General features: G+C 34.6%; 1 protein-coding gene across 1 annotated transcript; it reads left to right on the top strand.

Annotated features, from left to right (window-relative positions):
* The first annotated feature begins 4,881 nt into the window (after positions 1-4,881).
* Positions 4,882-55,343, top strand: LOC124358989 (importin subunit alpha-7). The gene is made up of 10 exons (XM_046811287.1): positions 4,882-4,984; positions 26,946-27,122; positions 29,131-29,346; positions 36,509-36,729; positions 39,662-39,925; positions 41,532-41,736; positions 43,844-43,987; positions 44,079-44,238; positions 45,081-45,279; positions 53,303-55,343. The coding sequence occupies exons 2-9, from the start codon at positions 26,946-26,948 to the stop codon at positions 45,263-45,265; spliced, it is 1,572 nt and encodes a 523-aa protein (XP_046667243.1). The 5' UTR covers positions 4,882-4,984; the 3' UTR covers positions 45,266-45,279; positions 53,303-55,343.
* The last annotated feature ends 5,605 nt before the right edge of the window (positions 55,344-60,948 follow it).

The raw sequence follows: 60,948 nt of genomic DNA, 5'->3' as shown, positions 1-60,948 counted from the left end.
TATGTATGATAATGTATGATTGTTAAAAATATTTACTTGATAAAAAATAATAGTAACTCATTAATTTGTTTTAATAAAACAGCTGTTTTAATTTCAATATTACATTTGTAGAGAGCTTAACAGATTTTTGTCTATTTTTCATGCGTTTTGTATGTAATTAAGGATTATTTTTTAAAAGTTTGCGTTTGTCTATTATAGACTTATTTTACATCTTTCTCTTCGAAATTAAATTTTCTACAAGTACCGTGAAAAAATATTTTGTGTTTATTGTACATTTAACATAGTAAATCTGCTTCAAACCTAAATGTAACTTGTTTTTCGGGACCAAGTTTCGCGTATTTCGTCACATATCTTAAAAATTACTGTAGCTACAGGTTGGAAACGGTTTTATTCAATTTTTCAGTTCATTTTACATAAAGTACGCTAAATTGTACATCTTAATTAACAGCCAACAAATACCCGTAGGGCTTCGTTGCAGCAGGGGAACTGAAATTCAGACGAAATCTTTCACCCTGTATAACTTGGTAACTAAGCATTTTCGGACCTATGTTAATTAGACCTTTTTTTCTTATTTTGATGTGAGGAATCACGCCCTGACTTATTGGGCACCTTTTTTCAGAACACCCTGTAATATATATTATATATATATATATATTATATATATATATATATATATATATATATATAGGTACTCTTCCAAATAGTTCTAAATTAAAATATCACAGAAAAACCCATGTTCATGTTTTAATTTTTGAGTTCCAAGAACCCTTCATCAGAAACACACTGATTTAATGAAGCAAAAGAAACAGAACCCAAATTGAATTAAAAACATGACAAAAAAAAGAATTTTAACAAATAAATACCACAAACAGCAAGATTCCAATCAATCAGCTGTATGTAAAATATGTTTAAATGTTTACATAGAACAAAAAATGTACATAAGAAGGAAAAGAGAATTACCTTAGGCTCAACCCATCAGGTTTGATAATTTTTTTTTGAAATTTCAAACATTTCTTAAATTTATCAGATTAGTATTTTGGTTGGGATTTGGCTCTAAATGGTAAATTCTTTTTAGGCCGAAGCAATTCTAATTTATTTTGGTTGTGTTAAATCAATGAGCAGATAATAATCTCTCATAACATCAAACCGATAATTGGTCATTCTCACTCTTAACCCTCCAACTGTTGTTCATCAAAATTTTGATGAACAAACATTCCCTTGCATAATCACTCATTACAGTATATTCCGGCAACGTATCGATTCGATTCATGCACCATTGGATTCGGGGAAAAAAAGCCTAAGGAATGCTATAGTTTTATTGTATTGTAGTTGCAACGTACCAAGTTCGTAGTTTGGAACGTAAAAGAAGATGATGCAATTCATTGTGACCGCCATGTTGTCGATGCCGTCTGAGTTGTTGATGTGACGAGACGTGTTTATTAGTAAGTTTTAGTAGGTTTATTTGTGTTTTAGTGTTGTGTTTAGTGTGTGGTGAATTGTTAAATATTGCAGTAGTGCAAATAAATATATTTTAGAATAAATAAATTTCTCGAAAGTTTTTCGCAAAAGTTTTGAGTAATGACAAAATGAAACTTTTTTCGACTCTTCAAAAAAAAGTTATGGAATTTATTTTACTACTGCTGTATAGTTTACTTCATTCTGAGTAATAAAATATGCAATATAACATGTATTGAAGTAAAACTGTATTAGTAAAACTTTTATTAGCAAATTCTTACATATACACCCTATTTTCACAATTTATGCGCATCGCTGCTTTTTGTTATATAGTGTTATTATAGTTTCATAAATTTGTATAATGCTTATGTGTTTCTGAAACTAGAATAAATTTGACACAAAATGGCAATCTCACTTTTATAGTTTTCTTACTATAACTTGGTTTGCTAGGTATGGTCCCCCCCAAATTAAAAAAAAAATGTAAATTTTGAATTTCATGGAAAAAAATATTTAGTAAACATTTTTTTAAGGCCAAATTTAAATACTAATATTATTATATGTTTAATTCTGAACACAAAAATATATACTTCTATATATATTACTTTTAATTTATATTTTTTATACATTTTTTAAAAAACCCTTGCACGAGGCTCGAAAACATACCGCCACTACAGGAAAAAATGACTGCCAGTTGGAGGGTGGAGTGACGACTTTCCCTTTGGGACAGAATTTACAGGTTAGTTAATGACGTTTGTTGTGGTGCAATAAATGTTACCTTTAATAGGATATTCTTTTTAGTTGTACTACTTTGAAAAGATTTATAATTTATTAACATCTTACAAATGCCGCATCTTGGCTTGTTACAAGGATTGCACACGTTACATTTGATGTTATTACTTTTTGGATTCTCCTGAAACTATAAATTTAATTCCTAAGCCCCATAAAGTAATCTTTTAAAAACCTCCAAATTTACAAAACATTATCTCCAGACCGAAATTAAACTAGTTAAAAAGTACTATAAAACAACCAATTTAAGATCTAATATTTCAAACATTTCCCAGGGAAGGGCATCCCGCGAGCCCTGCTGCTGATTTGGTTGTCTTTCCATACCCCTGACTCCACGATGTTCGGGACACCCTCCAGAGAAGTTTCTGAGTGCGCCATGGGCGTTACCCAGGCGCAGGTTTTTGCCAACGACTGTGGAAAGTGTAAGCCATATGCATGGTGATGCCTCCAGAGCAATTCTTGAGAGCGAGTTTTTGAAGAAGGGAACATGCTCACTAATGTGATAACTGATCAGTCAGAACTACTCCAAAAGATACTTTGTATTGGGTACTCGTCTGTCCTGAGAGTACAAGTTATCGCAAACCGAAAGTAGACGACACTGGTTACTTTTACGATACAAATACTTGAAACGCTTACCGCCGTTTCTGGTTCGAAATACTCGGACTCGTTTAACGGTAACAGTAACTGGAACATTTAGGAGTACTCTATAACCTATGATTTTAAATCAGTACGAGTACATTTGCACTCGGATACTGAAAGTACCGGGTACAGGTAGAAGCCACAAGAAATAGTAAGACCTAACCTCACTTTCGTAATTGTTGAGTGACGGTGAAATATTTAGCGTTTTGAACTAAACTGAATTATACATGTAGTGCAGTGTATTTTGTAGATTAAAGTAGTAATAAAGTTTGAATTTATATATTTAAATACAACTCATTCCAGAGTTCTAACATAAATTTTATCTTTATCCGAAAATAGACTGTCGCCTAGATCGATTATTTTGAAATAAAACGCTCTTGGGAGGGGCAGGTGCCGTTCGCCCTCCCCCCCCCTTCGGTGCGTCCTGGGTAACACTATATCTTCAAGGAGGTGGATACTTCTACAGCAGTGTCAGGAACAATCAGAAAATAAGTCCTAAGCTGTTCGTGTGTCCATACCAGAATGAAATACTACCAGCCTACTATGTTTCTGATTATTATACAGCCGTTGTTACTATTCAATTAATGTTATATCACTATTTATTTGTCTGATTATCACTTATTTTGTAGTTGTATGGCCATTCTTTGTTATCAATGTTTTTATTTAATAACGATGTTATGTGTTATGTTATTTATTGTATTTATCAGGATAATTACGTCAGGTAGTTGTAATTGACTTTTTTCAAACCATTTCTCACATTTCAGGTTTGATCCACTTAGTTCCTAGTTCTTGACCCATGTACAGTGGATAACTATTTATTACTCATTGTAGCGTATGTATTTAAATTAATTATTACGGGACTAGATTATTACTTTTATCAATTAAACATTCTGTATTAAGATATTTTCCAGTTGTTAATATGAATGTATTGCTTTGTCATATTAATTGTAATGGCTTGCCGTTGAAATCCTAATTAGAATGAAGTAAATTACAATGGTCATAAATATACAATTTGTGTACATATTTTCTTGATCGTAGCAACAAAGCAAACTCATCATTGGCGTCGGAAATATAATTCACTCGAACCAGTAGTGGTCATAAACGTTCAACTCATACTAAATCGCATGCAAAGCAGCAGGCAACTGCTAGCAGTGCAGATATAGAAGACTAAATTGTCTAAATTTTACTACACATCTACTGACCGTTATGAAACCTACTTTAATTATCTTCTGGTATATATATGTATTTTCTATTTTCTAGGTACTATGTATTTTCTCATAGTTACTATATATTAACTATGTATTTATATATATATATATATATATATATATATATATATATATATATATATATATATATATATATATATATATATTTCTCAGAGCTGTGTATGTATGCATATTTTATTGACCGGAAGAGCGACAAAATCAGCTTTGAAACAAAAATACTACGGCTGGATTAAATTGAAATGACCATAAATATAACTATATTTATATATATATATATATTTCTCAGAGCTGTGTATGTATGCATATTTTATTGACCGGAAGAGCGACAAAATCAGCTTTGAAACAAAAATACTACGGCTGGATTAAATTGAAATGACCATAAATATACACTTTTTAACATATTTTCTTGGTCGTGGGAAGAAGGCAAACTCAACATTGGCATTGGAAATATAATTCACCTGAACCAGAATTGCTCATACAGGTGCAAAACCTACGAAATTACGTGCAATTCCGCGGATGTAAATATAATGTAAATATAAAATAATTATGTATATAGTTATTTTATAGATACTATAATAAATATAGATACATATTTTATTTAAGTAGAAGTATTCGACTTTATTAGTTATGTTGAAATTATATGCTCTTATCGCACAAGCTTTGTGTAAAATTAATTATTTTTATTATAGTACCTATTCTCTTGGTTGTTACATCATATCAAGTTCGTCTTGTCGTGACTGAATGAAAAGCTCTAGGTGTAGCTTCTAGAGCTCTGATCTGGATTCTGGTCTGGGTTGTTATCGCTAGTGTGTTAGACGACATTGTTATTTTGCGAGTACGACTTTATTGAAATTTATAGTGTCACAAGATTTAAGGTATGCTTTGTACCAATTTGATAATTAATCTAATCTTTTGAATCTTACAATAAAACTTATCTGTTAAAATACTAGTTCATATTTACCATTTTATTACCAAAGGGTCCTTTTTTATCAGAGCAGACCTTGTGCCAGAGCAGAGGAAATAATGGACTCTACTATATTCCTAATTTGAAAGTGTATTAAAATTCTACTTTTAATTATTTTACCTCACATATTATTGATGTTTTCAAACTGCATCCCTAATTTTGTATGTTAAAATACTAATTGCATCTTAAGCACAATCTTGTGCAATAAATCCATTACTGTAATAAATACATTACATTGAAAAATACATCACGTTATTGTAAGTTTTTAATCACATCTGTCAATTTGAATTTGAATACGAATTTTACTAAGTTAGGTTAAAGTTTTAAAGTATGCAGCATAAGGATGAACCACTATTTTCCCAGAATACCATACAAGGTTGAAGGATTTGGCCAAAAGTTTTATCGCCTTTGAAGCCTAAGTGACATGATGGGAAATTTTCTTTCTGGCCCCTTTTCTTAGTTAGAAAAAAGGGCTGGAGTGTAATGAGCAGCAACCACAACATCAGATCATTGATCTTTCTGGTCATGTAACGTACCAAACAATAAATAATCGAAATATTCAACATAACTATCAAAGTTTACAATATAATTAGGCCTATACTTAGGTTAGCCTATTTCCAATTATGGCTGCATTATAAATAGCGGCCATCACGACAATCTAATCATCGATATTCATAGGTACTGAATCCTCAATATAACAATTGAAACTTTACTTTTTACTGTTTTTAACCCTCTGGCTGGCGCGCATTTGAGCTTTGACTGGCACCCTGTTTTGAAGCTTCGTGCAGAGTTTTTAATTTTTTATCCTGTACAATTAATTATTGGAGAAAACACAAAAGTGTTATACATCAAATTACTCTGCAGAATATGTTGTACAATATAAACATAATAATAATTTGACTTACCTGAATAATGGTGGATGTTTGATGGTCAGAAGTCAAAACTTTTTTTTTCAAAAAACACTTTTTTATATTATGCCATTAAAAAAAACTCAAAATTAATTTGATTTAAAAATCTAGAATATGCACAATGTTCACTTACTTATGCAAAAAAAGAAAATACATAGTTATAAACACTTTTATTTACAAATAAAATTACAATTGAAAAAAAAACAAGACTATATACAAGCACTAACAGTTGCTGAGTCGCGTCACACGGAAGTAGTCGGGAGCTTTTAGCGGCCAGTAAAATAACAAATATTCATATATATATATATATATATATAAAAGTGAATACATTATTAGAAGGCTTGGGATCTTGTGATTAAAGTGATATAACTTTTATGCGATTCGAGCCGTAATTATCGGAACTATGACGTAATTAGTAGACGATGTTTAATGAGTCGTATATTACGACTCTGCCAGTTCACGGCGGGAAAAAATGAGTCGTAATTCACGACGTTGCCAGCCGGAGGGTTAAGCATATACTATGATTCTAATGTGGTGGTGGCCTCTTATTATACTGCAGCCTTAAATTACATTATAAGTAGTTCAAATTTCTATATAGTTTAGCTGTTTTTATATATATTACAAAATATTAATTTAATGATGAATTAAAATCTATCTATGCTATGTATTTTTTTAATGTAACAAACAACATCAGAGTAATATTTAGTTACTTATTTTGAAGGATAATAAACGTGTCTTGACACCTCGTGACACTAAAAACACATGTACATCAATCATCATTGTTCTTGCGGCCAGCTGGCAATTACTCAAAATACCATACACATGATTTTACTTTGAATTAATTTGGAATATTAATGATGAACTGAATTACATTACAGGCTTTTAAAATAGTGGTAGAAATATTGGTATTCTATACAATAAAAGTAGCTGGCAATTGTTAAATATATGAATATCTATATGTCAAATGTATTTTTATTCAATAGTTTAGATATTTCTAATTGATAGTTAATTCAATTGTTGTGGTGAATGCTAATTATTTTGCAGCTAACTAGGATCTAGTAATAAAATATGTAACATTTAGTTACTTTTTACTATTTTGAGGGATAAACGTGTCTAACAGCCTGTGACACAAATAATATATGTACATCCCATTATACTTGCAGCCATTACTCAATACTTTATAATTTCAATAAACATTGAATCACAAAAAGTACTTGCTCCGCTGGGACTCAAACCTGGATCTCTCACTTGCTGGGTGAATGTGCTATCATTACACCACAGAGCCCTTACTTTTTACGATTCAATTATTTTGTATTTGGCCGTGTCTGTCACATATGTGTTTAAACCAAACTAACATTATCGGAAGACCAAATACCTGTCAAACTTCTTTTATTTACACTAATTAAATTTGTATAAATGGCAATAGCAAAAGTACTTGCTTCGCCGGGATACTTTATAAATGATTTGACTTTGTTTGGATTAATTTGGAATAATATTTCTATTCATTCAATACCTTAAAGAGTACTAACAATAAGTAATTCTAAATAACTAAAATTAAAATGTTTTTGTATTCAATATACCAGTTACATATTTGTAATCGACAATTTGGTACTCCGATTCGATTGGGGTGGCTGCTTACTATACAGCAGCATTACAGCCCTAATAACAGAAACTAATCGTTTGGTTTTGTTATGTTACAATTTTTGTTTGAAAACATCACCTTCATTTCAAATTTAAAACGTCTGTGTGTTGTTAAATATGTGACAAACAAAGCAAAGTATTGTTTCTAACTGCTAAACAAAACCTCAAAAGAGATCAGCGCATTATGCTATATATCAAGTACTTTATCAGGGTGGCCACCCGACCAGGAAACCGGGAATTTAACAGACCAGGGAATAAGCCGGGAATTTTTCTGAGAACCGGGAAAATTACAAAAGCAATTTACCGTCTCCAAGAACTTTTAAAATCGAGACATAATTTGACAACTTCTTGAATCAAGAATTTGTTAATCTCGAAACATTATATTATACACGACGTGGGTTGTGACATTGTGAATGAAGATCGACATATGTTCGCGAGCTTCATCTGAGGGTTGCCTCCACCAGAGTAGTGGAAATTACTTTGGTTAGTTCTACTCCAGTGCTGCGGCAAGCCCCTCCCCCCCCCCCAATACAATGTTTAAATGTATTGGACAATTTAAAATCGGCTGACCGTTCCAAACTTCGGCACTAAACGAGCGGTACACATTAATCGGGAAAGCGGCAGGGCGGTAGTGGCAGCGATACAAGCGGGTTTTAGTATTTAAGTATTATTCAGTCTTCGAAGTGGAGCTATAAGCAGGGTATACAAGGTGATTCATGAAGTTCTCCCCCCACTTCTACAGCACATTGTACTAGTAAAAATAATGAAAAAAATGTTATTTGAACATAGGTCCGAAAACGCTTCGTTAGCGAGTTACAGCTAGCGAAAGATTTCGCCTGAATTCCTGGGTAAAGAGTAAAATAAAGCCATACTGAACTTTTCGAAAGGTTAATTAAGTAAGAAAATATCGTGGATTCTTATGTATTTTTACCCTGATAAAGCTAATAAAATAGGTTTCAGAACTGTACCTGTAGTAGTTTTTGAGGGATTCAGGGTTAAATGCAAACAATTGGGGCACGAAACAATGTTTTTTTAAGTTTGATGTACAATAACTTTGTTAAACTGGTAATAAAATACATAAAAATCAACAAACATTAATTGTAGAGAATTTAATTCTGAGAAAATTGATATAATCAAAGTCCTAAAATAAAACAGAAAATAAGTACCAACAAATCGATTTTATTCAGTATAATACATTACTAGTTTTAAGCAAAATTAATCAGGTTGGGCCAACCGTACGCACCTTTTTATAATAGATGTTCGAAAATGAGGCCATCATTATCAATACATTTTGCAGCACGTTTGTGTATTGCTTTTGTTGCGTTTTATTAATTTTTCAGGACTTCCCTGTATCTGCACAGCCGAATCCATAATACGGGCAATTAATTCAATCACGAGAATTCGCTTTTGTCTTGTATACAATTGTCTTTTCATCCATCCCTATATGCAATAATCCAATGGAGATAGATCTGGTGATCTTGGTGGCAAGGGTGAGGCCCTCCACGACCAATCCAGTCTCCAGGAAATTGATGATTTTAAGTAAGCAGAAACGGCACGTGAAAAGTGGGGAAGGTGCTCCGTCATGCTGGAAGTACAAATTTTGTCTGAGATGTAAAGGAATATTCTCTAACTAGCTGCGGGCAACTCTTCTTGAAGGAAATGCAAATAAAAACTCAGCATTTAGGCGTCCAGGTAATATGAAAGGTCCAATCAGCCGATTGTGCAAAAGGCCACACCAGACATTGACGCTAAATCGGTGTTGAAAGTTCTGTTCCACTACCTCATGTGGATTTTCTTTGCCCATGAGTGTTCATTGTGCAAGTTATTGACACCATCCCGAGTGAATTGTGCCTCATCCGTAAACAAAAATACGCTTGTAGAGTTGATTATTAATATTCAAAAAGTTGCAAAACTCCAAGCGAAGCGGACCATCCCCTAGCTGTAGATGTTGAACCTTTTGTTTATGAAACGGATAAAAATTTGTTTCGATTAAGTGACCTCCACACCGTTGACTGCGAAACTCCTATCCGCCTAGAAATACGTCGTGTACTTACGCCTGGACTGCGATGAACAGCATTAATAACAATATCATCATCAAGTTGGACAGCTCGTTCATAATTGGTTCTAGTACTTGGTAGTGATCCTGTTTCCCGAAGAGTACGAAAAGTTCCTGAAAATAATTTGGTATCTGGAATCCTCCTATTAGGGTAACGTAGTTCATATTCTTCTACAGCAGCTCTAGCACTACCATTACAGTAACCCAAAATAAAAACAAAAACATATCGGCGTATTCCTCTGATGTAAATAAGTAAGGCATTTTTTTCGCTGAATAAACAATCGAATTATAACTCACAGAAAAAATTGCATTTAATAACACGATTCACAGAACCCGATCTCCTGCTGTAGCTTGCAAAACCACCACTAATACACAGTTCTAACGTAACAGTACAGAATACCATTGTTGATCAGCTGTTATTCGTGCGTTACCAACATAGAAATTTAATAAAAACAAAAAACTGCATTTCGATGATTAGTAAACAATAATGGGAAATTGTTTGGTTCATTTATTTTCGAACATTTGATGTAAATTTTTATTAAAAAAAAATACAACGTAATAAAACATGATATTTTTATTTACAAAACAAATTTATTTAACAGTTAATCTTGTTTTCTCAATTTATCTCATCATTAAGGAACAAACATTTTGTTTTTGTTTTATTTCAACTAAATTACCGTACGGTATTTCTTTACAGCTAGTAATGTATTATACTGAATAAAATCGATTTGTAGGTACTTATTTCTGTTTTATTTTAGACTTTGAATTATTATCAATTTTTCTCAGAATTAAATTCTCTACAATTAATGTTTGTTGATTTTATGTATTTATTACCAGTTTAACAAAGTTATTGTACATCAAACTTAAAAAAAACATTGTTTCGTGCCCCAATTGTTTGCATTTAACCCTGAATCCCTCAAAAAACTACTACAGGTACAGTTCTGAAACCTATTTTACTAGCTGTATCAGGTAAAAAAATACATAAGAATCCACGATATTTCTTACTTAATTAACCTTTCCAAAAGTTCAGTATGGCTTTATTTTACTCTTTACCCAGGAATTCAGGCGAAATCTTTCGCTAGCTATAACTCGCTAACGAAGCGTTTTCGGACCTATGTTTATATAACATTTTTTCATTATTTTTACTAGTACAATGTGCTGTAGAAGTGGGGGGAGAAACTTCATGAATCACCCTGTATAGTTCGGTTCGTTGAATAATGTATGTTTGATATACCCGGTTAGAAAGAAAGGTGTGTTTGCGTCCGACATGTTGCACAGCAATGATAGAATGAGCTGAGGGCTGATCAGCAGGAGATACATTTATTGTTTAAAATTGGTGGCAGGTAAGTGGCATCGTGTGGTACCGCCCTGCCGCTCACGTCTGTCGTGAGTGTTCCTCATATGTACAAGCACCCACCGCTTACCACTTGTATCGCGGCCGAGACCTCGGTTGGTCTATGAATGATTGCTCCTCAAAACCTTCCGATTGGTTATCAGTATGTACATAGGATACTTGCCAGTGTAAATGCAGCTTACGTTGTCACCAGTCTACAGATGGTAGACGGCCAGCCAACCGAATCAAACACGCTTGTCAGTTTAGTCGTCAGACGATGGTTTTCGTCGTATTGTTTGCATGATGGCTGGAAATCCTGTAAGTTAACTATTTATCTCCGATTAACTATTTATCTGAACGACTTCCCCGTACACATGACAATCGGTCGGATGATTCAAACTGTTCAAACCAAATAGTCCAACATGTATAAGGGGCCTTATGTCAGTTATGTAGTTCATGAGTATAATCTAATGAACACGTGCTGAACTACACCCTTTCGTGCGTTTATTTACTTTGTAATAACTTTGTGGTTTATGTTTTTTCTGTTCTAGGGGTGATTCTAATCTCGCATCATATTCAGGCTGACACAAAATATTTAGGAGCCATTAATTGATAACATCAATTGTGCTCGTATTTTGGTGTAACAAGAGTAGGTACTGTTCTGTACCAAACTGGTGTATATTTACTTATTCTACAGATCACGAACTAACCGCACTTTGGTAACTTCCGTAGCAGATAATTTTCAGATACATTCTTCATGTATTGGCTTTCAGTGGGATATATATTGAGAGCCACGAGACTTTCGTGGGACTCTAACCAGGGCCACCGCCAACGATGAGAATCTGGAAAAGCGTGCATTACGCATGAATTTTGGATTTGGGGAAATATGCGTTAATTTTTATAGTGTTTCTGAAATTTTTAGTAGGGATTGATCGTTTCCGATACTCGATACCGGGGCTCTTTCTACTCGATTCCGATACCAACAGACATGCTTAAATACACTTAAAAAATCACGATTTCACTATATACTACTCATATGAGGAAGCTGAATGTCGAATCCATAAAAATTCTATTCCCGAATGACTACTGATCAGCAATACGTAAATTATCGATTCCTTCGAAGTTCATCCACCGCAGATCTCTAACCCGCAATGCTAGATTGCAGTTTGCTCCACAGTAGCGCTGTGTTGGTATTTATTTGTTTTCTTTGTTTATTCTGTATGGGATATATGTATTTTCCAAACATCACAGAAAGGAAAGTTATTAGTTATACACAGTGATTTGTCAACACGTCGAAAAACATGGGGATAAAAACTAAGGAGCTTGAAATAGATGATAGCGATAAATCGTCACCGAATTCCTCGCATATCGCTAGCGACAAAATGTTAGAGTACCATAGCTTTGTGGCATTTCTTGCAAATAAGTTAGTGACAATAAACTGTTACTGTTGAACTTGGCGTACTGTAAGGGTTAAATACAGTATTACAGTTATTTATTTGGTTTGAAAATAGATTAGAGAATCGGAAATTTTTGACCGCGAAAACCGGGAATTTGAAGAGGTTTTGAGTGGCCACCCTGTTTCCAAGTATTATTCCAAGTGTCATTTTGGTAATTGTTTACTTTAGCTACTTCACAATATTTTTTGGTTTTTAAAAAGAAAAATGTTTTAAAAACAGCAGATAACAAATTTCAAGTTTAGAAATATTTTTAACACTTTGAGTGCTGGCTAAATAACATGTAACTCTGTAGAATGCTGGGCGTTTTTGGTGGTTTTAAAAAATGTATTAAAAAAAAAGTATTTAAGGTATAAGAAAAGTACTTACATGCCTTAATTCAGCTTACTTTCGTCCTTCTTTTAACGTGAGATTTTTTGTGTTATTTTAGTAAACTACGCATAAAAAATGTTTTTGAAAAACATATATTTTTGAAAAGAAAAAAAATTATTTTTGAGACAGTTTTTTTATCTAACAAACTAAACTAAGCATATATACAATTATTTACAATGACTCATTTACAAAACTATCCTTTGAATAATACAAATCATGTTTTTATATTTTGTACTTTTTTTACAAAAAAACTATGCTGACATATTGATGCGTCGGCATTACTTTCGCCGTCAGTACCGTTTTCAGCATCTGTAACATAATAATATACTATGTAAAATATGAATATATTTTCATTTTATTCATATGAATAGAATATTAGTTGAATAAAGTTAATTTATTATAATACGAATTATAGTTTGATTCACGAAAACAATAACATAACCAAACTTTTAGACTGATGTTTATGTGATAAATAGACTTATTCTTACCTGAAATATGTGTCTCATCTTCTTCCATAAAATCAATGTCAGAATCGTCAAAAATACTATCAACAACAATAATACTATCTTCATCTAATACATCACTGATTGCAACGTCGTTCAAGCTCCGAGAAGCCATGATTGCGCCATTGACTGCCGGCTGCAACGAACGTCACGTAAACAAAGCGACCGAAGTTGCTTTGTCATCAAGCTCATTCAATACATCTGACGCCTTCTAGCAGGGAATTGTGTTACTAAAAACCCAAATAACATTGTAGAGTAGGCAAAACCCGTTTAAATACGGACAATGTAATATAATACCAATTGAAATGACAACCACCTAAAACTACGGGATTAGCATTCTTCGGAAGTTTCGCCGTTTCCGTAAAATTACGGGATTAGCACTCTAAGTGTTAATATTGTAAATGACACTAGTAGTTAAATGGGCTAACAGTAACGCATCCGGCCATCAACACGGACTGCTTTGGTGCTGCCCCGAGCTGGATGGCAACAAACAAACAAAATCCATTGAGATAGTACCAAAATACAGGATGATTCAAAAAGAATACCACAACTTTAGAAATTTATAACTCTGCAGAGAATACAAGGAAAGCTAAGCACTATATATCGGCGAATTAAGGAAGCTCTAAAGTTTAATTTAGTTGCTCATTTGTTCACATGAGGCGCCTTTGACAAGGCGTCAGTGTCAGTTGATGCTAAGATGGCAACTACTAAACAGAAAGCTTTTTGTGTTATTGAGTACGGCAGAAGTGAATCGACGACAGTTGTTCAGCGTGCATTTCGAACGAAGTATGGTGGTCAACCTCCTGATAGGTGGTATATCAAACGTTGGTACAAACAGTTTATAGGGAATGGATGTTTGTGCAAAGGGAAAAGTTCTAGACGACCGCGCACCAGCTACGAAAATGTAGCACGCATACAGCAATCATTTGTTCGCAGCCCAGGTAAATCAACTCGAAGAGCTAGCAGAGAGCTGCAACTTCCACAAACAACTGTAAGGAGATTCCTACGGAAAAGGCTAGTAATGAAACCTTATCGTCTGAATTTGGTTCAAGCTCTTTCTGCAGCTGATAAGATCAAAAGAATCGGAAGCAGATGAATCTTTCGTTTCGAAGATTGTGTTTAGTGATAAAGCTACTTTTCACATTAACGGGAAAGACAACTGGCACAATGTCCATATTGATAATCTGCGGGGAAAAATTGAGCATGAACGTGATTCGCGTAAGGTGAACGTTTTCTGTGCAATTTCAGCAATAAAGTTTCAGGTCCCTTTTTCTTTGAAGGAGCTACTGTAACTGGACTACAGTATCTGGAGATGTTGGAGAATTGGCTGTTCTCTCAGCTCGAACAAGAAACACAACAATTCATATTTCAGCATGATGGAGCGTCAACACGTTGGCACTTATTTGTCCGTGACTACCTGAACGTCAACTAACCGAGGCAATGGATCAGCCGCCAGGTAGCCCGCAACAGAACACTTCATCACTGGTCTCCAAGAAGCCCTGACCTTATCCCCTGTGATTTTTTCTTATAGAGGTATGTTATGGATATGGTGTTTTGGCCACCTCTCCCAGCCACCATTGATAATTTGAAACAAGAAATAACAACAGCTATCCAAACTGTTACGCATAATGTGCTACTGAGAGTGTGGAACGAGTTTGAGTATCGGGCTTTTTTGCTCGAGTGTCTGGAGGGGGTCATATTGAACATCTCTGAACTTGTTTTTGAGTGAAAAAAAGAAAATTTTTAATACTCTTTGTAATGATGTGTAACAGAAGGTTCTATTATGTTTCTTCCATTAAATACAAATTTTTAAAGTTGTATTCTTTTTGAATCACCCTGTATATAATTCCAAAAGACTGATCACTAATGTTCACTAAATAATATAAAGTCATCTAACCATATTAAACCCATCTTACAAAAAACAAAATAACAATGTATCCTCAGCTGTGTATCCTCAACAATGGCCGCCACATATGTTGCACAAAGAAGAAAAGGATTGTAAAATTCTAAGTTGAACTGTAAAGTACACAATATAAGATCATTATTTTAACAACCAAAAAACTTAATAGAGGAACCACATATTGTCCCCTCCCCCCCCCTCAAATTAAACAGTTTTAGGGCAATTCAAATGTTTTATTAATTAGACAAAATGTTGATTTATCCGGCCAAACAAAACAAGCCATTTCATCATGCAAGATCAGCTGTTTTGTACTGAAATAAAAAACTAATTGAATTTTGGAAAGTTGATCACATTAATGTTATTACGCTATGAAATATAAAAATATAGAAAGCTGGTTTATGTGTATAAACCATACCAAAAACTTTGTAAGTAATAGTTAAAAGTTTTATTCTATTAGTATTTAATAAAACTTGAATATTTGTTTTATGTAACAATTTATGCGCAAAGCCTACCTAGAATATTTTAAAATGTTTGTATAGTTAATTCTATTAATTTATAAATTTCAATTTTAATTTAATTCAATTAACCTAGTTGCATTACTATTGGATTTGTAACTAAGTGAATTAATTTGGTGATAAACTTTTTGTATGTATAGAGAGCATAGAGTAATGTTTAGTGTGACAAAACCTGTGATGGAGCCATACTTCACAAACAGCTGATTGTACAATTTCTTCCATTAATACGTTTATTGTCTAGTGATTTAAAACTTTAGTCAGTTGTATGATTCAGTTGTATGATTCAGTTCAGGCTTGATTCAGTTAATAAAACAAATTATAATAATTGCTTTGTAAATCACATAAAACCTTATATTAATTGTTTCTTTATGTAAATCCCTATAAGAAGTATCACGTGTATAGCATTTTTGTACAGTAAAACCTTGTTTATCTGGATTAATTGGGACCTGATATGATATGAATTAAAATCTGGATAAACTGACAATACAGTAAAAACACAGAGAAAAAGTGAAAGTTTTTATTAGGTACAGAAAAAATAAATCAAAATGTGTATCCATACTGTGTGTAGGTTTTAGATATGTGTCAATAATTTATATGGAATGGGATTTTGTATTGTAGTCAATTACGCATTAAGGTCGGGAAACACATATCCGCACCGTGCGCGACTTGTGAGTCAACCGAGTGTCGGTGTGGGCTCAGCTCAGTCACCGTGAGGCCACACATGTCCGTATGCTGTCCGAGCGCAACAATTTCACTGTTTAGATAAGAGCATATTTCTTTTGGATTTCTAAGTGACAGATACTTAAAAAATATTCAGAAGATTAAGTGTTGCTTGAGATGAAGAATTTTAATTTTATTTTTGTAATTTTTATTAATTGCTGTGGTGACTGAAACATTGTAATGCTGCAGTTAATCTTGGTACAATCAGCTAGTATGTAAAATCTGTAAATAACGTTATCTTTGTTATATTTTTTATCCTTATTATTCTTGTTCGTTGTGTTTTCATTGCTGTGAATTTCGGTCAAATACACCACAAACAGTATATTTGGTATTTTTTGTATAAATCCAAGAGCTTATAGTGTGAGGCCAAGAGTTTCCTATGTTACAAGCCTTTTTATAGTAATTTGTAAAAAATAGTAAATATTTGTAAAATACTGTAAATTTGTAATATACTGGAGAACATGGTTTTTTCTTGCTTGAAAATCTTATTGTAAATAAAATATTTTTATTTTAACTTTATTGTAGTGAAAAGAATAAAAAATAAAAATGTCATAGAAACATTCTAAATATGACCCATACAAAATACCAGAATAAATTTATCAAGTAACTTCAATACATCCAAGATAATTAGAATTTTGCGCAAATAGGTATGTCCTTGTTATTTCTTGATTAATGAAAACTTTTTATAGATTTTACATAATTCGAATTTAATTGTTTAAAATCACTACAACAATATTACTACATAGTTTTTAAATTTGTTGTAATTTTAGCACAATAAGAAAATATGACTAGTTTACTCTAAATGTAAAAAAATTTAATACTTTTATCAATAAATATGATTTTGTATGCGAACGCAGGATGTAATGTTAGTAGGCTATACTAAATAATTCAATAAAATAGAACGTTTAGACTACTTAAATATTTTGGAAAAAAGAATTCAACAGTAACCAACATAGAATTATATTTCAAAACTCTATTCAAATTTATACTTTTCCAACTTCTCATTTTCCGTAATCTTCTTCTACACATTCTCATTATACTCTGCATTCTGATATTTTTCACTCGATTGATCATAACTTTAAATAGTATGATAAATAAATAACAGGAAACTTCCTTATTTCTTCGATAAGTGTTCTATATCCATGACTGACCGCACCGTGCGAGTTAAAATTCAAAATCCACATATCGGTGACGGTGCGGCCACGACGGTCTGGTGTCGGTGCGATCCTGTGTGGACTTGCTGGTTGAAAACTGCACTGCAATTCTTTCACTGTATGGCGAACTACACATGGCCGACACATGTGTCGGGCATTGTGCGGGTATGTGTGTCCCAGCCTTTAGCAGTGATTTTCTTACGTGTAATTTAATATCAACTTTTTTTTGTGCATGTAAATGACTGTGGCATCACTTTCCTCTTTATGTGTAATATTATTAAGGTAACCTTAGATGGGCTAATCTTAGAGGAACCGATTGTTTATTAAACCTAAAACAATAATGTAATTAGAATTATACAAATTGATGTATAACTTTGGTTTATTATTATTCAAAAGAAAAACGAAATGTTGTTTATTGTTTTGTATAAGATACTCAATTTCTTTTTGTATCTTTGATACACTATTTCCCGAAAGTACCAGATAGTTTGATACCATAATTCCCATGTTATTCTGTCACTCAACATAAATAAACATTAGGAGGTCTAATTGTGCTGATTTGGCATCAGAATGAGTCATGACATCTTCTGATTCTTCATTATCAGAAACGTTCTCCCTGCCATTTGTTATTGGTGAAGAACGGGCTACTTATGTGAACGGTGTGAAAAAGAACATATTCAGTATTTCCCTCCAAGTCTCAAAGAATCAAGAAAGTTTGAAAAGAAAGAACATACTTTCTCTATTGGCTCATCAATGTTGTGAAAGTCAGACAAACAAAAAATACAACTCTCAAAAATACCCCCCGATGTATGCAAAACTGAAGCCTAAAAATCAAAGTGTGGATGAGTTTTTTACAAAAAATATTGAATTCTAACCTTCAAATTATAAATCAAAATCAAAATTACACTAGAAACACTGCCTCACTAATTTCCCCACCTCCTGAGACACTGCCCCCAGCTTTCACCAGTTTTTTTTGGGAACGTTGGAACAGGAAATACTTCAAGCAGTCCAGGGAACATCTAAGTCTTACCCACCCATACCCACACTATCTCCCCAGGAACCTGGAATGCAGATCCTTGTGCAGGCAGAAGTACACCAGCCCAATTCTTTTTTAGGCCAAAAAGAAACACTAAGTCCAGGAAAAATACAAAGTCCACATCTATGAGAATAAACATTTTTTCATCAAAATATAGATAGAAATGGGGAACAAAATTGACATGCTAAATCACCTACTACACTCCAACAGTCCAGATGTATAGTTGTACTAACTGAACATGGCCTTAAACAGGACACAATTTTAAATGCTAAGCTAATGAACTACACACTTGTGACTGCCTACAGTAGGGAAAAACACATTAAAGGAGGTGTAGCCATATACAAACAACTCTAGGTTTACCAAAGAAACCCATAAGCCTGGATGTTGAAAATTACAGCCGAGAAATGGAGTGTGAAATATCTGCAATAAAAATAAAACTCAGTAGGAAAACACATTTAATGTGTCCCTAGGGTGTTTACAGACCGCCAAATGGATCTTTAGACACTTTTCATCATAGCTTGACAGAGATATTGGACAAAATGGACGCCTGTCAGTGTAACATCATTATTGCTGGAGGACTTTAATATTGACTCCCCTGAAAGACTCAAGAGAACAAAAAGAGGTAACGGAACTCCTAGCATCATACAACATAACAAGAATGACTCTCCCACCACCAACACGCATAACAGCCAACACTCTGTGACTTCAATAGACGCTATCTGTACAAACCTGGAGACCAACAAAGTGACTGTAAATGTTTTCACATACTGGACTATCCAGACCACACAGGACAATTTTGTACCATAGAGCTACCTGAAAGGTGTTCAGTCAAATCGTTCACAAAACGCAGACATCTGAATAAAAGAAATCTTTCTGAATTAAAAAATCTCGTAGCTGCAGAAAACTGGGAACATGTCTTAAACACTGACAATGTTGACGAAGCATATAATAACTTCAGTAATACCATTGTAAGAGCTTTGGACTGTACATGCCCATACAGAAAGTCGCAGATTACCCAGCGACGGTCACATATAAAGATGGTCTACAATGAAGAAACAAAGGTCCTGAAAGATGAATTTCTTAAAGCTCAAGAAAATTATAGATTGACAGGAAACCAGGAAGACAAAGCTGAAGCTGCTAGGAAAAAGAAAACCTATGACTTGAAGCTTAAACAACTTAGAAGTGAAGCAAGCACTGAACACATTGCACAGGCTAGTTAACAAGAGCAAAGCAATATGGGATGTCATAAAACAGTGAACGGAAAGCAACACATGAAACTTCAGAAGTAACTATGACATGCTTAAAAATTGGTGAACAGGAAGTGACAGATGCTACAAAAATTGCAAATAATATTAACTCCTTTTTTTCAAAAATTGCTGAAGAGACACTTAGGAACCAAGTGAGGCAATAACTACTCGCAGGAGAACCTCACTGAAATTGCAACCCCTCTATCTATCCTTCATCCTGCAACAACTGAAGAAATACAGACAATTATAAATTCCATTAAACCAAAATCATCAGTAGGTATTGATGACATATCTTCAAAAAATCATCAAAATCTGTGAAGAACTCTTCTGACTCCAATTTTAGCTATCTGTAAACAGGTCCCTTAACCAAGGCATCTTTCCCTCCAGACTTAAAATTGCTAAAAATATATCCCAAACACAAACAAGGAAAGAAAGATGAACCAGCCAACTATAGACCCATCTCTCTCCTACCTACTACTTCAAAAATTATTGAGAAAATAGTTCTTTGCCAGACTACTCACACACCTTCAACAAAATGGCCTCTTGACAGACAAGCAACATGGCTTTACAAAAGGGAAGTCCAACAACAACTGCAAATTGCTGATCTGGTAGAGTTTCATAGTAGAGAACATAGAGTCCGCAACACCATCTCCAGCGTATACTTAGACCTGAGTAAAGGCATTTGATTGCCTTGGTCACGATCTCATTTTGGTTAAATTAAAAAAGCCTAGGCATTATAAAAACAGCCCTAAAATGGTTCGAAAGCTACCTGAAAGGACGGACCCAAGTAGTAGAGGTGAAGAAAAATGAACATGGGCAAACAAGTACTGTGCGATCAGATCCAATACCAACAAGAAGAGGCGTACCACAAGGATCAGTCTTAGGGCCAGTACTATTTATTTTATTTACAAATGACCTACCAAAGTACATGACACCATACAGTGAAACAATTTATGTATGCTGATGACACTGTGCTCTTATTAGCCAGTAATAATAACGAACATTTGGGAAATTGACACATACATATCTGTCAACATGGCACAACAATACTGCATGAGTAATGACCTTGTTTTTATTAATCAAAATAAAACTAAACAGATGTATTTTGGAAGAAATAGAAAGGACTCAACAGCACTCCCTGATCTTCAGAATGTAAACATGCTGAAACACCTAGGTGTAACACTTGATAGTGATTTATCATGGAAAAATCATGTAGACAATCTGTGCAAAAAACTAAGCTCTGCCATATTTGCCATAAAAAAGAACTCAGCAGTCAGTTCACCAGAAGCTTCAAAAATAGCATACCATGCCCTTTTCCAAAGCCACTTACAATATGGAATAGTTGTTTTGGGGGGAACTTCAAATGCCAACCTGCAGCGCCTACTGAAATTGCAAAAGAGGGCTCTCAGAATAATGACTGGTCAAGGCCCAAGAGAAAGTTGTAGAAATACATTCAAGGATTTGAAGATTCTTACAGTTATTTCCATTTACATATTGGAAAACTGTTCTCTTTTGTGTTACTAGAGACCTAACAAGGCATAGAGATCTGCATGGACACAACACAAGACATGCAGGCAACTTCCACCTTCCGGCACACAGAACAGCCACCTATGCAAAAAAACCATCTTATGCTGGAATCAAGATATATAACACCACTGCCTGAAGACTTGAAGACCAACAGCCCACAGAACCTGAAGAAGGAACTCCGGACCTGGCTCCAGGAAAGACCCTTCCTACAGCATGGAAGAGTTCTTCAATTGGAGGGGACAATGCATGAAGACCCAACTCATGAGGAAGAAGATATTTTTTGTCTTTAAACTTGACATGTATTCTAATCTTGATGATTATGAATAAAGAATTTCTGATTTACTTATACAATTTCTATGTCGATAATCCTATTGTCGGTCTAAGTCAATCATTCACATCTTCCAAATTTACACTTATGAACCTCTCGCAGACTATTCTAATTACAACATTCTAAAATTTGTATTATATTGTACACATTATTCTGAATGCCGTATATGTGTTAAAAAAAAAAAAAACAAGCTGTGATTGAAATTCAATAAACTTATTTATTCTTGAAAACATTTTATTCCCTCTACTCTATAATACCAATCCAGAGATCTGGATAAATGAGGTTCAGATGAATGAGATTGCCTGTAATAATTATAAAGATGTTTCTTTTAATAGATTACATATATGTGAATGTGAAAACGGACTCAAATCTTAAGACTACCTTTTGTTGGCCTAAAATAATATGTTTTTTTTTTTTTAACTAGACAAGATTCATATACTTTAATTAATGCAACCAGCTACTAATTTAATAAGTACAGTAATAATAAAACGTTTTGCACAATGGTTTCTAAAAACAATTTGGTTGAGTGGAGGTAGCAAATGGTTTACTTAGTTTACAGATTTTAGGCATGAAAATTTTGGTTCTTTTATTACGCACTTTGTTTATTCAAATTAAGGTAGTGTCTCTATGTTTTCAAAAATTCCTATTGTATGTAATATTTGCTACACATATTTAAAGAAAAACTAATTGGTCTTCAGATTGACAAATGAGACACTCCATAGGCAAGTTTATCCTGTAATACACTCTAGATGAACTGCCAGTAACTCGTAATAGTATATTCTTTGATCTAATCTGAATTGAATATTGAGCTATTCTGGTGAGAGATTATTTCATTCAATTTTAAAACTGTATAAATATTTGTAATTTATTTCAAAACAATCGCAGCACAAATGAACCACTCATAGAAATAGAGAGACAGACAGACAAACTGGGAGGGGTAGTAAACAACACAAGTGTGATGTAAATTGAGGTATCAGTAGTTTACAGCTGTGTGTTCACAGTTGGCACATATTGCCTCCATGACACACATTGAGTCACCATTTTGTAACATAACTCCATTAACTATAAAATAAACTCAATCATAACAATATACATAATAAAATTTAAAGTATTTCAAACAGTACTATTATGAGATGGCACAAGAGTAATAATTTTATTATTTAATGATTTTTTCCCATAATATGCAAATCATTAATATGATCACCAATCTAGTCTTTCTCTTGGAACTTTAGTTGAGGATGCTTTTTCAACGGGTTAAAGGAGTATTTGGATGCATATATGTAGATTCTGTGCGTGATGAAATAAAACTCTCATTTAGCCTTTAACACTGAGTGTTTTCCTACAATTACTTAAACTAAAAAGTTTCTGAATTTGCTTCGAATTTTAATACTTTATTACATGCTTCAGTGTTTGTTTACGAGTACACATCTTTATTTTTTTCCTTCCTGAGGGAAAAGGACAGTTTGTCCCCGCGCTTAGTCCTAAAAGGTTGCGCCTACCTTAATTTAATTTTGTCTCCTCAAAGTCCGAGGCTTTTGCAAAAACCAATCAGATTTGAGGGCTCCTGTTCTCTGATATCCTTGGGGCTGAGGAGATATGCTCCCATGTATCTTTTCCGAGTTTCTAAGATGGCAGGACAATCTAACCAAATGTACTCTGCTGATTCCTCCTCTTCTCCACAGAGTCTACACTCGTCAGTCTGACTAAGGCCCACCTTCATAAGATGCTTCCTTAGGGGGCCATGTTCTGTCAACATTCCTAATATTAATCTTACACCCTCCTTATTCTAATCTAATAAGAGAGCTGTCCACCCTTTAACGTAAGGAGAGATAAACAGTTTGGATAGTCTTAATCCTGAGGCTCTACTCCTAATTATTGTGTCTTATCCTCTTTTCCCAATCTTTGACCAGAGCTTTAATGTTGAAAGCTATCCCGCAACGTGGCTCAGGCCCCACCATTGTGGATTCCGCTCCCTTTTTGGCGAGGATGTCTGCTTTTTCATTTCCATGAATGCCTTCATGACCCAGTACCCAACTGAGTGTTACTCTGTTATTCATTGCCAGCTCTGCTAGAGCATTCTTATATTACCAGACCGCTTTCGAATCAAACGAACAGGTATCAAGTGCCTTCAGTGCAGCCCGACTGTCAGAAAGTATTAGGTATTTTAGTCCTTTTGTTCTCATTTGTATGAATCTTCTGGAACATGAGTCTATTGCCATGACCTCCACCTGAAAAACCGTAGCATGTCTTCCTAGGGGCACAGCCATGTCAACTCCTGGCCCGTGTATTCCGTATCCTGCCCTAGAGTCATGGAGTGAACCATCTGTGGAGTACACACCTTACAGCCCACACTGGGTACAACAAAAACCGATGTGTCACTTAAATCCAGGCAATCTTATGAATGTCCAGGAGTGGCACTTCACTAACCGCAAATGTTGAGATTCTGGGGCGCAAGGGTAATTCGATAGGTCTAGTCTACTGCTGGAAATGACCGTTGGAGTTGGTGGGGTTCATTCCCTTAGAGTCAAAGGTTCTTGCCAGCTTAGACATAAGGTTGTGCCACCCCCTGCCTGCTTTGGCTGAAAGGCTGATTCAGAGCTAGCTTTCCCTTCTTCCGAGGGGACATGACTTCAGATTAGTGTCCTAAATTTATCGTCATGAATCTCGACAGGAGGCGACCCCTACCCCCAACCTTACCCATGCAGAATATCCTGTCACTTCGGAAACAGCGCAAAGGTCCTATAGGACTAGATACAATTTTCTAAGCTTCTTTTCCTGAGAGAGCAATTATCTCACATCTTGTGTATGTGGTTATACAAATAATAAAATTTTAACAAATCTTTCAAACATGAGCAAGTTTGAATGCTACGTAAACCGGGGCTACTTTGCACCACTTTTAGGAGTTAAAATAAATATTATCTCATAAAAAATAAAGCATTTCAACAAATTAACAAACTACTGGTTTTTATTAATTCTTATACATCCAGGAAACCATTCCACACTCATAAATTTTTGTATTATATATTTAAATATTTTTTATGTATTTTTTTAATTTGGTGCAAAGTATACCATAGGAGCGGGTTACTTTGCACCACCTGAAAAATTATTTATCTTTTTCTGAAAAACTTTGTTGGTGCAAAGTAAGACCTATTCAGAATCCCTTAAACATCTGTTGGAACCACTGAATACTTATATGATTTAATTTTTTTTCACCTGAAAGGGGGAAAACATCAAAAACTCATGATACGTCACAAAGTGTATTTGGGAAAATTTACAGTGACAAAATGACAAACTTAGAGATTTTGAAGCTTAAAACCTAATAAATACTTGCAGGTCTATGTTCAAAAACATTATAACATATAATACGCACTTAATAATGCATATTCTTAAAAAAAATTTAGTCCATTTTTCCAAAATTGTCTTGAAGCTCTGGAACTGCAAATATTCCTCTTTTGCTCAAAAATTTGGGAGGATTTATAGATCCAGCAATTTCATTCCACTCATAAAATAAAACATCCTTATTAACAGGCCACTTCCAGTTGCCTAGGGACTTCATCATTGCACTTACAAAAGCTCCATTTTCATCAACGTTTACAGTGGTACCTGGGTAATATTCGTTTTCGTAGTTAACAACAACAAATTAATCTACTTGTAGATCAGACTTGTTGATGGGTCTCAGTCCTGATTTTATTGTTAGAAAAGCCTCTTCTTTTGCTGCTTCATTGATCTCCTCTAATTTCTTTTTCCTATAGGACTTCCAGTCATCGTCGGAGGAACTTTCATCAATACACATTTCTGATGGGTCATCTATGGACTCATCACTACTATCCCGTTGAAATTTAGGCTGACACGATTTTTTTCCTTTAGTTAAACAAGTGTGGTTGCCTTACTCGTGCTTGGTGTTTGGTCATCATTCATAGATTGTGGGGGTTTAACACTAGCATTATCGCTAGTTACAAATGATTGCATGGAAATCGTTTCTTCGTGAGATAAACTTTTTCCTGCTGGCACAGCAAGTTTCTTTTTTCTTGTTATTTGTGGCTTTGTGCTGCAGGCCTGTCGTGTTGACTGCAGGGCAACGAGGAAAGCAGAACAAACAGCTGAAGGCTCTACTTATGCTGGTGCAAAGTAACCCCGTCTTTCTCTTAAAAGTAACCTTAAACTTAAAATGGATGATAATTTAATGAGTATTGATATAAACTCTTAGTTACTGTTGTTATTTGTAAGATAATAAAATTCTACACATAAATATACCACATTTGCCTTTCTCTGACGTTGTCTAATATCGTAAAAACGGCACTTTTTTGACGTAACAATTCAAACAAAACTGAAGATACAAATACAACTCTTCCCACAAATATTCAAAATGGCAGGATAAAGTGTCTGTTCACACAAATCATGTAGAAGATGGTGCAGCCTAGTGGAGAATTGTGAAACTAGGTCGAAATGATTAATAGTTTCTCCTACAGATAGAGTTGAATCTTTTTTCAACTTTGGTGCAAAGTAACCTCACAAGGTGCAAAGTGGCCCGGTTTACGGTATTTAATTGTTTTTTGCATGGAAATAATATTTCAGGAAAATAAAAATATCTTCTTCAACATTGTAAATGTTTAAAACGTTTCATGTTGTACCATGATTACATCTAATAATAGCAATTTCCCCCTGACTTATTCTTTTGCCTCTGTAACACGTAAACTAATTAAACATATTGAAGGATAAATAGAATTGCAAGTAGAAAGTAATAAAGTAAATATTCACCTATCACTCGCATCAGTCCGCCACCATTGTCAATAACAAAATTTAAACTAAGAACCACATTCCTTTTAGCAAAATGTTCACACATTAACTTAACGATTGATCAGTACCAGACTGAAGACCACTGCACTCAGGTTTTACCTAAAATGAGGTAGGGGGACGAGGATAACATTGATGCTCCACCTCTACTTTCCTCACTTAAAGAAAATTATTAACGGAAATCTACCATTGCAGCATGTGGCTGCAGGGGCGTGTAACAACATATTAAGACTTTGTTTCTTTTATATTTAAGAAAATAAGGTTTTATAAAACGCTTTTTCTAACTAAGTAGCGATATACAATATTATGCATGTAATGTAGTGTATCATAGTGTTTAAAACATTAATAAATACAGTTCTCATTGCATCATATAATTTTATTTTACAGATGTCTGTCCCAAGCCACAAGTATCGTTACAAGAACACAGGACTAGACTCCCAAGAGCTTCGCAGACGAAGAGAGGAGGAAGGTGTTCAACTTCGAAAACAGAAAAGAGAGCAGCAACTCTTTAAACGAAGAAATGTTAGCTTGCCGAATGTATCAGACGAAGGTGACACCATGCAGGTAAAAAATTTTAGTATTTTTTAGGGGCAGAGTTTACACTGTTATCTGTACATTATTTCCTCTATAATCTGAATTAAATTATATCCTTAACTTAATGCAGGAAATGAGATGAGACCTCAAAATGTTGAATAATTTAAATGTTGTTCTTCTTCTTCAATGGGGCGGCCTATTGCCATGCACTTAGGCCTCAAGGGCCTTTTGCACACTCCAGAAGAGCACACCATGAGGTCTACCAGTCTATGATTTCAGCAGTTTCACAAACCGCCAAAAACAACCTATCAGGTCATCCTGGAGAAATTCACCACCCTTGTCCAAACTGCCAAAGATGGCAAACCGCTCCCTTGCTATTGCAGGACAATCAAAGAGCAGGTGTCTGAACAGTTTTGCTTCTGCTCATCACACATTCTACAGAGCGGATCCTCCTGAAGGATGCCAACTCTGTGAAGTAGCTCTCTTTAGTGACCATGTCCCGTAATCAGACCTATAACCTCAGAAGTCATCAGTCTACTCAGTGAGAGAAGCTCAGACGCCACCCTGGACAAAGGCAACTGTAGTACCATTCTGCTCATTTTTATACCTTCTCTCATGTTCAGCGTGAACCCATTTCGAGACAGCCCCAAAGGATTCACACCTTGGAATACCGCAGAATGGTTGAGGACTCATCATAATTAACGCTGAGTCCCGGTTGGCCATGGCATCAGCTCTCTCCAGGTCATCCCTTCATGACCAGGAACCCAACAAACAGTCACATTGTTGATTCTGGCAAGGGAAGAAATGACTTGAGCAATCCCAGACAAGTTTGGAATTGAACAAGAGTCATCAGTGCCATCAGTGCTGCCTGACTATCCGTGAAAATATTGTTACCCAGAACGACATCTGGATGTCCAAAATGTTGATTGAAGGTATTCCGAAACCCTTATGGACATGAACTGATGTCATTTCTGGGGCTGCAATAATAGTCCGCTACCACTGATGCTGCAATAGTAGTCCGTAGTCCGCCACCACTGGTGCCGCAATAGTACTCCACCACCACTGGTGCTGCAATAGTAGCCCGCCACCACTGGTGCAAGTCCTCATCCAATCCATGCTCAGTACTTTGCTGGCTTTTCAGCTCCCACCCCTCTGGCATTTGTGAATCAGTTTGTTTATTTTTTAAATATGTTTTTTATTACACTCCTCCCTCACTCCCTCCCCTCCCCAAACAACAGTATCCATTCCCACATAATGTTCAAAGACGTCATGATCAGAACTGTCTGAACTAGAATCGGATTCTTCTCCTTGAGAAAACGGGCTTTCATTGAGTTTAGTGTCCTCCTCCATTGGACCAAAGTTGCATATACAGTCATAATAAATAAACACAACATTTGTGAAATTAGAACGATCATTTAACCAAAGTATGTACTGAATTTGAAAGTATAAAATAATCTGTATTGAAAATTAAAAGGTTCAAGATTTATAACTTGGAAGCTAAAATAATGTAAATATCCTACAATTTGGATGGTATCTGCAACAGTTTCATTCCATGTTTATACAAAAATTATTAGTTAATAATAAACATATCTAAACTTTTTATGGAGATTTAATTTTTTTACATTTTGTTAAGAGCTGGCTTTACTGGCAGGAATGTTGATTTTTGTTCCATACAGACAATGCTAATGTTGAAGTAACTCTCACCATGTTATTTTTGGTATAGTTATGCAAGATTTCTTATTTTAGTGTTATTGTTGTACTTATCTATCCTTTTTAGTTTTCTTGATTTTATTGCTGTTTATTGAAAATATGCTCTTAAATTAGAACACTAGATTAATCTTAAAAGTATTGACATCGGGAAGTGTGATTATTAATATATACGCTCGAGTATGAAATTGTGTTCTGTTTAGCCTACTATGTAAAAACAGTGTATGGTTATGTATGTACACTTTCTTGGGCTTTTACTTGCGATGGTGAATGCTTTCATACATAAACAGTCAGGTTGTACAGCTAGGCTAACAAGTGAATGTTTTATTAGGAGGATGTGCTGTCGGTTATGACAAACCCAGTGATAACATCTGCCATGGTCCAAGCCTTATACAGCTCTAACGTGGACGAGCAGCTGGACGCCACACAGAAGTTCCGCAAGCTGCTGTCGCGCGAACCTAACCCTCCCATCGACGAAGTTATCCAGACTGGCATTGTGCCACGCTTTGTTGAGTTCTTGCAGAATAACAGGAACTGCACACTGCAGGTCAGCCAGGTTTTCTTATTTTATGTTTTTACAGATAAATGTCTTTCACTATAAAATTATCTGAAAAATAACAGAATTTTTAAGATACTTCATATTTGTATTTTAACAGACTTTCAGTAATAATTTAATCCTGTTATATAGGATAGTGTCTAATCGAAAATTAAAAAAATATATTTATTGCTTTGCAACTATATAAATAAAACAAAAATCTAAGAATCCAAATATATGGTTTTAACAAAACAGGCATTATAGAAGTACTTAAGAAGTGTCATTGGGAAAGTCATGGCACTTCTCACATAAGCATAACAAAAATCTGGACATTCTTTTCCTTTATGGAAATCAAAGTGTGTTATTTTATCTCTATATAGAACTATAAGTGTTGTTAAAAAAGTATCAAACCTTTTTTAGCAAAACTACATTTCTTGATCTGGAGTTGCAATACCCCTGTGACCACAAAATAGTCACCTTCACAATGCCCACACTTCTCCCAGCACTCCTTTCAACACCTCTGGTGGGATGATGAACATGATGTCTTCTCTTGGTTCCTGTCAGATTCCTCTGAGAGAAATAATCAAAATTCACAGGAAGCCACGTCGGGGGAGTAGGGAGCCTGTCGAACCATAGGCATGGTGTGTTTGATAGGAAAGTCAGTCTGAGTCAGATGAGCAGAAGGGTGGCTGCTTTATCATGGTAGAACTGCCAAGTATTTGCTGCCCAAAGATCCAGTTCTTTGCATCATTCAGTATCACGAAGATGATAATCAATGAATACTTTCGGGTAGTATTCTTTAGTGATTGTTTGGCCCTACGGTGGTGATGGTGTGTAAGTGTATTTTAGATGCACCATCCATGGAAGTCGAAGAAAACTTCAACATGACCTGGTCTGAGCTATGAACCTTCAGTGACTTTTTAACCTTGGAGATGACGAATGCAGCATGACTGTCTCCTCTCTACCAGTTTTCCTACTACATTTTGTTAATTTAAGCGGTAAAAGGTTTGATACTTTCAGAACACACATTATATTAAGTATTGATTTGAGTTGGCTCTAAGTAACATATCGAAACAACTAATTATTGAAGGCTCTGTCAATTCAGATTATCCTTTTGCTTTCTTGTACATAGTTTATGTAGACTGTTATATTCCAGTTGATGTTGCTGTTGACTGACCGACATAGCATCAAGTAACAGGTTGCAAACTGGCCATTTCATAGCAGCTGGTGCTGTGGCAGTATTTGTGTTCTATTTTCTTTAACTTAGATCCAAGCAGAGTGTTATATTCCAATTGAAGTTGATGATGTGGACTGACCGACATAGCATCAAGTACCAGGTTGCAAACTGGCCATTTCATAGCAGCTGGTGCTGTGGCAGTATTTGTGTACTATTTTCTTTAACATAGATCCAAGCAGAGTGTTTTATTCCAGTTGGAGTTGATGATGTAGACTGACCGACATAGCATCAAGTAACAGGTTGCAAACTGGCCATTTCATAGCATCTGGTGCTGTGGCAGTATTTGTGTACTATTTTCTTTAACATAGATCCAAGCAGAGTGTTATATTCCAGTTGGAGTTGATGATGTAGACTGACCGACATAGCATCAAGTAACAGGTTGCAAACTGGCCATTTCATAGCAGCTGGTGCTGTGGCAGTATTTGTGTACTATTTTCTTTAACATAGATCCAAGCAGAGTGTTATATTCCAGTTGGAGTTGATGATGTAGACTGACCGACATAGCATCAAGTAACAGGTTGCAAACTGGCCATTTCATAGCAGCTGGTGCTGTGGTAGTATTTGTGTACTATTTTCTTTAACATAGATCCAAGCAGAGTGTTATATTCCACTTGGAGTTGATGATGTAGACTGACCGATGTAGCATCAAGTAACAGGTTGCAAACTGGCCATTTCATAGCAGCTGGTGCTGTGGTAGTATTTGTGTACTATTTTCTTTAACATAGATCCAAGCAGAGTGTTATATTCCACTTGGAGTTGATGATGTAGACTGACCGACATAGCATCATCAAAGAGGACAAACTGGAAATGGCTGCCAAGATAGGAACAACTCTTTTGGAAAAAAAATAAGCTTTTGGAGGAAAAAAATCTTAGATTGGTTGCCACAATAGCTAGGACAGAAGAAAAGTTAGAAGAATTGGAGGAAAATGAAAAGAACCACATTAACAAGATAGAATCACTCAGCCAAGAACTGAGAGACTCTGAACTCCAACTTAATAAAGAAAAGGCATTTCAACTGGAACTGCAGAACCTTTTTGAAGAACAAGACATAAAAATCTCAAAAACTTATTGATTTGAATTTAACAAAAATTAAAAATTTGGAAATGACTATTTTGACACTTCAGAAGAGTACTAAATTTGAAAAATAACGATCCTGAGTCAACTAAATCTGCTTTCCACACAAACTTCTGATGATAGCAACTCCCCTTTAGTAGCACAATCCTCATCAGTGTACTTGGAAATTCTGCTTCTAAAGAAACGACAAGACCAAATGGAGCAAACAATTCAGAAACTGTCAGACGGTATTCACCATCAATGTTGTAAACAACTTTGAAAACATTATGCCTACAAAACACTCTTCACCTTGCATTCCCCGAAGTGGTCACAGGGACAGTTCTTCTGGCAAGAACTTCCATGTGAAAAAATCTAGCACAGATTCAAAAAATAAAACCAAAAGAAAGAATCTGTTTAGTATATCCCTTCAGGCAGCAAAAAATCGGGAAGCCAGACTTAAGTGTCAGACGCTTGACATCAACAAGATATCTCATGATGCAATGGAGTCAACTGATGATGATGGTGATAAACCAACAACTCACTTAGTAGCTCCCATTATACACACTTATGAAGATGGAACCTTTCCGATTCAAATAAGAAAAAAGTCACGTGGAAAAAACTTTGAAATAAAAAAATCCCAAAATTCCCACTCAGTAGTGAGAAAATAAAAGCATCCTGTGAACACACTTTATGATTTAATAGAGTTAGACAAACCTACAGAGAACAAACACCAAACTCATCTGTCGGAAGCGCATGGCAAGGAAATGAAGTTACCTTCCATTTACTGCACAGGTGCTTAGAGAGGGAGAAACTTACGAGGAAGTTTTTTTAATGATTATATCGACAAGCTTCATGTTTTATCCAACCAGACTACATATGATAATCTTAACAAACAAACCGCCACTGAGGGAGCCAGCCAAACCCTGTCTAAAAAACTGAATCAAACCGACACTGAGGGAGCCAGCCAAACCCTGTCCAAAAAACTGAATCAAACTGCCACTGAGGGAGCCAGCCAAACCCTGTCCAAAAAACTGAATCAAACTGCCACTGAGGGAGCCAGCCAAACCCTGTCCAAAAAACTGAATCAAACTGCCACTGAGGGAGCCAGCCAAACCCTGTCCAAAAAACTGAATCAAACCGCCACTGAGGGAGCCAGCCAAACCCTGTCCAAAAAACTGAATCAAACTGCCACTGAGGGAGCCAGCCAAACCCTGTCAAAAAAACTGAATGTCACGGTGGATCCAAAATTATGCCGTCAACCCGTACTAACAATTAAATCACCACTCCAAAATTCAAACTCTTCAGAAACCCAGACTTTTTTAGACCCAACTCAAAGAAGCAAAACTCGATGCAGAATCTTCCTGAATTCAAATTTAAAGACAAGATTCAAATCTTCCATCAGAACATAGATTGGCTGTGCAATAAAATCGATAGATTAAATCACTTTTTACACATCCACAAGCCCGATTTAGTTGTCCTCACAGAACATGGACTAAGTGAATTAACTTTGAAAAATGTATGCTTGGTGGACTACTGTCTGGTAACTGCATTTTGCAGAGAGAGTCACAGGAAAGGTGGTGTTGCCCATCTACAAGCACACTGACATGGCTAATGAGGTGGAGAGTGTTAATAATTGCTGACCATTCAGAAGAAACTCGTATGTGAAATGTCTTCGATCAGGATAACATTCGACAGGAAATCATGTTTATACATTCTTGGGATATATCGACCACCCAGTGCTCCTCTTGACAATGCCTTGGCCCTGTTAACTGATACCCTCAGCTTACTTCCTTGTGACAACATGGGAATTTGTATTGTTGGTGATATCAATGTAAATTGCTTGCTTCCATCAAGAGAAAATGTAGCATTATGCGAAGCACCTCGCCACCCTTCGATGTAACCAGAATACCGTTGCCTCCTACAAGAGTCACTAATACCTCTGCTACTTCCATTGACATTGTCTGCACCAATCTTAACACTGACAGAGTAAAAGTCATAGTGGAAAATACGGGCCTTTCAGATCATATGGGACAGCTTTGCTACGTTGACGCCCCAATAAAGAAAAATGAAGCTTTTAGAACTACTCACAGACAATTTAATCCTGACAACCTCCAGCACTTCAAGGACATCCTGTCACTTCAATCATGGGACAGAGTCTATCAGGCAGCCACATCAGACGAGGCTTACATGAACTTTATTGATACCCTGACAATAGCCCTTGACATCACATGTCCACGTAAAATTTGCATACGGAAAAAAAATAGAGGAAAAAATTCTAGCCCTACACAACCCAGAAGCTAACAGCCTTAGAAAAGAGTTCATCCTGGCGCTTGACAAATATAAAAAAACTGGAAGTGAGCAAGACAAAGTGGATGCGTTAACAAGAAAAAAATGTATGATATAAAACTAAAAACTCTAAGACGGGAAGAAAATGAAAGCCTTATTGCTGAGTCAAGTAATAAATCTAAAGCCATCTGGAATGTCATCAATAGTTGAGAGAATTTTAAGAAAAGACAGTGCAGGGCAAGATGGCAGATTGATGTTGGAGGGAAAGGTAGAAAAGAAGACCCAGACAAATTGTGTGAACACTTTAATATCTTTTTTTCCAATATAGCCGAGCAAAACTCTACTGCAAAACAATCAATCAAGAGCCATTGTTATGAGTGATACTTCTTTTCTTGGAACTTATCACTTATGGAATGGAGACTCACTTCCTTCAGTGAAGTTTTTAACACTATAATGTCACTGAAGTCAACATCTTCTTCAGGTATCGATGACGTGAGCTCTAAGCTGCTAAAGTTTTGCATTGGTGTGAAGTATTTTTACCCATTACAGATATAATCAACAAGTCTTTTGTCTCAAGGGATTTTTCCTAGCAAACTCAAAATATCTAAAGTTTATCCCCTTCATAAGCAGGGAAGCAAAAGGAGCTACAAAATTTCAGGCCGATATCCCTAATCCCAACTATTTCAAAAATCATAGAAAAAATAATTTTAACCAGAATTCAAAACCACCTTAAACTCAACAATCTCCTGCCTGATAGACAACATGGGTTTATCCCTGGAAGATCAACCACAAGTGCTTTTAACCGATTTAATAGAACACATCATTGACAACTTGGAGGAAGGAAACACAGTTACAAGTGTTTTCCTTGATTTAAGTAAGGCGTTTGACTGTTTGGGCCATAGTTTAATTATCAACAAAATTAAATCTCTTGGTTTTTGGAGGGACTACAGTCAAGTGGTTTGAGAGTTACTTAACGGGAAGAGAACAGATCGTTGAAAATAAAACAAAACCTGGATGGAACAGAGAGGACTGCAAGATCTGGGCCCTTTGGCTGTTACAAGAGGTGTTCCCCAGGGTTCAGTGTTGGGCCCGGTTCTGTTTGTTCTTTTTACTGCAGACCTACCTAAGTATTTGGGGTTAATATAAGCTACCCAGTCCATGTTTGCTGATGACACCGTTCTGTAACGAGTGGCAATGCAATTGAAAGACCTGGACATTCGTACCTTCATATCAGTCAGTATGGCACAACAATATTGCTCAAATAACGACCTAGTTTTTAACGCTGCAAAGACAAAATATCTCGCTTCTGGACGATTAAAAGAATGCTTGACTGAAGCCCCCAGATCTTCAGAGAGTTGACAACACAAAACACTTAGGCCTAACTCTGGATCAAGGCCTTTCCTGGAGCAATCACACCGACCAACTGTGTTCAAGGCTTAGCTCTGCAATCTTTGCAATGAAGAGGATTAAATCCATTGGTACCTCTCTATCGCTTTGAAAGCCGCATATCACGCTCTGTTCGAATCACATGTTCGATATGGAATAACTCTGTGGGGAAGTTCATCTGCCGGCAACCTTCATCGTGTCCTGGTATTACAGAAGCGGGTTATGCGGATCATGGCAGGACTACAGCCACAAGAATCTTGTAGAGAGGCTTTTAAATCTTTTGAGATACTCACAGTAGTGTCCCCATATACATCATCGAGGTAATCACCCACGCCTCAAGAGAAAGATTACCAAGGGTTGGTGACGTCAACAGCTACACAACAAGACGGGCAAATGATATATCCCTTCCAGCGCATAGAACAACCCTTTACACCAAGAAGCCTTCCTATAGCGGTGCAAGACTCTTTAACATGCTTCCAGAAACTTCAAAACATGTGACTCTAAAACTCTGAAGAAAAGACTGCACGCCTGTTGATAAAACTCTACAATTTATAGTTTGAATGAGTTTTTTAATTCTGTTAATGCTATTATTTAAGACATGTATGTGTATGTATATGCATTCATATATTTTCTCCTCATATATATTTTATTTTACAGAAATGTTAGTTGATATCAAATTTTAAAGATATTTTCTCTTTGCATTTATAATAGTTTTAAACTAGTTTACCTACTTCTTGATGACATCAATTTTTTACTGCAATGTGTTGACTCTGTAACCATTCTTGATGAATGTGTGAATAAAAATATTATTGAATTGAATTGAATTGAATTGCATCAAGTACCAGGTTGCAAACTGGCCATTTCATAGCAGCTGGTGCTGTGGCAGTATTTGTGTACTATTTTCTTTAACATAGATCCAAGCAGATTGTCATATTCCAGTTGGAGTTGATGATGTAGACTGACCGACATAGCATCAAGTACCAGGTTGCAAACTGGCCATTTCATAGCAGCTGGTGCTGTGGCAGTATTTGTGTACTATTTTCTTTAACATAGATCCAAGCAGATTGTTATATTCCAGTTGGAGTTGATGATGTAGACTGACCGACGTAGCATCAAGTACCAGTTTGAAAATTGAAATTTCATTGAAGCCAGTGGCAGTGAACGTGTTACTTTTTTCTTCAACAAAGTTCACTATAGACTGTCGTATTCCAGTTTGAGGCGGCATGGGCACTGACCAACATAGCGTCAGGTACCAGCTCCCAAACTCGCATAGTCATAGAGGCCGGTGCCGTGGCAGTGTTCGTGCAGCTACTGAACTCCAACTACGAGGACGTGCAAGAGCAGGCTGTCTGGGCTCTCGGCAACATTGCCGGAGACAGTCCTGAGTGCCGGGACCACGTTCTGGACTCTGGCATTCTCGTACCTCTACTACAGTTAGTATATGACGTGTTCATTTTATGCCCTTTATGAATAATAATTCTCGACAACTGGTTTTGTTTAAATTTAATTTGTATAAACTTTTTATTCATACAAATTCTGGAACTGTGATTTCATAGCTCTTATTACATTTCTCTATGAATATATAAGATAAAGTTTATGTTCTAAGTAAGTTGTTACAAAAACCTATTTTGTAACATGAAATTCAGCCATTGGAAATCTTTTGTGGTTTGGAAGTTGGATTTTTGCTGCATGAATGTTTGGGTTCTTTTTGTCATATAGTAGAACATTAATTGTATGATTCTGTTGGGATTGTAAAAAGAAGTAAATAAAAATAAACTGTAGTAAATAAATGAAAGTTGTTGTTAAATTTAGTAAGAAGTTGTTTAAATTTTAAAGGTTATAATTTGACATGATCTTGAGTACAAAATAATTCTTTAGTTTGTAGTAAAACTAAACTCTCAATAACAAAATTCTCTATGACTTGACAAAACAATTATTACTATGAAATGTGGAATGTGTTTCATAAAAATCTATTTTTAAAATTTTGTATCATACAGATCAAAATGGCTAATTTTGTAGTGTTTTTCATTCAACAGAAAAGTAAATAACATTTATCCCTTTTTGCAAGTAGAAGTATTTGCTACTAAATAGTATTTACGTTCCAGAAAGTCCAAGAGTGCCTCTAATTCAAAGCATAATTAATTGTGGAACATCATATGTTTACTATTTGTATAAACAGGGTTTTTTTATAGTTTCTTTGTATTTAATTCAAATATGAGATCTTTATAAGAATACTTATAACCAGAAACAAAGCTGTATGTTTCAGTAGTGGGAATAAATTATGAAAGACTAGAGATGTGGAACATCACGAAGGTTTAGTTTCTATTGCTAACGCTTGTACTATTTGGAAAGAAGTAGTTTTTACTTGTTGTTAACACATGACAACTGTCCATAGGTTCCCACATAATGTTCACAGATTGTAACCTTCAAGGACTAAGGACCTCATACCGATGTAAACCATTGTCAGTAGATCAAAAATACTCTCTGTATTTTAAAATCACATAAGTTTACTTGAAGTAGTACATTTTTGCGACTTCAAAATAGTTATTTTTGTTTTAGTTTGAAAATGTTGGTAAGATGAAAGAATTTATTATTTTGTCCGAACACCCTCAGAGAGACAAATAGACTCCATGATGTGCCATACTTATAATTATTTTGAAAATTTAGTATAATTGTAAGATTAAAGTAATTTATATTAGTCTGTAGATTTCTTATCTATTTGATGAGCCTTATAGCATTGTAACATGTTCTCTTGGACTAATAAAGAACTTCATTTCAAATAATTTAATTTCATAAATAAACACTTAAATTAATAATGTTCCAGAACAACTTTATGTCTCAAAGAGTTATCAATAGAAACGAGCCTATACAAGCTTGTGTGTGTTTTGTGACACATTTTATCTAGCATTTTCTGTTAACATTTAGTCTAAACTCATTGTTTTGCTTTTATTTAATTCTATATGGAATAGCTCCAAATCCTTTCCAAAACATGCCCAGTTCAAAAAACTTGCACAATTGTCCTTTTTTACAAAGACGATTAAAAAATATTTCTATTTTTTTTTTGTTACGTTTTTAAATTTGATTTGATTTGACTGTTTGTTCTGAGAATGCCTAGTTCTCCGGCCTTCTTCCTTTTACCAATGATCAATGTTTAAACAAAAATTAAACATTCATACATCTAAAATAAAATTTAGAGGGGTTTTATAGACATTACCTGTAATATCATGGAATGAAGAGGCTAGTCATTTTTTATTTGCACGTTACGTATTATATGGGTACAAGGTACACAATACAGGTGCATTGTTAAAGCATAAAAATATACACTATCCTAACCAAAGGTAAAATAAATTTTGTATATCAATCAGCACTTACAACAGCCTAAAATATAATATAATATAACAGGTAATATAATAGAAATAAATAAAAAAGATCAATTAAAATTTTAAAACCTATCAAAGACAGGAGGGTGCAGCGAATTAATTCCAGTTACCAAGCATGTACTCATCCAAGGAGTAATATGCCTCCTTCACCAACTTATCCTTTAAAATTTGTTTTTGATTAAGGCAAGCGATATGGGGAGGTATTTTGTTAAATATTTTTAAAGGCATATATGATGGGCTTTTTCAAATGAGGAGAGATTATGGTGGGGATACTGAAATTTTTTATTGTTCCTTGTATTGTGTATTGGCCTATCACACACTAACTTTATAACTTCATAAACATATATTCCTGTTAGTGTCAATACCTCAAACTGTCTAAATAATGGTCGACAACTAGTTCGTTTATTTTTTTCAGCAGTTCTAATTATACTCTTCTGTGCAACCAACATTTTTTTACAGTTTTCTGTGCACCCCAGACAACAATTCCATATCGTAAAACAGATTCTACACAAACATAATATACTGCTTACATGTTTCTAAAGATGTGCACTGTGACAAAATGCTGAGAGCATAACACAGACTACTTAATTTATTAACTAAATAGTTTATATGGTAATTCCATTTTAGATTTTGATCAAAATGGAGTCCAAGAAATTTGTGGGATTCAGCAATGTTAAGCCCTTTTGTGTCTGAAAGATTTGATGAATGTTTATTATGATTGTTCGGTTTAAACTGAATAACATTAGTTTTTGAGGTATTTAAGATTAATCCATTGTTTTTAAACAATGATTCTAAATGTGTGAGTGGTGTTCTAGTTTTTATGAACAAGTCATGTAATTATTCTTCTTGTATCAGTAAGGTTGTGTCATATGCATATAAAAATAAATAGTTTAGGCTAAGTTAAATAATTAGGCTAAGTTTTAATGATCAATATTTGGCCATATTTATGTTTATTTTTTTAGCATGTGTGTTGCTATTCTTACAGATTATTGAGTAAGGGTCCACGACTGACCATGATCCGCAACGCAGTCTGGGCCCTGTCGAACCTGTGTCGAGGAAAGACCCCACCTCCCAACTTCGCCAGTGTGTCACCCTCTCTGCCTGTGCTGTCGCGACTGTTGTTCCACACGGACGCCGACGTGTTGGCCGATGCCTGCTGGGCCCTGAGCTACCTCAGCGACGGGCCAAACGACAAAATACAGGCCGTCATCGATGCCGGCGTCTGCAGGAGACTGGTCGAACTGCTCATGTAAGTAGCTCAAGTTCCTTCAATTAGTCGTTTGTAGCTAGCTTCAGCTCGACTGTAATTATGCCCTCTGCATGCCAAACACTCACTTGATTTTCCACAATCTGTTCAACAATTTCATTTCCATCTTGACCCCACCTTCTCTAGCCAACATTCTCACACCCGTTTTGTCAGCGTCTGTCTAATTACTGTGACACATTTCCAGGTATTTATTTAAGTGTACAAGCTGCAACAATTTCTAAATCTAAAAGCTCTTATCCTATCTTTTGGATGATGATCTTAATTTTCTACTCTCAAAGCAGTAGTCATGTTGGGTTTCTTAACGAGATCTCTTGGCTATTTCTACATTTCCTTTCCTTTTTATCTTTGATAGCCTTCATAATTTTCTAAACTCTTGTTTAAAGAGTAATGCTTTTTAAAATTAAATACTTTGTTTATTTACACTGCTATCAATGCAACAAACAAAATTTAGTTGAATTTTATTAATTTAATTCTAACTCTTCAGTATTTTGCACATTATTATATTTTCACAGCGGCATAAGTCACCAGTGCACTCATAATACACTTTTAGTTGTGGATCCTACTGCATTTCACCAAACATTCTATACTTGTGGAACAGATATAATTTTTAACAGTTTTTTACCAATTTAATTGGGGATTAACCCTTTGAATGCCAACATTCGATTTTAACGGACGTCAAAATTTGTCTGAAAAGTGCCAACTTTGATTCTACCAGATTTAAAAAGTGCCAATGTCCGATTTTACCAGACGTTAGGGGGGAAAAAAATCACTAAAAATCAAAAACTTTATATTTTTGTTATTTTATGTTAATTATACAGAGTTTTTCAGAGAAAAATAAAAAAATATGTTGATAGCATATTAGTAATCAGTAAACCAAACTGTGAATTTTTTACTGAAACCTTGCAAAATGCCTTCAAAAGGGTTGGCACTTTTAGATGCACCACTAGAAAAATACCTGGCATTTTTAAGTAGGCCTACACTCACTCAATAAATACTTGGCACTCAAAGGGTTAAAGTGGAGAGAAGTATATTTTATACTTATCACAATAAATAGTATTATTATGTATGAGTCTTACATAGTTAATATTTTATACTCAGTTACTTCTTGTGTGCTGCTTGAGTCACTTGTGATTCAGACGTGCACAGTTATTTTTCTTCTTTGCACTGATTTCAGGTGTTATCAATATCTGGTACGTTATTAAATCAGCCTCCAAGGTACAGGGTAGATCTTTACATCTGTCATGATTTGGAGGTTTATTCAACCACTTTATTTATGGGTGTTTTTCACGGGTGACCCATAACAGTAAAAACGTAAACACTGTACATGGTGGTGCTCTCTAATAGAACACAATCTGGTAGATTTGCCAGTTTCACATGTTTAGTGCTCTAACGCTTACCTACACTAAACTATCAGACACCAAAATCCACCATCTTTATGAATCACAGGAGACTCAAGTCGTAATTTGAAGATTACCAAATTTAACAAAGCAGTGAATGTGTCGTACTTACTCGATTTGGTTAGCGTATCACAAAGTAAATTAAAAATGCTGGTCTATGGAGTATGTTAAGTTGAGAGGATTCTGTACAGGCACAACCAACACAATGTGGTGTCAGCAGCATTGCGAGCCGTGGGTAACATCGTGACGGGAGATGATGTTCAGACACAGGTGATACTCAACTGCTCGGTTCTGCCGTGTTTGCTAGAGCTGCTCGGCTCACCAAAGGACAGCATCCGCAAAGAGGCTTGCTGGACGATATCCAACATCACTGCTGGCAACAGGCAGCAGATACAGGTACTTCTTCCTCTGTCATAATATGCTTAAATTATTGTTAATGCTCAGATGAGCATCAGGTGTATCATGCAATTACCAAGAGTCCGTCAGTATTATGTGATCAATAAATTTCTTTCATTCTTTGTACAGTACACTTTTACTAATCAGATCCAAACGGGCTGCAGGGAGTAATTTGAACAAGTGAATACATATAATAATAGTATTATATATGTATTTTATATATATATAAAATACATGATCTTATAATACAGCTAGATGCAATAAAAGCTATGATGAACATTTATGTGTAAATTATTGTAAATACTTTACAGTGTAAGCATGTTATTTAAATTTTAAGGCTTACAACTCACTATTTAACTTTTTTTAATTAACCATGAAAACAATACAGTGTAACAGGACATTTGCCACCATTATATGTTATAAAAGATATAACACTATAACTTTTTGTAACAATGGTGAATATCCGAAATCCTGTTATCCTTTCAAACCTTCCATCATTAATAACAAACTTAAAACAAATAATTGTTGCTTGTTATGTAACTTTACACAGTATAAAGAGAGGTAAGGAAGAAAAGAAACAATTACTTGATTTTAAGGTACAAACAAGGAAAACAATTGTATGTAACTGTGTTATACAATTTTGGTAGAACTGTACCTTGTAATAAACATATGGTACAAATGATTTTATCAAACTACTACAGTAACTGGAAAGAGGTAGAAATGGTGAGTTAGAGTGCAACCACAAATCATTAAAGTAATTCAGATCTAATTCAGTTTAATTGTTGGAGTCGATGGAGTTTCCTTAGTATGATAGGTGTTTGCAAGCATAAACTTGAGAAAGTACTGTCCCCTGCCTGCCTTGGCTAGAAAAGACTGGACCAAAATAACCTCTCCTTCTGTGGTGATATTTCTGAGATATAATGCTCGCTTTCAGTCTCATGGTGGATGTAGCGTGAGAAAAACTTCTGTTACCTGAGAGTTCAACCAGGTAGTCACACTCTCCCGGAGTTCCATGTTTTCTCAAAGCGCTGTGCCTCAAACCAGATCTTCACCGCTGGAAACGGATGGTAGTCACTGGGTGCAAGGTCTGGATTGTAAGGCGGATGTGGAAACACCTCCCACTTAAAAGCATCTAGCACTTCTCGAGGTTCAATTTGCCGTATGTGGTCGGGCGTTGTTATGATTTTTGGTACCCATCTGGCCCAAAATTTATGATAACCTAACTTCTGCGTAATAATTTCTTGTAACAAACTCCTTGGAATTTGAGGAAAACTAAGTGAGTGTTCTGTTATTGTGAATCGGTAGTCATCATTAATCTTCTCATCGACTTTAGATACAATATCACCGGTCACAATGCTTGGCTGTCCACTTCGTTCGTCATCATGCACATTATTCCGACCATTTTAAACCTAATGCACCACTGACGTACTCCACCTGCAGTAATCACATCGTTCCTGTACACAGAGTTGGCGATAAATCTCAATTGGTTTAATGTTTTGAGGCAACAAAAACCTTGTTACCGAACGCACTTCACAACTCGTGAGATTTTCAATTGCGTCACACATTTTAAACTGCTATTATAAAACTACAAAGAGCGACAGTAACCTCTCACTAGCACAGCTGGATTGTCACTGAACAGAGAAATGCCCTGACATCAAAATGGCCGCCATAGTCTTGCCCCTAGTGGCTACAGAGGAAAACATAATCTACTTTCTGGATAACCATCGTATGCGTATATAAAACATTAGAATGAAATGTTAACATTATTAGTGATACTTAACCATGTCAATATGTTAACATTGTGAACTATGAACAGTTACAATACCAAAGTGTCTGTTTACTAGTCAAGAATCCGACGTGTGTCTGAATAAAGTGTAAAATCTAACAAATACATGTAAATGTTACCCAGTAATGTCCTTTGGTGGTGTGTAGCCTTAATAGGAGATATTAAATGCAAAGTTATCTGCTTCACTTACTTATAATGATCTATTGTCGTGTATTTAAAGTGGATGATAGGCAATTCAATTCATAATCCAAATTAATCCAGATAATTGATGCGATTCTCAGCATACAGTGTTCTGTATTACATGTGGAAGTGGTGTTACAGGCAGTGATCGACGCCAACATTTTCCCCGTGCTGTTGGAGATCTTGGGGTCGTCAGAGTTCAAGACTCGCAAAGAGGCAGCCTGGGCTGTGACCAACTCTACGTCAGGCGGCACCGCAGAGCAGATCCGCTACCTGGTCCATCAGGTAGCTCATCTCTTCTACTCAGTTCAGTTTGTTACGTATACATGTAGTGTTCTACAGAAACACTCGGGTTTAAAACAAATGCTGTGTCCAGGGCTGTATTCCACCACTGTGTGACTTGCTGACTGTGATGGACGCAAAGATCATCCAGGTAGCTCTCAACGGACTAGAGAACATTCTCAGGCTGGGCGAGCAGGATGTCAAGGCTCTGAACACCGTCAACCCCTTCGCTGTTCTCATCGAAGAATGCTATGGTGAGAACAGTAACACTCCAAGTCATTATCTTATCCCTAATCTTATGTTTATGTAACTCACCTGGTTGAAACCTACATTTTTTAGGATTTAATTTATTAGTTTTTGAGATATTAAATTTTTGTATGAAAAACATATAGACAGGCAGACGGGAAACTAAGCACTTATGTTCATATGGTGAAATTTGATTTTCTTGACCTGTGCAATAGTACGATACACCTTTGTCCAGAGAGTTACGGTACACCATGTATACATGGATACACTGTTGATGTAGAGATCGGCAATATATCCATCTACAATGTAAAAAGAATCAGCATTCATAACGAATTAGTATACACACAACATAGCTATGGTGGGAAGGGTTGATTCAATGTGAATGCTGAATTTAGCTCTAGTTCACCTTCCTGGAACAACGTCTGGAATCTGACGCTGTCACAGACTTAACTCCTGGAATCTGGAGTCATGTTTGTCAGAAGAGATTAAAAAAAGATGCAGATCTCCAATAGTACACCTAATACCAATCAAATGAAATGAAAAATATCTTCGCATCTTATAAATATAGAAATTTTCAATGAGAGAATGGAAATACCTCTTCACCTAGATAAAACTATATTTTGTAGCCTAGATGTCTCTGGTGTGGAAACAAAGTAGAGATTTAATTTTGAGCTTCTTCATCATCAACTTTTTCTGGATCTCTTTAGACAAATATGACTCCAGATTCCAGGAGTCAAGCCTGTGACAGCGTCAGATTACAGACGTTGCACTAGGTAGGTGAACTGGTACTAATTAATATAGTATATCTACATTTGTAAGATACACAGAATAATGTTTCACTAATCGGTAGGATTGGACAAGATCGAGTTCCTGCAGTCTCACGAGAACATGGACATCTATCAGAAGGCGTTTGACCTCATTGAACAATATTTTGGTAGTGAAGACGAGGATGCGAGAGTTGCGCCTTCGCAGCAGCCCGAGCAGTTCCAGTTCACTACTGACCAGAGTGTGCCCATGGGTGGTTTTAACTTCTAGACACTGCTATATTGGTTAGTGATCCACTTATGAACCCATTTACTAAGTTTGTGCACCAACATTTGCTCAAATTTACGCCAATCGATGATTAATCTTCTTTTTGTTGCAAATTCTCCTCAAAACGTTTTGTGCTTCTCTTAACTCTCATTTAATAAATAATATAGATTTGTAAACAATCTTTGTATGCAAATAATTATTAAATGTAGTGTACTATTGTATACATCTAATTTACGCTTTCAGACAAATAATTTGTAAAGATTTACAAGATTACCGATTTTTAATAGTTCACACTTGTGATAGGTGAATCCAGATATTTTGAATCTGATTCTGAACCTTTAAAAATTCTATCCTCAATTCTCAAATTTTGAATTCTATTACCTTTTTTTAATATAAGTATGATGTAAACAAAATTATACCAATCCAATTTCTGTCCTTGGTTATACCTTTGGAGACCTTTGGAGACTATCTGATAATATAGTAAGTAATCCAAGAATACCATTCTAATGTAAAAGGATTTGCAGGGATTCAGAGAAATGAGAGAGGAATTAAGAGCAAAGTCACATCCTCTACCTTGTTTAATTTCCTAGATAATATGGTAATTTGATAGATTATAATATGGAGGCTTCTAGAATGTATGCTTTTAATTTGAAAAATATGGGCATAAATTTGTATTACTTATTAAACGTATTTCCAACCAATCCTAGTCATGATACACAAATATGGAAATATAATTATAATATATTTTGCAGAGGAAATATTTATAAAACTCTAAAAATTAGCTACGTATATCTGCGCATACACGCAGCAGACACACACGTCATTGCACCAACATAAACTAGTAAATAGAAACTGCAAGCGAAATATTTACAAAAGCACAATAATTTGTTAGCTAGGTTATCTATCTACATTTTTACAAAATCAAAATATAAAGAAATTAGGGATCGGTAATTTACATACTACTGATCAGGGATTGTCCGCTAACTGCAAGCAAAATATTATTTACGAAACTGATTATCTATTTACGAGTTTTTTACATAACATACAATAAAAACCCATTTTCGCGATCATTAATTTTTGTTATGCGAATCAGCTATCATCCACATAGCAGACTCACAACACTGGGTAAACATAAATAATATGGAAAACGCTAACTGCAAGCTAAATATTATTTACAAAAATAAAATAGTTTTTTAATTAGGTTACTTATCTGGGTTTTAGTACTCAAAGTACAAGGAAATTGTGTTTTCACAATCAGTAATTTTCATATGAACATGAGTTTGAAAAATATTAACTATAAGCAAAATGTTATTTACAAAAATATGAAATTTATTTAAGTAGGTTGTGTATTTATCGCTTTCGAAAACTCAAAGTATTACAAAAACACATTTTAGTGATCGGTAATTTGTGTATTGTCGATTAGCCGATAATTAATGACGGTGTGGATCTTCACAGATTCATATGTTGAATCTCGACAATGGATTCTCGAATCCGAATCTTTGTTGATGATGATTCTGTGGATTCAAGATTCGTCAATCAGCTTCGACCCTCACGTTCACACGTCAGTTAATACTGTTTAACCTAGGGATTGGAAAATCCAGAATTTTATCCCAAATCTTAAAAATTCTATTCCCTATTCTTGATTTTTCAATCTTAATAGCTTTTTTAACCTAAGAATTTTTTGAACAAAATCATTACCTATCCAATTTTTACCATACTCTAACTATAGAGTAAAAAAAAAGCCAAGAATATCACTCTATTTTCAAGGGATTTATAGAATTTCAGAGAATTGCTATTTTTTAAGAACTAAGTCGTATCCCCTTTATTTTACTTTAATTCGATAGTTCACATTAAATTAAAGTGTTATTCATATTAAATATATTAAGGCTTCAAGAATATATTGCCTGTAATATGCAAATAACAAGGGCTTTTTGTAGATTATACACAAACTCTGGAAACCCTTTTTTTTCTCTTAGGACAAGAAGCTTATAAATGACAGGTTATTCAGGATGGGTAAGGTTAGGGAGCAGGAGTCGCCTCCTATCGAGATCTATGAGGAAGAATTCAGGTACTAATCTCAAAGTCATGTAGAAGGGGAGGCCAGCCTTGAACCAGCCTCTCCAGTCAAAGCAGGCAGGGGGTGGCACATCCTTGTTGAGGCTAGCAAGAACCTCTGTGGTCAGGGAACAACCGTCATCTCCCACATTAGACTAGACCTATCGAATTGCCCTTGAACCCCAGAATCTCGACATTTGCGGTTAGTGATGTTCCGCTCATGAACAGCCATACGGTTACCCAGATTTAAGTGATACATGGGTTTTTGTTGTGTCCAGTGGTAGGTTCAACTGGAAAGTATAAACCAGCCAGAAGTGATCCCTGCTGGGTTAGGTAAATCTGGAAACCCATATTATACTCTATAATAAAGTTACCATATTGAAGTAAAAAGTAGAGGATATGACTTGATTCTTAAAATATGTTTATTTCTGTAAACCTCTGCAAATCCCCTTAATATATACAGGTATTCTTGTATAAGATTTTATATCATTAGACAGTCTCCAAAGGTTTAAGAATGGCAAAAATTTGAATTTTGATGATTTTGTTCAAATCATACTTAGGCTATAAATAACTATTAAGATTAAAAATTTGAGAATCAGGAATTGATTTTTTAAGATTCTCTTAGAATCTATTAACTTATTATGTGTTGAACAAACTATTTTTAGGAGAAATAAAATCACTGAAACAGGCTCTTATGAAGTTTGTTCACAATTTCAGTCCAGGGTCTTATCTTTTTCTACGTAAGGTGTAAATTTATATTGTTTTAATAAAAACCAATACAGTCTTTTACAGCTTAAACTTTGGAAAATAAAGTATTGAATCAACTTTTTATAGAATTCAGTGAAAGTTTTTTTATTAACCCATTGCGGATCAACGACGTGAGGGTGACGCGGAGCGAGGCGTGGACCAAAAGCACAATGACGTGACCCTCACGCGGATGACGTGGTACGGATGACTCATTTGTTTTGAACGCTTATCGCTGTTATAAGTCTCGGAGATATTTATACTCAGTTTTCCTGGACTGGCTTCCTATCTTATCTCTGGTACTCGTCCACAAACAATCCCCTCGTTATCGGTCAATAACGTTATTATTTGCGACTTATTGTTTGTCTGAGGCGTACAGTCGTGGTGTTCGATTTTCCTTTGCCTCGTGTGCGTATACGTAAATAAAATGGGTGACAATTTACGATCATCTGAATTAGATAGACTACTATTAGAAAGTGGAAGTGACGAAAGTGATATCGATAGTGTTATTGAGGATGGAGACGGTTCTATCACGCGTATTTGTCCACGTTTTCATAATTACGCGGATACTAATGTTGACAGTGACGAGCGGGCTAGTGACCATGATTCAGATGTTCAGACTATTTCAGACATTGTTCCTGGGACACCACCGGATGTGGAAACTCTATTTCAACATAAATAAAAACGCTCAAAGTAGTGCTTCCGAGGATATTTATGAATATACTTGAATATACTTCTAGTATAATATACTTGTCTAATATGATCTGTATAATGTTTATATAACATAAATAACAACATAAACAAACAAAACATGTATAATTAGCGAGCGCGCTAAGCAGGCAGGTAGGCGTGCAAACACTGCGGGTGCTGAGTTGTAATACGGATTAATTCGTACTCTAAGGCCCGCGCGCGCGCCGTTTTCACGATCCGCAATGGGTTAATATATATTGATTTTTGGTGCATGAAGTAATGCACATATAAGTAGAATTCAATACTTTATGTATTTCTATAAGTTTCAATATAAGTGTTAAGTACAACATACATTATTTTAAATATTATTTTATGTATTGTATAAAAAACTTAAGATTGAAATTCCAGTTAATTTTTTCATGTGTTAAAGTAAACAAACTTTGTAAACACATTCAGTATGTAATTTCAATTCAGTATCATTAACCTTTGTAGCACCAGGAAGTTTAGTGACAAATCGATTTTTATTCCTTTACCTTTTACTAAAATTAAAACTTTTTATTTTGCTTTGCTATAAAACCAGTATTACATCCTACTTGTAATTCTTAGCTAGTTTTTGTTTTGTGTTTATTTGGAAACTTTTGTATAAGCTAGACAATTATATTTTAACAATTAAATTGTGTGAGGTTATGAAACCTTACCCATAGTAACGATTTTAGCCTTTTTTGTACTATGTGCACTTGTCAACTAATATTAACTTTCTGAAAATAAACACAACTCAAACTGTTTTTGCTATTTTAAATTATGTTATATAATTCTTTACTGGGTGCAGTCCCGCTACTTAAAAAAGAACAAGACAAGCTAATTACATCTGGCTTGGGGAGTATTTATATATATCCAAAAGTGCCTTGTTATTTTAGGAGTTTTCATGTGCCGTTTGCAGGCTAAATTAAACACTTGTAAACATAATACATGTTATTATAAACGTATTGTTATTGAAAAAGTTCTATACTTTTTGCACAAAAAGATTAGAACTAATAGTAAAGTGTACATTTTAATGTAACAACTGTCCAAAATTCCATGTTTTTTTCATTTTTTATAGCTATAAACCATTTTACTTAGTTATTTCACATTCCTTTGTGTTTGTTAGGGATAAAAGTTTTGCTGATAAAATTTTGTCACACATTTTATTTTGTTTTGTCCCCCACTACTCCACTACATTTTTTGTCACTGAGAAAACTTGACTTTGTTACATCAAATCTGTAACATCATTGCTGTAACACACGATATGTCATGTCTCAAGTGGCGCTCAGCTATAATCTACCAGTGCTGTAACACAATATCTGTCTTGTTTCAGGTGGCGCCAGCTATAATCTATCAATGCTGTAACACAATATCTGTCTTGTTTCAGGTGGCGCCAGCTATAATCTATCAATGCTGTAACACACGATCTGTCGTGTTTCAGGTGGCGCTCAGCTATAATCTATCAGTGCTGTACCACACAATCTATCATGTTTCAGGTGGCCCTCAGCTATAATCTATCAGTGCTGTACCACACAATCTGTCATGTTTCAGGGAAGCGCTCAGCTATAATCTATCAGTGCTGTAACACACGATCTGTCTTGTTTCAGGTGGCACCAGCTATAATCTATCAGTGCTGTACCACACAATCTGTCATGTTTCAGGGAAGCGCTCTCAGCTATAATCTATCAGTGCTGTAACACACGATCTGTCTGTCTTGTTTCAGGTGGCACCAGCTATAATCTATCAGTGCTGTACCACACAATCTGTCATGTTTCAGGTGGCTCTCAGCTACAATCTATCAGTGCTGTAACACACGATCTGTCTTGTTTCAGGTGGCACCAGCTATAATCAATCTATCAGTGCTGTACCACACAATCTGTCATGTTTCAGGTGGCTCTCAGCTACAATCTATCAGTGCTGTAACACACGATCTGTCTTGTTTCAGGTGGCACCATATTACATTTTTTTAAATAAAAGACTAACCAAGTTTATTTATAAGTTGTTAAATGTAAAATTTTGTTTAGTTTTAAGATTTGTTCTCAGTTATTTCTAATTTCATAGGTTAATTTTAAGTTTAATTCAGATTTTCATGTTACATAATATAGGCCTAAGACCACTATTAGTTAAGACACAACATAATATCATCATTTCATGCAAACACATTCCAAAACAATATTAATTATAAGAAAACATGTACCTAAATAAGAAGATTCAAAAATAATTATAATATTAACTAGTCTATCCAATTTCAACATGGCCTAACCATAATTGAATTTTAACCCTAGACCTGACACAATGACAAATAGATTCGATTTATTTAGTTTCTTATAATATTATGTAATATAGCTCTGAACATCACCAAAATATGTTAAAAAATCACTTATTAGATATTAAATACCATTATCCTGTAGTTAATTATAAACAAACATAATTTAGAGCCTAGTTTAACAATATTTGTCAATACCAGAATAATAGTACATTTAATAGCGAAAAGGACCCCGTATATAGATAACTACCACCCAAGATCATAAAAATCATCTACAAAAGGATTTTTGAATATAATTTCTTTCAATGCTCGGGATAACCTAAAAAGGAGCAATCGACAGTGGAGGTTTGGTGTAATAATAGCAGCCATCTCGGACAGTGACCACTGACCTATCTCAAGTAACATCCTACCGACAAAATCGATGTTCTTTCAAATCAAACACTTGCCCATGCATTAAAATAAGACTTCTTATACAATATATTTAATAATCTCTTAGATTTAAGAACAAAACAAATTATACTTTTCTATAGTAGATTTTTGTAAGGAATACGAATTTAATAATGCCCACACCCACAATATAATAATTTAGAACCTTAGCATAAGTATATTTAAGCACTTGTCCGACAGGAGAAGCCATTAACTATTACCAAACAATGCTTATATATTAAAAAAAAAAAACTTGTCCGAATACCTAAAGATCGTTTCTTTTAATATAATCCGATATATTTCTAAATCATTATTTTTAATTATAAGAGCAATAAAGGAACATTTAAATCAAATTCTCAAACCCAAAACCCTTCTTCCTCACTCTGACCAATAAGAAAAATTCCTCAGTTCGCCATTGTTAACTGACCACTCTGATTGGCCAGCAGTGATCTAAACAGCTTCACACGGACCCAAGCCATCTTGTTAGCATCTTTAACCAGTCTCCTCGAGGTCTTGAGACAAGACAGATCTCCGTTTACTGACTACTACATTTTTTTAAAATTTATCATAAAAACCTTCAATTTAACCAGTAAAATATCAAATTACACAGTACACTTACCTGATCTTCGAGAATATTCCTTTTATACTTGACAAAGGGAATTAGTTGAGTGAGAACATTGAACTTATCATAATTGACACCAAGCAGTGTATTATACTTGGTACTTTTTCACTCTCATATTCGTCGCTTCATCTGCCAGAACTGACATCCAGCATCAAGAGAAGTATTTCAAATAGAACTTCAAGAACTTCAGCACATAGAACATCCAGATCTTCACTCTCATCATTTCACCAAACTACCCACCAGGATGGAGCCCGTCTTCTAGACATTCGTCAAGGATACCCTTCATCACAACCCAGCTATCCAATCGCTCAATAAAGGAGAAAACTGGTCAGAGATTTAATTTATATTCCAATATAAACCTTTCTTTCAAAGATCATTGTCCAAACCCAATTAAATGAACTTAAAATTGTACTAAATTTCCTTTAAAGCTCATAAAATACTTTAATATCAATTTTCTGTCATAATATTTTTTTTACTTACAATTAATATCAATTTCTTTATTTCAATATTTTAATCTTCCAAACAATAACTGTCATGATAAATAATTTAATATATGGCTGTCTTTGCTTTTAAATTGTCTTTGTCAGGTGAAAGAACCTACCCCTAGATAAGAGCAGAACAATTGTATTTAATAGAGCATTCATTATATTTTTTAAAAGAACCCTGAGAATTGTTAATAAAAGAATTGTAAAAGAAATTAATAATTATAGTTCATTAAAAGTTTGTAATACAGATTGTAAACAAGAATTTATTTATTTTCTCAACCACCTTTTCTCTTTATTTATCTTAAGATATAATAATAAATTGACACCACAACGTGAGAGAGTATTTTAATAATAACCAGCTATAATCTATCAGTGCTGTAACACACGATCTGTCTTGTTTCAGGTGGCACCAGCTAAAATCTATCAGTGCTGTAACACACGATCTGTCTTGTTTCAGGTGGCACCAGCTAAAATCTATCAGTGCTGTACCACACGATCTGTTATGTTTCAGGTGGCACTCAGCTAAAATCTATCAGTGCTGTAACACACAATCTGTTATTTTTCAGGTGGCTCTCAGCTATAATCTATCAGTGCTGTAACACACGATCTGTCATTTTTCAGGTGGCGCTCTGCTATAATCTATCAGTACTGTAACACACAATCTGTCATGTTTCAGGTGGCACTCAGCTATAATCTATCAGTACTGTAACACACAATCTGTCATGTTTCAGGTGGCGCTCAGCTGGATGGTCAATTCAGTTACCGAAGTCGCTCAGTAGCCGACTGTCCAAAGATAAACACATGGTTAAACCTTGTTAATGTTTCACACGTGTATAATACAGATATTTTGTGTATTTGTGTCAGTATTTGCAGCCCAGCCCTACGGAAGAGGCTTACGCTCCGCTGGGGCTGGAATTATTATTGATCATTGTAATAATAAATCTGTGTATCTATTATAAATTTTTATGACGACCAAGAAGGTATGTAATGTGTAATCTACGCCGTCTGTGTGTTTTATATCTGGACAGTTGGCTAGCATTTTGGAGATATTGAAAAGTGTTTTCTTAGTTTTCAATTTTCATCTGGTTAAGAATAGAATAGTTATTTTTTTTCTAATTTTGTTAATGCCACATTTTCTTTCCGGTTGAGGAAATTCAATCCGGAGAAAATGTGTTATGAAATGAAGAAATTATTTATGTATATTCTCCAGTAACTGTACTTCCACTTACGACTTAACGTACTAAAAGTGACAACTTCATACACCATTACTTTTAGTATACTTCAGGGTTTGTAGGTAAAATTATTACAAATAACAGTCCGGCCTTTTGAATAATTAATTGTGCTCAATTTGTACTAATGATAATCTTAATGTTTTCTACCCAAAAGAAATGTAACGTTATTGATTGCAAAGATTACTTATCGACAACGTAATGTTTTCACCACTGTGATGAGTTTTTTAAGGTTGAAAAAATACTATCATAATTAGTTGTTAATGTAGTAGGTAAGTTTTAATATTTATACGAAACGACGGTTGGATTTCGCCGTAGTCTTGGAATATTTGATAATAGACTACGAGCTTGTAATCATTTTATCTGCAGCCTGACCAAATGTGTCCCTCGCGAGTGTATGTGTACACTTTACAATGTGACTTTACAACGTGACTGTACTACAGTACAATATATACATTTACTGAAGAGTTAGGACAAACTGTTTCGTTTGGCAAAAGTTTGGTTTTTTTTAGGCTGTGTCGAGTTACCTGTAGATTTCTTTATTAGATTATATATTACCTAAGACTATTGATTTGGTACCTCCTCTGTGCAAGTTTTACTAAAGCAGTATACGCTTAGATAATCAGAGCCTTTATTAATTTTATGAAAATTATGGCTAAATCCGATGGAGTTGTTATAAATTAAATTTATAAATATGAACACTAGGGTACTACTTAACACAGTTGACGAGTTTATTGATTACAAGAGTTTTATGAATACAAGGGAATGTTAACTTAGTATTTCACTAATGTAATGGAACTACCTCATATTTTGTAAAGATTGATCAGTGAACATATTTTTAAAAATCTTCCTATTAGAGTAATTACTTTGTACATAACGTAAAAAATATTTTGCACGCCTCTTTAGGGGAAATTATTATATGGTGAGTTAAAAACCCCTGAAATTATTATAGTTTGTATTAAATAGAAAATCTTCAGTGCTCAGTGGTATCTCAGTCTTTAATATGTTTATTTATTAAGTACGTGTGTTTTGGTATTATTTTTTTGATACTGATTGAATGTGTAAAATCTTCAATTAATTATTCCTTTGAGTGCCCTTGGTGGTAAATATTCTGCATCAGCTGACAGCTATTTTCAACTTGTTTGTTATATTTGAGAGATATTCAATGTTTTGAACAACTAACTTGTACACCCATTATTTTATTTAATGTATAGCAAATATAGTTGTTTGGAAACATCTATACCATCGTTGTAGTTTTTTGTTGTTGAATATTTTTTGTGTACCGGTTTATATTGTTATGGCACTGGCTTTACTTAACATTTACTGAACGAGAGTGATCAAAATCCTTTGTATGAAAAATACATAGAATGGAAGTGTATATCCCTTCTAGTTTAGTTGAATACTAATTGTTCCTTGGGAAAGGTTATTAATTAATGATCCAGTTGTGATTTATTATATTACTTTGTTAATAATGTGGTAAGTTAAAAGAAGAAAACAGTTTTCTGATCGGAAAAATCAATTAAAGCACCAATCCTATTTAAAAGTAGTTTTATTTTTAACCCGGGAATCGCCAATCATTTTTTCTACAACGTCAAGAAATTTTCATTGCTACTGCAAACTTTTTCTAAAAAATTCATTAAAAATACAAATATAACCAGTTTGAAATTTAAATAGATTTTTATATGGTTTTTTAAGCAAAATATATAGATTAGAATTGTGTTAGTCTCATACCAAAAAGGTGTACTTTTTTTAAAATAGTATAACAAATGTTTTATTCAAAAAAACTTTTTTCAAAGCTTTTGGTTACCTTAAGCATATGAAAAATTAAAGATCCTAAATAGCCAAAATGTAGTAAAATTACGTACTTTTTGGATTAGTTTAAAATTAAAGGCATACCAATATAATGAGATATTCTTTTTCATCATACACACTGCTTAGCAACAAAAATGAGTTTCAGACACATTTTTAAAAATAATGCAAAAAAGTAAAAACCATGACTTTTGATTCACTTATTTTGGATTTTAAAGATTTAAACATTATTTAGAACATTAAGACAACGTACATAATTTTTTGCTTATTTCGGCACTTACACGATATCAACAATATGTTCAGTTTTTACATTGTCACAAATATTACAGTATATTGGTCAAAATAAAAAATGCTGAATTAATAATAAATTTGAATTGTAAAATCGTACACTGAGCTGACAGGAAGGGATAGGATACCAGTTATTAAGCAATAGAGATGAATATGTTGATAAAAGAGCTTGACCAAATATATTTTTATTTCACTGAACAAAAACACAGTGTAAAAGTAAAAGAGGTTGTTTCTAAAAGGCCTGAAACAACTGCTAAAGACTTACGGAGAGTTTTTAGCCTTTCATAAGATTGTAGTTGACTAGTTGTTATGAAGTTAAAAACTAAAGTAAACTGTTTTCAAACTATATAAATTTTCTTTTTTCATCTTTTCTTTTTTATTCTGTAGTGTAATCAATAGTACCGATCAGTCAGACCAAGTCTCTTTTTGGTGCTCAATTGGAAGTTTTCCACCTTGATGTTGCATTATTTTGAAGGCAAAGTGTTCTCAGATCTTCTGTGCCAAAAATATAGTTAATTGTCACTAAAATTTTAATCATATGTGTAAAAAAGATTGTGTGTGGGATACTCAAATAATGTTTAAAACTGTTTTGCATATAAACTGGTAAAAATATTAAAACGTATATACCTTTATATTTCTCCAAAAATAATTTTCTCCGTATATCTCCAAAACATTTTGTCAAAAATTGTTTTCTTAGTTCATGTAAATATAATTATGTTGTATGATTCAATTGTTGGATATTGCAAGTTATTTGAAACAATTGTATTAAGATTTGACGGAAATATGGCGAGAAATAATTAGAATTGTAGAAATTAGACAGTGTGGAATGATAAGGATATTTTTGTTTTCTTTGTACTTGAGGCAAAATGTCTTTCAGGGAACACTTTAACACATTAAAGAACCCCATGCAGGCGCAATAGGCAAATGGCTATTGTCGTTAGTTATACGAGGGTCTTCCAGAAAGTAAAGAACGTTTTGTTATAAGTCAATAAAAACAAAAGATAAGAGCATGAAAATTTATTTATAAATACTTATAAACTTACTCTATTTTTCTACAAAATCGTCGGAACTGTCAAGGCACTTGTTGTAGCGTGGGCACCAGTTTTTCTATACCGACGTTATACTGTTCTGCCGCCAAGGAATGAAGCCACGTTTTTACTCCTTCTTTGAGGTCTTCGTCACCCAAAAAGTTTTTTCCGCCTATAAACACTTTCAACTTTGGAAACAAGTGATAGTCACTCGGAGCCAGATCTGGACTATACGGAGGGTGTCCGAAGATTTGCCATTTGAAAGGATTGAGTTCTGCTTTGGTTCGTGCACTGCAATGAGGCCGAGCATTGTCGTGGATCAGCACCACTTTTGACGACAGCATTCCGCGTCGTTTGTTCTGAATAGCGCGGCGAAGCCGATGCAAGGTCTCGATGTAGGCCTCTGAGTTGATTGTTTCGCCTCTCGGCATGAACTCCACATGGATTAGGCCTTTTCGGTCCCAAAAAACTGTTGCCATCAATTTCCTGGTGTTCAAATTTGGTTTTTCTTTCCTGTTTTTTGTTGGTGAATTCGAGTGATGCCATTCCATTGACTGGAGCTTTGTTTCCGGGGTTCGATAGGAAACCCAAGTTTCGTCACCCGTTACGATGCGGTCAAGAAACGCATCACCTTCTTCGTCATACTGAGTCAAAAACTCAAGAGCTGCTCCCATCCGTTTAGTCTTGTGGACATCAGTAAGAATCTTAGGCACCCAACGAGCACACATTTTCTGATAACCAAGACGTTCAGTCACTATTTCGTGCAAAAGCGACCTTGAAATTTGTGGAAAAAATTCCACTAGACCACTCAAAGTGAAACGACGGTTTTGTTGAATTTTTCCATCAACTTTCGCTGCCAACTCGTCAGTAACGAGTGACGGCCTTCCACTTCGTTCCTCGTCGTGCACATTAGTTCGACCTTCCTTAAATTGAATGCACCATTTTCTCACTGATGACTCGTTCATCGCATTGTCACCGTAAACTGCCTTAATTTGCCTATAAATTTCAATAGGTCGAACATTCTGTGATTCTGTGCATTCAGAAACCGTATCACACTACGCAGTTCACACTTGGCGGGATTTTCAATTAACGCCGCCATTTTAAACTTTCACAGGAGACGCAAACGTGACCTCACGGTACCGCTACTCAGCTCACACTGAGGCAGAAGGTGTGGCTAACGAACAAGCTATCTACCGCGGTGGTGGGGAACTGCGCCGCCCGTGATGCGCAATCGTTCTTTACTTTCTGGAAGACCCTCGTATTTGTCACTGGGTGTGAACTACACAATTTCTTCTCTCTTACACTTAGCAGATTGAATAGCAATAGACATTAAATTCATAATGTAAAAACTAGTGATAGGCTTAGAGTCAAAATATGATTTAATAACAGTTAATGATACGTTTTGATATCTAATCTAAAACCCAAACTACCAATATATTGTTAGTTTATCTCTGTTGCCCAAAATACAAACTAACTGTATATTGTTGATTTGTCCTAAAAATTTCCATAACACAATTCTGCTGATCACAGTTATTAGTATACAGATTATTGCTAAAATAGCATATGCAAAATATATAAATAAAGTTAAATGTACACTTTTTATTTGTAAAAATAATAGCCCAGATTCTAAAGTGAGAGTACGACACAGATGTAAATATGTGCATTCTGCATTGCCTATATACACTATGCACTTATGGGGTCATCACAAGAGAGTTTTTCAAATCTCTTAGACAAAGTATTGAAAATCAACATTTCTACTTCTCAATAGTGATTCAAGCAAAAACTAGCTGCGAGGCAAAAAATACATTAAGAAGTTATGGAGAGAATATTTAGTTCTCTACTACGTAAGGTATTTCGTTCCCCACTTGAAAATAGGGAATAGATGAACTCTTATACTTTCTACTATATTTTGTCTCCGACTCTTCTGCCATTCAAAATTCTTAAAGCATAAGTAAAGAGACGTTTCTCTTAACAATTGTACTGTTTAAAATTGTCTCCGCTCGTACAGTATTATTGTACCAAAATAAACGTTTGTTGTAGCACTCTTAATAACATTTTTATTATATACATTAAGTAGGAAATGAAAACAGTTCATGAAGCATTGTCAGGTGTCTGTTGATTTTACGTGACCATCATGCATAAATTAATTCTGGGCCATTACCAATATATATTTCCAGCTTTAGAAGACATTATTCTTCACTATAACTCTATTATGGACCAAAGGCTTATATATATTAAACTTAGTCATAACATCATTTTTATGATTCAAAACCTGTTTTGTGAGCCTTTTATGCTCTAAGCCATTAAATATATTTGTATAAATTAACTACACGGTTGTGGTTTAAAAATGGATAATTTCCAGTTAGCTTATTATTAAGATCCTAACTCCTTGATATACAAAAAAGCCTGTCTAAAAAGTACAACACATTTGGATCAAAGTGAATATAAAAAATGTTATTTACATTAACAGGAGAGAGAGGACTCATTTTTAATCTAGTTAGGACCGTTATTAACACATTGATCTTGGGAATAATTAAGGCAAAGATAAAGCGAAACAATTTTTGTTAGTCTGTCACCAAAACCTAAGATTTTGTACGCTTTAAAACATTAGATTCATTCAAAAGGCAGATGTTTTACCAATTTAAAGTTTTTATTTCTAATGTACAAATCATTATCACATAATTATTTACAATGAAAGAATTTATTTTATGGAATATTTATTAAATTTAATTTGATGCATATTTTAAGTACAAAACGTGTTGCGTACCTGTTATTCAAGTGAAACACAAAGTTCATTTTCACATTTGGGGACATTTTCCATTTTTTTCTTGTTGTTGCAATTTAAAAAATGTAGTGCCACACCAACAAACCTGAATTAATACCAAGACAGGTATAATATTGGAGGTTTACTTACGACATGATGAGCAAATATATTGCACTTTTTAGATGACTTTGTATATAAAGACAAATTTTCCTTGATTTTCCAAAGAAAAGACTTATTTTACCACTGAGCGTAACCAAAGTTTAACATGTAACAACTTTTATATGTATTGTTAATATTGCTCTTTACTTGTGGTAATTAATAACTTTACTGTATCATTAAAAATTAAGCTTCCTCAGATCGTACCGTTTTGTTAGTCAATTAGGATCGTAGCACTTTGGATTCCTTAACATAGTCTATCGATAATTAATTTTGTTATTGAGTTTAATTATGCTCTATTTCAGTGTTTTTTTTAGATTTAATAAATTGTATATTCTTTTTGTATGTATATAAGTATACAAAATACCTGTAACGATTAAATCGTTAATAATTTTTGAAAATTGTCTTGTGACGTTACTGTGTCACTCGTTTAATCTGAAACTTGCTGTCAGTTGCACTATAGTTTTTAGTACATTTGAAAATATATTTTTATATGAATTTCACAATGGGGTAGTTATGTCAATAAAATTAATGCTACTAGTCAATATTCCTATTACAAAAATGTATTGATCTTGTAAACTGTTCCAAAGCAAAGTTGTATAATTGAAAGAATCAAAGTAGTAATTCCGTCCGCTACTCGTAGGCGGTGTCTGCGCTTCATTATTACTGTGTATATAATAAATTGAGTAAAAGATTAAAGACTGAAAATAAAGATGGAAAATAATTAACTATGATAATATTGTCATTTGTGATCATGACTGTTATTTACAATTAATTAGTCTTAATTGTTGTGTAACACAAAGTTAAATCTAATAAAATACAATAATACTACAAAATTAGTAATTATTTATGTTTTTATATAAATTATATCATTAGTATTTTAACTGTGCTTTAAGTGAGTTTGAAGAAATGTTTCTCTTGTAGTAGAAGGTTGTACCTAAACTGTGTGATGCTCCTTTAACCAATAAACCATTGTTTCCCCAGGTTATGTTCTATAAACAATGTCACATATAGTTTATTTAAGACCCATAATAATTTGAGTCACTAGCAAATACAAATGCAGAATTAGTTTTCATATTTCATCAAGGAAATTATTAGTATTT

This window comes from Homalodisca vitripennis, chromosome 4, assembly GCF_021130785.1.
Source record: "Homalodisca vitripennis isolate AUS2020 chromosome 4, UT_GWSS_2.1, whole genome shotgun sequence".
NCBI lineage: Eukaryota > Metazoa > Arthropoda > Insecta > Hemiptera > Cicadellidae > Homalodisca > Homalodisca vitripennis.
This window is presented reverse-complemented; position numbering and strand designations above follow the sequence as displayed.

Excerpts from the sequence above, each read along its gene's own strand:
- LOC124358989 (XM_046811287.1), top strand. The coding sequence starts at position 26,946 with ATGTCTGTCCCAAGCCACAAGTATCGTTACAAGAACACAGGACTAGAC. Across the intron at positions 39,926-41,531 it reads AGACTGGTCGAACTGCTCAT|GCACAACCAACACAATGTGG; the intron begins GTAAGTAGCTCA and ends GATTCTGTACAG. Across the intron at positions 41,737-43,843 it reads GCAACAGGCAGCAGATACAG|GCAGTGATCGACGCCAACAT; the intron begins GTACTTCTTCCT and ends GTGGTGTTACAG.